Consider the following 72,089-nt stretch of genomic DNA (forward strand, 5'->3'; position numbering starts at 1 on the left):
ATTTTCCCACACATGCTAACTTCTATCAGCAAAGTTTGTCAGGGGCAGTCATCAGCCATTTTGTGCTGCTCAGTCATGAGCAGTCCTAACACACTCTAGATTTCCGTTTATGTTGTTGCCATAGCCCCATTGAGTAATCAGTCCCCTCAGAATGAGTACGGTGACATCTTACAGCCTTTTCCTTGCTGCCAATAGCTTCATTATTAAGTTGCCATTTTGAACTATTTTGCACAAGTCTATGAAGATCATGATGTTACCAAACTGACTTTTTTGGGCCAGATTTTGTGGGAGTAGGAATCTCACACACTGCCGCTCTTCGGCCTCCTTTTTTTTTTGAGAAAGAAGAGAGCTGCATATTTCTGAGAGGCAATTCCCACTTTGGGCTCTCTCAGAAATGTAAACCTGTACTCCCATTCTAACTGTTCTTTTGTAGCAAAGAGCTGTCAGGAGAAGGCAAACACCAGCCCTTTTCACAGCAGTCAACTCTGATATTCTGACATTTAGACATTGAATCTGGGATTTTGGATGCAGCAGCAGAAGGTCAGGTCGGGACTAGAATGCGGGATGGTGTGGAGCTGGGGAATGGTGGCCAGGTCTGGAGGTGATACAGTCTCATGGTGGTGATGGTGCTACAGATTTGAGTTGAATGGTTGCAATGAAGTAGAGTGCTGGGTGGGTGGTGTTTGGAGGTCTGACCTGGGGAGTTGTTGGTTCTGAACCCTAGATATCGATGTTAGATGCCTATTTTCTGGGTGCGTATTCTCTGGGCTGGGGTGTCATCTCAGAGTCTGGGCTATGTAAGAGATCTGAAGTGGTCTAGTTGGGTTTGTGTAAAGTAAATGCGGGGGGGTGTCAATTTAATAATTACTCAGGAGATAGACTATATATTTGAGAGTCAAAAACAGGAATTGCTGGCAAAACTCAGCAGGTCGGGCAGCATGCTTGGGCAAGAAATAATGAATCGAGTCCAGGGTTTAGAAGAAGAATCAGAAACTCAAAATATTAACATAGCTTTCTCCCCTCAAACACTGCCAACCCGGCTGAGTTTTGCCAGCATTTTTTTTTGTTTCAGATCTCCAGCATCCACAGTTGTTTGTTTCATTTATATATTTAAGCATCTATCTTCTCTCAAGTAACTATTATACTTAATTTCATTGGAACCTCTGAAGTCTTCAATATAAATGGATGCTTTTTCAAGGGGTTCCAGGCCTTGAGGAATTGCCCAGTGGAAAGTTCAATTCCCTGACAAATCCTTTCAGAATGAGCTATTATGGGGAATCTGCAGGACTGCTATGTGTAACTCTTGCCTGTGCTGGCAATAATAACTGTCCAGCCAGCAGAAAATCTACATCTCTATGTTAGTCTGATGTTTTTCTTCTGTACATCCATTTCAACAATGACAAACCATGTCTTTACTATTGATTCAACAGAACCAACCTATTGTATGGTGTATAGTGATTCATCATATTCAGCTGCTACCTCTCCAGTGACCATCTGTAACTGCTTGTTATGCTGCTTTTCTGTCATATACTTGTGTGCAAAATGATTCAGCTTTTTGCACTGAGAACACTACTTCCTCTTGCTGAACATGAATTATCTTTTCATGACGTCTTCTGAAGTGTTTGCATTGTGTCCTTTGCCTGTGATTGTTCTGCCCTGTGTGCCTGGATTTTCTAACATTATAATGCAAAATCTAATTTGTTCTGCCATGAATTTGCACTATCTTGGAACCTTGGAACATCTGCATAGTTCAATTGCTGTCCTGGGTGTAAGTTCACCTTCTCTCAGTTTTTTTTTTCACTTTTGGATCCTTTATTCTTAATAAAATTCTGTCTCTAATCAGCTCTTTTTTTAATTTTGTAGATTCACAGGTCTCTGCAAGCTGAGTTAATTACATTACGTATTAATCAACAGACTCGTTTACACCTTGGTCTGTAGTCAATACTAGGAAACAATCATATGTAACTTTCACTTCAAGCTCAAAGCATGCCTGCAAAGTCTTTATAATTTCTGTTCTGCGTTTTTTTATTGCTCTTCAGAGAGACTGAGGGTGGACTGTATCTTGGAACAGTCTCTTCCCAAGAATGATAAAAGTGTAGAAACAAATTACTGCAGATGCTGAAATCCATTTCTTCCCTTTCTTTTAAGCTGTACTTGTTACTGGCTTCCCTTTCTTCCCTTTTAGCTTTATTTGTTACATTCTCTGTCAGCCTGCCTCTCTCCCCTCCTCCTGTCCCAGTGAAATTGTCTTTTCTTTCACATCTGGCAATTATACACACCATTGTTCTGCCACTCTCTCGTTCCGATCATTAATCTGAACTATCAACATCTTTTTACCAGTACTCTACACCCCACCACCGCCACACCTCCCCCCAATTACAGCATAAATGCTACCTTTTCCATACTCCACTTCAGCTTTGATGAAGAGTCATCCAGACTTGAAACATTAGCTTGCTCTCTCTCTGCTGGATCTCCTAATGATAAAAGAATAGCACTTCCAAATGCTTAGGTTTTTTGGAGCACTGCTCATTCGTCAAGTGAAGTGAAAAAAAGCACACAGGCACAGAATTTACAAATCACACAACACCAGGTTATAGTCCAACAGATTTATCTGGAAGTACTGGCATTCGGAGCAGCAGCCACCTGATAAAGATAAAGCTAATACTTCCAAATAAACCTGTTGGACTATAACTTGGCGTTGTATGATTTTTAACTTTGTCCACCCCAGTCCACCACCAGCACCTCCTCATCACAGAATTGAGAGATCAATAGGCAAACATGTCAAGGGATCATACAAAATGGTGTGAGTGGAGTGTCAATGGGTAGAATAGTAAAATCTCTGCAATGACCAAAAGTATCAGACGGTGTGAGTGAAGTGTGAACAGCTGAAAGTAAGTGAAAGGATGACCTGTAATCCAACGACCTATAAAGTCAGCTAATGTTGTCTACCTCCATACGCTTCAGGCAAGGATGCCCCAAGACATGATATATCGTCGAGGACATGCAGATGCTACAGCAATGGATGAATGGAGATCATGCAACAGTTGCCAGACAGGATTGTTCCCTCCCACTGGAGAAACATTTCAGCAGTCAAGGACATTCAGCCTCCGGTCTTCGTTAAGCATCCTCCACAGTGGCCTTCGAGATACACAACAATGCAGAATCACTGAGCAGAAACTGATAGCCAAGTTTTGTACCCATGAAGATGGTCTCAACCATGATCTTGGGTTCATGTTGCACTACATGTAGCCTCATCATACTATTCTGTATTTGTAAATCTACCTTACTGTCTGTTCTGACACCATCACCTTTATAACTTGTTATGATCTCCCCATTTAATTAGTTTGTATAGTTTTGGATTACTTGTTACTTTGGTTAGACCTTCTGCATATGACTCTTACACCTATCATTTATTGCAGTCATTTGGTTTGTCTCCAGCACTGCCTTATTTTTAAGTTTTTGTAATTATCTCTCTGCCTCAATTAATCTGATTATAGGGCATTACTATTCAGCTGTTGACACTTCACTCACACCATTTGTACTACGTGATCTTTTGATCTCTCTGCCTATAAATTCTATGATGTGGAGGTGCCGGGTTGGACTGGGGTGGACAAAGTTAAAAAATCACACAACACTAGGTTATAGTCCAACAGGTTTATTTGGAAGCACTAGCTTTCACAGCGCTGCTCCTTCATCAGGTAACTAGTGGGGCAGGATCATAAGACACAGAATTTATAGCAAAAGATCACAGTGTCATGCAATTAAAGCAATATGTTGAACAAATCTAGATTGCTGTTAAGTCTTTCATCTTTTAGAATGGGTTGCAGGTTTCGGTTCATTAACATGTAAATCCCAGAACAACTTTTAAGTCACATTCTCGAGATAACTTAAGGTTTATTAAAAAAGGTGACATCTCAGCTCAGATAATGTATTAAAGGTGCAAGGCTAAGGCTAGAATCTGTCTGTATCCTAATCTTGAGTCAGTCTATTTCCAAAGTAGGAATTTATAAAATGTTACATGAATTGACTGTCTACATTGACTGCCTGCAGGTGTGTATTTTTTGAGCAAAAATAGAAAGTTTCTGCAAATGCAAATTCACGTCGCAGACTTGCGTGTGTGGGGGGGGCGGGGAGAGAGAGAGAGAGAGAGAGACATGTGAGTGCACATGAGAGAGTGTGTGTTTGCACGTGTGCATGTTTGGTAGTGTGTGTGCATGAGTGTAACGGAGTATAAGCCTGAGAGGGGGTATATGTGTGTGTGTCTGAGAGAGAGCATGTGTATGAGACGGTCTGCGTGAGTGTGTGTGTATGTGTGCGTGAGAGTGTATAGTGTGGCGAGGTCATGTGTAGTGTGACAGGAACCCAAAGTCCCAGTTGAGGCCATCCTCATGGCTACCGAACTTGGCTATCAGCCTTTGCTCGGCCACTCTGAGTTGTTACGTATCCCTAAAGTCCATGGAGGATGGTCACCCAAAGATCTAAGGTCGAATGTCCCTGACCACTGAAAGTGTTCTCTGACTGGGAGGGAACATCCCTGTTTGGCAATTGTTGCGTGGTGTTCATACATCTGTTGTCATAGCATCTGCTTGATCTTGCCAATGTACCATGCCTTAGAGCATCCTAGCCTGCAGAATATGAGATAGACAATGTGGGCCGAGTCACATGGGGTACCCACCGTGTACATGGCAGATGGTATATATGCCGACACTCTGACATGTCTTGCAGTGATTGTCATGACAGGGTTGTATGGTGTTGTGGTAGATGTTGTCCTGAAGGATGCGCAGTTTGATGTGAGCAATGGACTGTTTAAAGTTTGGTGGCTATTTAAAGGTGAGAAGTGGGGGTAAGGAAGGTGTTGGCAATGTGCTCATTCTCATCAATAAAGTGTTGCAGGCTGAGAAGACCATGGTGTAGTTTCTCTGCTCCCGGTAATTACTGGACAACGAAGGGTATCCTATCCATTGCATCCCATGTCTGGATGAATGAATGAATGGATGAACACCGTCTCCTGAGGAGGTCATGATGGTTTCTCATGTGGCACGTCGGAACTGGCAATCGATGAGTTGAGCATCGTATCCTGTCCATATGAGGGCATCCTTCAGCACCTTCAGGTGTCCGTTGCTGTCTCTCGCTCTCTCACATGCACGTGTGTGCACACATACAATATCTATGGGGTGAATTTGCATTTGCAGAATTGTATTTACAGATTTGCTCAAAAAACACACAACCTGCAGGCAGACAATCCATATAACATTTTATCAATTCCTACTTTGGAAGTAGAACCAGTCTGAGTCAAGATTGGGATACAGACAGACTCTAACCTCACACCTTTTAATACATTATCTGAATTGAGATGTCCCTTTTTTTTAAATAAAACATTAAGTTATCTCGAGAATGTGACTTAAAGGAAGTCCTGGGATATACATGTTAATGAACTGAAACCCGCAACCATTCTAAAAGATGAAAGACAACAACAATCTAGGTTTGTTCAATATGTCGGTTTAATTGCATGACACTGTCATCTTTTGCTATAAATTCTGTCTTATGATCCTGCCACTAGTTACCTGATGAAGGAGCAGTGCTCTGAAAGCTAGTAGTTCCAAATAAATCTGTTGAACTCTCACTTGGTGTTGTGTGATTTATAAATTCTATGCCTTTGTGCTTTTCTTCACTTCACCTGATGAATGAGCAGCGCTCCGAGAGCTTGCGATTTCAAATAAACGTGTTGGACTATAACCTGGTATCATGTGATCTCTGAGCTGGTCCATCAGTTCCTGATGATGGGCTTATGCCCGAAACGTCGATTCTCCTGCTCATCGGATGCTGCCTGACCTGCTGTGCTTTCCCAACAACACACTCTCGACTCCGACCTCCACGTCATGTTCTGGTTTGTCCAACAAATGAGTTGCTGTCGCATAATTATGCAATTGCTCATGGAAGAATTCTCAGTTTTGCCTCATTCCTCCAGTGATGTGAACAGGAGCTGGTAGGGGACAATTGTAGCTATTTTCTCTTAAGCCAGCATTTTGTGTTCACCTGAGCACAATTTGCCAATGACTGCAACTTCTGATATGGACCCCATAACTATTCTAACCACTATCATTAACTTCCAGGTTTGCTGTATGACATCCAACTCTCCCCAAATTCTGAGTTCAACCCTCAGGGCTTATCCAATTTACAATCGGATTCCCCAATAGGCGGCGCTCCAGTGCAGGGGCGCTGTGGCCCACGAATGCAAGTGGAAGTGTCTCCTCCTCCCAGACGACAGGCGGCGCTGTGACCGACGGGCGGAAGCGGAAAGTCTTCTCCTCCTCCCAGGCGACAGGCGGCGCTGTGTCCGACGAGTGGAAGCGGAAACGTCTTCGCCTCCTCCCAGGCGGCAGGCGGCGCTGTGATCGGCGGACCATTTCCGTTTGCGATCGCCTTTCCGCTGAAGGGCTTCCTGCTGCCGGCAGCGTGCACAGAAATCCCGGCAAGGATGGTCAAAATGAGTAAAGAAACCAAACAGCGGCTGCAGCAGGTATTCCGCTGCGGACAGTTCGTCATCCGTTGGGGATTCATCCCGACCATCCTGTACCTGGGTCAGTCTGGGCGATGGGGGAGGGGAGGAAGTGGGGGTGGGGTGTGATGTAGCGGGGGACCCCGGGTCGAAGGTGAGGGGCCTGTCCCGGAGTTCAGGCACCGCGAGCCTCACTGCTGTGCCTACGATCAGGGAGTTCTGGACGGCGGCGTTGTGTTAGACCTCAGTTAAATTACCGTCCCATGTCCTTCACCACCTATATTTCCATCATTCCTGCTTTAACACCTCTTTACTGAAACTCTTATCCGTTCCTTTTTTTTGGTACTTCCCATTGACTGCCTTTATATTTCATGTCCTTCAAACTTCAGCTTATTCAGCCCCCTTCTGTCCACGCGTTATCTTGAATTGTCCCGTTCACTTTATTATCAAACCAAAATTAGCCTTGACTCTCTCCATGCGTCCATTTTCCAATTCTTGCATTTGGAAATTTTTATGACCTTTTCCCTCGATTATCTCTCTAACTTACAGACAATGCCTTCACCATTCCTGCCACTCTGGCCTTTTAAATATGATGCTACCTGGCTTGCTGTATTCTTCCAGTCTCCTGCCTGTCTACTCTGGCCTTTTATGCATCCTATCTTCCTCCTTTCATTCATTCAATCATCAGTGGTGATGCATTTAGCTATCATGGTCCTATACTATGGAGTTCCTTTCCTGATCCATTGCCTCTCCAGTTTCCTCTGTCATTTGAAAGCTGCTACTTTGACCTGAACCATCCTGTTTGGCTGTTCATGTTAGTCTGATCACAGGTTTGTGGAGCACCTTAGATTTTTTTTACTTTAAAGAAGACTTGTGAATTCATATGCTGTAATCGTTAATGCTTTAACTGGTTAAGACTTCTGCTGCTAAGTTGTAAGAAATGTTTTTAGTTTCTTTGATGGGGAAATAGTGCAATAAAATCCTCTATATGGGTGGGGAAAGTGTGGGGATGGAATGCACGTTTAACAAGTACACACTTGACTTGCCTTTGTCTACAAACTTGCTTTCAGATGAAGTAGGAATGCATATTGGAAACTAATGTCTTAGTTGTCGAGATACATAGCTCAACAAGATCCAGTACAACAGACTACGTGGTCGCAGGTACAACATGTGCTCCAAATTAACATACATTTTGCCATGGGGAAAATATGGCACTATATTGAGCCGAAATTTGCTGTTGAAATTATATCATGGCGCTCAACTGTTAACCATAAACTGGTGTTCAGTTTACACTAAGTTTGGAAATTGTGATGTTGTTATCCCAAGGTAGCTTCCTTCTCTGAAAGTTGTGCTATATTGATATCTTATAGCGACTGTGCATTGAAACACCTAGAATAGAATGAAGTTATTGTACTAGCATGCTCAATTCCCAATAAACCATGTCAAAAAAATGGGCTCACCCATTTTGGTGCAGCTGAAGTTTTAGTGTTGTGATATATTTTAATTATTGCCAACTAATTTCTCTGACACTGAAAATTATCATTTATATATGTGTGGAGTCTTATTTCTTGGGATCTCCAAGACAACAATTTAAACTATTTTATTTCTTTCCATATATTTTCTTTCTCAAGTCAGTTTTTTTTATTTTGCTTTCAATTCCTAATTTGACCTTGAATTCACTATTCTAAACTCACACTTCTTGGTTCAGACTAAGCCATTATGATTTTGGAGATACAGTTGCTTCCCCTGATCTCACTATCCATTATAGACAATGCTGTACCATTTTTGTTCTCTAAATAACATTACATTTCAGTGCAAAATTCAGTACCATACATAAAAATGAGATTGCAAATTAAATATCGTTTATTGCAAAGAGAATGGAGTATACAATTGTGGTAGTTTTGCAGCAATTGCACAGATTACTATAGAGTTTGGGCCTCCTTACTTAATGAAGGAAATACAGTCGTTGCATAAGAAGCAGTTCAGAGAGGTTCACTCGACAAGGAAGGTTGGACAGTTCTGGTCTGTACAAGTTGGAGTTTAGAAGAATGTGAGGTGATCTTATTGAAGCATGTAAGGTTTTGAAGAGAGTTGACAGCGCAGATGTTCAAAAGGATGGTTCTCCTTATGAGAGATACTAGAATTAATAATTTTAAAATAAGATTTCTCCTATTTAAATTGAGAATGAGAATTTTCTTCTAAGGATTATTGATCTGAATTTCTCTTCCACAGAGAACAATGGAGGCTGTGCCATTGAGTCTTTTTAAGACTGAGTTTGATAGTTGAATGACAAGGGAGTCAAAAGGTGTTGTTGTAGACAGGAAAATAAATACGACAATCAGTACAAACATGATCATTTACTATTTGTTTGCATAGTCTTTTAACAACTTTAAATTTGTATGTAAAGAATAAAATGAGGATAGAAGGGGGATGGGGAGGGGTTCAGTTGCTTGGAAAATAAGAATATCAAAGTTTAAAGGAGAAGCTGGGGATGGAGATTAGTGATATCTGATTGCTAACAGAAAAGGAAAGGATGGCACAGAATGTTGGAAATTTGATAATAAAATAAACATAAAGGCATTGTATGTGTATGCGTATGCATGAAGCATTTGGAATAAAACTAATGAGTTAATGCAATTGGAGACAAATTGGTTTAGTTTGGTTATGACTGAGGTCATTGCAGGGAGACCAGGTTTGGGAATTGAATATCAAAGTGTATTCAGTGTTTTGGAAAAATAGCCAGGAAGGAAAAGGAGTGGTGTAGCTTTTGTAGTAAGCCAAAATATCAGTAAGAAGTGATACCAACATTGGAGATCAAGAGGTAGAATCAGTCTGGTTAGAAGTAAGAAATAGCAAAGGAAAGAAATCCCTGGTGGAAGTAACCTGTTGGTCCCCAAACTGTAGTCCTGCAGTGAGGCACCGTATAAACCAGGAAACACTTAGGGCTTGTAAGGAAGGTACAGCAATAATCATAAGTGATTTTGAAATGCATATAGACTAGCTTATTCAAATGAGCAAGGAGAGTTCGTTGACTGTATTAGAGATTATTTCTTGGCGCAATATGTTCAGGAACCGACCAAGGAGCAGGCTATTGTGTATTTGGTACTGTGTAATGAGGTGGGATTAACTCCTTTCATGGTAAAGGATTCTCCAGAAAAGAGTGATCATATTGTGCTCGAATTTCAGATTCATTTGGAGGATGAGAAACTGGAGGCCGTCACTACCATTCTGAACTTAAACTAAAACAGTTACACAGACATGAGGCCAGATCTAGCCCTAGTGGACTTGGTGTGAAGATTAAATAGTAGGACAATTGATGAGCAGTGGCAAATGTTTAAGGATATAATTGCTCCCAACTAAAATATTTTGCTTCAGTTTTCACAGTGGAGGACATTAGTACCATCCCAATATTAACAGGTAATGCAGAGGTTATAGCAAGGGAGGAACTTGGAACAATCATTATCACTAGGGAGAGAGTACTGAGTGAACTATTTCGAACCAACTGAAAGCTGAGAGTTATGATAATCTCATACATTTCTAGCTGGCCCTCCCTTCAACCTTCTCTACTCCAAAAAAACACAAGCTTATCCAGCCTCTCTTAGCTGAAATGCTTCATCCCAAGCAACATCCTGGTGAATCTCCTCTGTTCCCTCCAGTGCAATCACATCCTTCCTATAATGTGGTGCCTAGAACTGTACACTGTACTCCAGCTATGGCCTAACCAACGCTCTGTACAGCTTAGACATGACCTCCCTGCTCTTATAATCTATGCCACAACTGATAAAAACAAGGATCCCTTATGCATCCTTAACTACACTATTAACCTGTTCTGTAACCTTCAGGAATCTATGCAAGCACCTCAAGATCTCTTCTGAGCTTCCTAGTGCCTTGCCATTCATTGATTGCTCCCTTGTCCCGTTTCTTCTTCCAAAGTGCATCATCTCATATTTATTGAGGTTAAATTCCACCTGCTATTGATTTGCCCATTTGACCAATCTGTTTAGTTAAAGGGTGGCAAGATTTAAAACAGAGGATAAATTACTTCTCTCAAAGGGTCATGAATCTGTAGAATTCACTACCACAGCGTGTGGTGAATGCTAGGACATGGACTATTTTAACAAGGAGTCAGATATTTAATTACTAATGAGTTGAAGGGTAAGGGAGAGTGGACCGGAAAGTGGAGTTGAAGCTGAAATAAGATGAATTATGATTGTGTTAAATGGCACAACAGGCTTAAAGGGCTTGCCTTCATTGCTCAGACCTTTCAGTGTAGGAGTGGGGATGTTATTTGAGGTTGTACAGGATGTTGGTAAGGCCGCTTTTGGAGTACTATGCCTAGTTCTGGTTGCCCTGTTATAGAAAAGATATAAAACTGGGGAGGGCTCAAAAGAGATTTACCAGACTGTTGCTGAGATTTGAGTTATAAGGAGAGGGTGGGAGAGGCTGGGACTTTGTTTAACTGAAGTGTAAGGTAGAGGGGTAACCTTTATAGAGGTTTATACAATCACGAGGGGCATAGATAAGGTGAATGGCAGGTGCCTCTTCTGAAGGGTAATGAATTTCAAGAATAGGCGACATTTTTAAGGTGAGAGGAGAAACATTTAAAAAAAGATGAGGCAATTTTTTTGTTTTTACACAGTGGTTTGTGTGGAATGAACTTCCAGAGGAACTGATGGATGCAGGTACAGTTACAAAGTTTAAAAGACATTTGGATAAGTACATGAATAAGAAATGTTTCGGGGAATATGAGTCAAACACAGGCAGGTGGGACTAGGTTAGTTTGGGGTTCTGTTTGGACCAGTTGGACCGAATGCTCTGTTTCCATGCTATATGTCTCTGACTGCTCCTAGTTGTTAAGTTCTTGTCTATACCTTTCACAATAAAATTTTATCTGGCTAGAAATTATACTTGGGCTGGAATTTATTTGGCTTTTTATTGGTTTTGTAAACTAATTCTGTTTTTCATCACAGTTCCTTTCTTTTTCTCTTATAAAATGGATAAAAATGTGAAAAGAACATTCAAAACCATTTCCTTTATTCTAATTCCTAGAATTGCTGGGCAGTAGGTTAGTTTTGGGATTTTTAATGGGGCAACAAAGTGGTTCTATTGATGATCATCTGATTCTGAGGTAATGAAATGTTTTTAAAATATATATTGAGTTACAATTAGATTGTTTCGGCACTATGGCCTAGTTACTGGAGTATCTTGTGTGAGTAATAGTGTCTCATTGGAAAGCCCTCCATTCTTGCTTATTTGTGCCATTGTTTTGTAATCTGTGGTTTTTGGATGCCTGAAGTACATGAGGAACTTCATCTTCGGGAATGATTGAGAGCATGTGTAAGTAACTAAAATGTATACTGATAAAATTGTTTAGGAGTAGTATGTGACAAAAGACTTTACTTTGAATTCTGAGACAGTAAACTTTAATCACGATCTGAGTTACACATGGGCTCCCAGCATTTGGCATCTTTGTAATTGATCTATTTGCACATGGACTATAACTTAGTATTGACTGAGACTCAGCCTGTTCCAATTGGGGAAGTGAGATATTCTGACAGTGTCATCTGGTCTACTCGTGCAGTTTCTGAGAATCAGAATTTGACATGTGCTTGGATGTAAGTCTTTCATATTCCACTATCTCCTCTGTCACCACACTGAAACTGAAAGTTTATGCTATTGACCATTGTTGTGTGTCTGAAAGATATCAGTACACCTACTGGTAGGCATGATGTCACTGATGCTGTTATTGTTTTCCCTTTGAATATTTGGCAACCATTGGCACACTCCCTGACTGTTTCCCTTGTTGGCATTGTTACTCCAGACTCTGTGTTGCTTCCCTCCTGTAAAAGAGCAGAGTGGTGAGCGGCAGAGAGACGGTCAGTGGTCTGGAGCAATATGACCAGTGAGACAGCGAGAACTGCAGGCCTTAATGTCATCCTGTTCCTCCTTCAGTCGAAGCAAAATGCTTGGAGACACTGTGTAGTTTTACCTCCTTCATGTTTGTTCTGGACCCGGGACGGAGAGAGAATGATTGCCCATGTGTACAGAGACATGAGTTTACGATCTTCTCTGGAACAGCAGTTTCTCAATGAATTATGTAGTCATTTTACAGGGAGGACCATCCAGATAAGGGAACATACATATTGATTGGGTGACTGTTACGATCAGTGAGTGTCAATGGTAAAGACTAAGCCATCTGCTGTTAACACAGTGAATAACTGGCTTCACATTGTGAATACTTTTCACCTTGTTAAATTGACATCACATACTACCTCATGCTACCTCATCTTGTTAAATGGCTCTACATAATGACTGCTTTTTCACCTCGTTAACCCATTACTCTCGCCTCCAGCACCCCATTGTTAACTGTACGTTATCTGATCTGAGTCATGCTCAGCTGAACCTTTTGTTTCTCAAAACTCAGAACTCAACTCTTTCCCTGCCTGCTTATATCCTATTCACATTCTCAGTCCCTCCTTTTATCATTTCCTGATAACCATCAAGATGGTATTACCAGCTTTCATAAGACACTGATAGCCACAAGCTATTGATACACAACATGCAATGATTATAACAACAAAACTTACCAGTCCATTGCAATAATTAGAGTGTGAAGAATCCTCCCATGTGGAGAAAAAAAGTTTTTAAATCCACAGTCCTTAGTTGCCACTCCACCCCCTCCAAGTCAAGTGGAAACAAGCCAGTTCTCCAAAGTCCAACCTGATAAGATCCATTCTGTCCTTGCACACCACTCCATGGAGAAATCCAGATTCTTGGATAAGGGCAGTTAAATGCTTCACGAAACTGATGAGGCTTCCGTCCTTGCAGAGATGCTTCAGATGGAGGATACCAGCGAAACTGAGCATGCAACAGCAGACTACATGAATGCAGCATTCTTTGCTGCTTCTGCTCCCACTCTGCTGATTAATTGTAACAAAGCCAACTGGCTGTTATGATGTTAGCTTGATCAGTGAACCTTTATATCCCTTAGATGATCAAAAGACAAGGTAAGGCTTACATGGTTTAATGTCTGCAGGAAGGCCACTGACAAAAAGTGTACAGACCTCCTCTTCACCATTGTTAGCTTCTTCACTTTTCTTGTTCATGACTGGGAAGCTGGTTGAATCAGTTAGGTTAGGCTGTGGAGGGGTGGGCAGTGGTTCGAAGGTGTGCTTTACCTGTGAATGGAGAAGCTTCAGAGAAGATGTTAGCTGCTGAAAGTATCTTTGCATTTCCCCTCTCATTCCTTCCTTGCCAAGGTGGTTTTCAGTCTGCCTACTTCAACATTAGGAAGTGGTGGAGGCTGGTACAATTGCAACATTTAAAAGGCATTTGAATGGGTATATGAATAGGAAGGGTTTTGAGGGATATGGGCCGAGTGCTGGCAAGTGGGACTAGATTGGGTTGGGATATTTGGTTCGCATGGACGGGTTGGACCGAAGGGTCTGTTTCCATGCTGTACGTCTCTCTGACTCTATGACTCTATCTTGAAGTCTATTACGCTTTTCACTATTTATGACATCAGCTTCCATACCATCCATAAACTTCTAAATTGTACTGTCTAAACAATTCAGTCAATTATAAACAATAATCAATGGTCCTAAAATTAAACCCTCAGGTACCTCGTTCAGGTTATTCAAAAATTATTTTCCTTTTAATAAATTGATACTTGGCTAATATGAAAGCTGTATGGAAAAGTATTTCAAAAGTTTGAAACAGCAAGAAAACAACAAAATGTTTCCTGTGCTTTAGCAATTGAAGAGGCAGTTTCAGTTCAGATTTAAATCTCAAATATTTGTGGGAAACAAATGCAGAATATTTTAAAATATGTTCTCCAAATGAAACTTCCCAAATAAAACAGTCACAATTACAGTGGCAACTTTGGTAGAGATCAACATTTTTTGAATTTGCAATATGAGGGGTGCAAGTGAAGTCTTAACAATAGTTAACAATGTAAACAGCTCAGCCTTAAGTTCTGATATTCTCTAGAAAATCTTAACAAAACATCAAGCTAAAAATGTGCTCTTTTTCTAAACACTCTCTGCATTAAAGACACAGCTGCAGCAAAGATATTTTAATACAATACTCTCATCTGGCTAAAGCATGACCACTGACCTCACCTTTTTTTTTAATAACAGGCATTGTAGAATTTGAAACGAATCAGGGGCTCAAGGCACTCACTCAATTTGTTTTAAGGTTACAAGTTGGATGATTTTAAAAAGGACATAATGTTTTACAATTTCAATGTAAAAACAAAATCTGCCCCATTATATAGCCCAGAAAACACATTGAATTGAGATGCTGATTCAAACAAGGCAAAACAGTTACTTGAAGGGATTTTCTGAACCAGTATTTTAACAAAACAAAATTTTTAAACAACAAGCTCAGCATGGCACAACTTGCATTGAAACTTTCCTTTTTCCAGCCCAAGTATTAGCACAACATTAATTTCACTGTTTCTCATTTTTGTTTTGCAACCTCTCACTGAAATTACGCTTATAACAAGAGAAAGCCTTGCAGTGGACCAGATGGCGCTGCAATCTGTGCAACACTCTTTCTCTCTTACCCCCCCCCCCCCCCGCCCCCACACAAGAACAAAGCAGAGCCTCAAATTTTGACACTAGGGGACTTTAACCCTCCCCCTTCTCATTTTACTTCTCAGGGGGGCTTGAATCCCACTTAAGCACAGAAAGCTCAAGCCTCGCTTAAGCACAGAGCTCGAACCTCAGCACAGTGCGGAGGACTTGAAACCCACTACCGCGCAGAGAACACGAACCTCAAACAAGTCCACCCCAGGGGACTTGAACCCCAGTACCACGCAAAGGACTGGGACCTCAACCAAAGTCACCCCAGAGGACTTGAACCCCAGTACTGCGCAGAGGACTCGAACCTCATCTCCTCCTGCTCTCTTTTCCCCCCCGTCCCCAGCCGGGGACATTAGCCCCAGTACAAAATGAATAACTGGCTTCACATAATGAATACTTTTCACCTTGTTAAACTGACCTTACATACTGAATGCTACTTCATCTTGTTAAATGGCTCTACGTAATGACTGCTTTTCCACCTTGTTAACCCATTTCCCTTGCCTCCAGCACCCCATTGTTAACTAAGTTATTACCTGATCTGTCATGCTCAGCTGAACCTCTTGTTTCACAAAACTCAGAACTTAACTCTTTCTCTGCCTCTGCCCTATACACATTCTCATTAAAACCAGCCTTTATTGCCCATCTTTGATTGACAATAAGGTATAGGAGCAGAATTAGGCCATTCAATCCATTAAATCTGCTCTGTCATTAAATCATGGCTGAAATGTTTCTCAGCCCCATTCTCCTGCCTTCTCCTTGTAACCCTTGATCCCCTTGACAGTCAAGAACCTATCTATTTCTGTCTTAAATACACTCAATGACTTGGCTTCCACTGTCCTCCTTGGCAATGAGTTCCACAGATTAACCACTCTCTGGTTGAAGAAATCCCTCCTCATCTCAGTTCTAAAGAGTCATCCCTTCACTCCAAGGCTGTTCCCTCAGATCCTAATCTCTCCTCCTAGTGGAAACATCATCTTCACGTCCACACGATCCAGGTTTCTCAGTATTCTGTATGTTTCAATCTGATCCCCCCATCCTTCTAAACTCCATCAGGTACAGACATGGAGTCTTCAACTGCGCCTCATTTAACGAACCCTTCTTGCAAATGCCCTCCGGAATCCCTCCAATACCAGCACACCTTTCCTTAGATACTGAGACCAAAACCGCTCTCACTGTTCCAAATACAGTCTGACCAGAGCCTTATAAAGTTTCAGTAGTGCATCTCTGCTCCCTATTCTAATCATCTTGAAATGAATGCAAACGTTGTACTTGTCTTCCTCACCACCAACTGAACCTGCATGTTAACCTTAAGAGACTCCTGAACTGGGACTGCCAAGTCCCTTTGCACTTCAGATGTCTGAAACCTTTCCCTGTTTATAAAATAGTCTATGCTTTAACTCTTCCTACAAACGTGCATGACCTCACACTTTACAACATTGTATTTTGTCTGCCACTTCTTTGCCCACTCACCTAGTATGTCTAAGTACTTCTGTAGCCTTCCTGTTTCCTGCACACCACCTGTCCCTCTGCCTTTCTTTGCGTTATGAAATATTTCGGCCCTGGAGACATGAATGGGGAACAACCTTTCTCAACTGCAGTCTATACTGCTTTTTGAGAATACAAGGATTTTAATCTAGTGACTACAAAGGAGTGGTGATAAATCTCTGTGACAGTGACGCATTGAAACAGGCCATTCAGAACAAATGGTATATTGGAGCATTTGTGCCTAGTTTGAGCTATCCCCCATCCTTCCTCATTTAACTTGACCAGCATGACCTGCTATTTCTTTCTCGCCAACTGCTTATCTAGCTTCTGCTTAAATATGTCTGTGCTGCTTACCTCAACCAAACCCAGTCAGTTCATCCTTCTCCAATGGGTATAACTTGCAGTTTTGCTTTTTAATTTTTGTTTGCATCCTATTTTACACAGTACTCCAAGAAGCATAAAAGTTTAGATAATTTATCTACTTTTCAGTGCTGTCGATCTGAAAATTAACTTCAGTATTTGGTTTGCTTTTGTGATCTCTATCTTGATCTACCATCTTATTCTGTGCAGATTTGGTTATCTGTTTATGTTTTTTTTTCTCTGATTCTCTCCGCTCCCAATCTTTGTTTCTCCCCCCTCTTGCATTCTTAACATTCCAATTATTATTTTGTACCACACTGTAGTACCCCATGCTTAATTGCTGAAGTTCTTTTTACCAATTAAATGCCTGCTTATTTCAAGTTTTTTGTGATTGTTTTGTAATTTGTTGTTGCCAACCTCAGTATTGACCATTACCCCATCACTCTAGTTTGGTAAATATAGAGATTGTTTGATTCTGTGTCTACATTGTAAATTACGTATTTGTAAACAGCAGTAGGCCCAACACCAATTCTTGCAGGATCCTAAGAGAAAGCGGTTAATTTCTAACAAATTCTTTTATAATTTTAAATATTTTTTTTAGTAAGCTTTGGGTTTTTTTTCTAAGTTCTGATGCCCAAAACTGAACATGGTACTCTCTGTCACACTCCCCTTGAAGGGTTTACCCCAGTGCACTTATTCTGATTTGTTTTAACCACACTAAAGAGGACATTATCCTGTACCTGGCTGTGCTGTACTTCTTCCTGCCAATGTTCATAACTTGACAAACAGGAAGAAAAATGCATGGCTCAAATGAATCTTTTGAAACTCTGTGGGCTATCAACTTTGTTTCAAAGCAGTAGCAGTGGAAAAGAACAATATAGCACAGCAACAGGCCATTTGGCCCTCCAAGCCTGTGTCGCCACATTTTGTTCTTGCATATTAAAACTGTCTTCACTTACAGGAACCGTATCCCTCTGTTCCGTTCCTAGTCAGGCATTCGTCTCGGTGCTTCTTGAATGCTGCTATTGTGTCTGCTTCCACTACTTGCTCTGGCAATGCATTCCAGGCACTCGCTACCCTTTGTGTGAAAAACCTGCCTCGCACCACTCTTTTTAAACCTTCCCCCAACCACCACCACCACCACCTTGAATCTGTCTCCCCTAGTAATTGAACCCTCCACCCTGGGAAAAAGCCTTATACTTTCCACTCTATTCATGCCGTGCGCAATCATCGATCAGGTCGCTCCATAACCTCCATTGTTCCAGTGTAAACCAGCCCAGTCTATCCAACCTTTCTTCATAGCTAAAATCTTTTCTGTATCCTCACCAAAGCATCCACATCCTTCTGGTAGTGTGGTGACTGGAACTGTAGTAATAAGGGTTAAAAATGCTGAAGATGGTTTCATATATTGAGATTTTAATGCAGCAGAAAGTCGAAAGGAGTATAAATGCAGCATGATATTAAAAAGGACATTGGGAAACTAATGAGTGTGCATGGAAAAATATTGACAAGTAGAATTAAGGAGCACCAAAAGATATTCGATGACGATCTTAAGACTAGGAGGATGCCAAAGTCAAGATTTGGTCTCAACTTACCCCTACAAGGTATGTTATATTCGAAGGTGGAAGACAAGAGCATGGCCATTAGATGAATATTTTGCACATGCTTTCACAAGAGAGGGAAATAGTGCATATATGTAATTGAGAAAGACAAGTGAGATATGGAAGTTATCAGCCTATTGAGGGGGGACGTATTAAGGTCTAAGAAAGTGATAACTTTGCAAGTTTGAATAAACTGTGAAGAAGCGAGGAAATAGCAGATTAAAAATGCAAAAAGAACTGTGGATGCTGGAAATCAGAAACAAAAACCGAAATTGCTGGAAAAACTCAGCCGGTCTGGCAGCTGCTGTGGACACAAATCAGAGTTAATATTTCAGGTTCAGTGACTCTCCAGAATGGGAAATAGCAGAGGTTCTGACTATTATTTTCACCTTCTCTTCTGGACTAATGTTTGCATAGTTTTCTTTTAAAAATGGAGGAAGCAATAGGCAAAGTATTTTTTTTAAAAAGTTTGACTACTTTGGTTGTATATTTTCATAGTGAGTTAAGAAGGTTTATCAGTTCGCCTTTGACAAGGCTACATGTTGCACACTAGCCAAAAAAATTAATTTTCTCAACATGGGCCAAATGACCTCTGTGCCATAAATTTATGGAGAGGTGATAGCCTTGTGGTATTATCACTGGACTATTAATACAGAGGGCTATGTCTTGGGGACCTGGATTCAAATCCTGCCATTGCCGAAGGTGAAATAGATGGTGGAACTTGAATTCGATAAAAATCTCAAATTAAGAATCTAATGATGACCATGAATCCATTGTCAATTGTTTAAAAAAACCCCATCTGGTTCACAAACATCCTTTAGGGAAGGAAGCTGCCATTTTTGTCTGGTCTGGCCTGGCCTATATGTGACACACAGTTATGTGGTTGACTCTTAATAAGGGATGGACAATAAATGATGCTCTCATCCTGTAAATGAATTAAAAAACAACTTATTTCCATACTTCTAAGACCAGTTTCATATAGACATTAGAAATTAAGGAGCAGAAGTAATTAATTTCATTTCTTGAGCTTAATTCCTTGTCTTCAATATATTTAACTCTGCATCCACAAACCCCTGGGATAGAGAATTCCAAAGAACCACAAGCTTTTGAATGAAGATTTTTTTCTCCTGTTCTAAATGATTACCCCTTAATCGGACATATTAATATAAACTTTTTTTTTTAAAAAGTATCTCAGTATCTGATTTGCACCTTTGTTTAAAAATTGGTCAGCTCTTCCTTGCAATTTAGATGGATAACATTGTTGATCTCCAGCATTTGTTGTTCTACTCAAGTTGATGCATAATGGGAAAGAAACACTCCTCAGGCTTGTAATTATCTCAGAGTCCTTGAATAAAGCACCAGCAATAGTAGTAAAATGCTCAATTTACAGCCCAACAGTCGTTAATTGATTAAAACAATATTTATAGTAAAATATTATCATTAAATCTGCATTGCTACATCATGTCCATAAATGTAAAAAAGTGGTTATCTACACACATGCTTCTGTCTTCAAGTCCCAATAATGCTTGGTGCCTTGAAGTAGCTACTTACAGATATGTGACATTGTGATTGGTGGGGAAAAAGGAAATGTTGGCTGCTGTCACTCCCTCTTGGGTAAATTCCAAGACCCATCATGGAAGTGATCTTCATCATGTCATGGGACATTCTCTTTTAAAAAAAAAACCTGCCACTCCTTACTCAGCAGTTTTAAAAACAGGAACAAAACAGATTTGGGAGCTTTTTATAAATTCCTTCACTGTTATTTAAAACAGTTTTATCTATTAATAATGTTGTTAAAAACCACACGTGATTTGTGACTAGTCCTTATTTGAATTTTTTGGAACTTGCGTGTCTTTTAGAAATTAATTGGTGACTCATTTTGGAATTGGGACCACAAACAGTGAAGACTCCTACTGCCTGATCCCATTTGTTAATGGCAATATGCAATTTTATGTTGTGTATTATTTTTGATATTTCTCTGATGGTATTTAAGGATGTAGTTGTATGTTGGTGTTTTTTTTTTGCATCTGCTCAAGTGCAGCAGTATAACTCGACAGAGAAAATCTCTCATGCAGATCCATGTGAAACATCCTTTGGGAGGCAGTCCTGCACTGTTTGGATTGGAAAGTGCCTAGATTATTATTGTGTTGTATCAAAAAGAATTTTAGAAAGTTTCTTTGGCACCTAATAAATTTATGTCATTAATTTAAATGTTTTGAGATTGTCAAAATTCCTGCCTGCTCTCAAAGTACTGGGGAAGTTAATGTTGTAGAGCAGATCTGTGTATCTGTAAGAGTGTATAGAACTATCTGCAAACCTTGAAGCTAATGTAGTACAGACTGCTAATCTGTAGTGAAAGCAGTGCTTTAACCGGTCTTTCATAACTGCAGTAAAGAATGTACTCCAATAACTTTATCCTTCATTCAATCTGTGTGTCCTGAAACAATATTCTGTCTTACACATAAATTGTGAGCATTGTATTCTTTCTCTTTCTGTTGAGTTATCTTGATGAATTGAATAATGGAATTATTAGCTTGTAATGTAAAACATTCAATTGTACAGCGTACTGTACAAGATTATTATAAGATTACTGATTACAGAAAATGTCCTCTGTGCTGTTGTAAATAATTTGGCAAGTTTCTGGCTTTACAGTCATTGGTATTTCCTGTAAATGAATAAATTCATTAAACATTAGTTTATATTAACTAGTTAGTGATTTTAAACAGTCTGTTTGGGTGTTATGGTACACCTCCAAGGCAAGTGGGGTTTGAACCTGGACCTTATGACCCAGAAGCAGGGACACTACAACTGCACGACAGCCCTATTAACTAGTTAGATATATTTTTAATCAACATATGCAGATATGTTATGGCACACCTCTGGAGCAAGTGGAACTAAAACCTGGGCCTTCTGATCCATAGATGTCACAAGCGACACCTTTAATTAGAAGCTGAGTTTGGTCACTGACTAGTGACAAGTGGCAACTTCTGCTTTTATGCTATAAGTTCTAGGAGGAGAGGGACCTGTCTCTTTGTGCATGATAGATGGAGAGAGCTGTAATTAAAGCATATAGTCTCCTGGGTTTTATTAATGGGGCAAAGAGTACAAGAGCTGAAAAATGTGTTGCTGGAAAAGTGCAGCAGGTCAGGCAGCATCCAAGGAGCAGGAGAATCGACGTTTCGGGCATAAGCCCTTTTTCAGGAATGAGGAAGGTGTGCCAAGCAGGCTAAGATAAAAGGTAGGGAGGAGGGACTTGGGGGAGGGGCGTTGGGAATGCGATAGGTGGAAGGAGGTTAAGGTGAGGGTGATAGGCCAGAGAGGGGGTGGTGGCGCAGAGGTCGGGAAAAAGATTGCAGGTCAAGAAAGCGGTGCTGAGTCCGAGGGTTGGGACTGAGATAAGGTGGGGGGAAGGGAAATGAGGAAGCTGGAGAAATCTGTATTCATCCCTTGTGGTTGGAGGATTTCTAGGTGGACGATGAGGCGATCTTCCTCCAGGCGTCGTATTGCTATGGTCTGGCAATGGAGGAGGCCAAGGACCTGCATGTCCTTGGCGGAATGGGAGGGGGAGTTAGTGTTCAGCCACGGGGCGGTTGGGTTGGTTGGTGCGGGTGTCCCAGAGGTGTTCTCTGAAACATTCCGCAATTAGGCGGCCTGTCTCCCCAATGTAGAGGAGGCCACATCGGATGCAGCGGTTGCAGTAAATGATGTGTGTGGAGGTACAAGTTTCAAAATCATGTGGTGGCTTGATACAGTAGATTAGGGAAAACTGTTCCACTTTTAAAAGGAACAAGAATGAATAACATAGATTTAACCTGACTTGTTAAAAGAAGCAACAGTGATGTGACAAAAAAATCTTTTTCACATGGATAGTATGAGTTTGGGATGCACTACTTGGAAGAATCGGAGAGCCAGTTCAATTAAGGTGTTTGAGAGGGCATTGAATGATTATTTAAATTGGAATAAGGTATAATGATATAGGGAAATGCTGGAGAATAGCACCAAATTGTGGCACTCGTTTGGAGTGCCAGTGCAAATACAATTGTTGTATGACCTCCTTCAAAGCTGTAACACTTCTGTGAAGTGGCAGTTGGATTGATGTTTTTTAATAAAAGATATTTTGCTGACATAATGAATGGACCTCTTGCCTCTGCCTGTGAACAGGTTTTCCTGTCTAATGTTTTAGTAGTAGACAAGCTGGAGGCTGGAAGAACACAGCAAGTTAGGCAGCATCAGGAGGTGTAGAAGTCAATATTTCGGATATAACCCTTTTTCCTGAAGAAGGATTATACCCGAAATGTCGACTTCTCTACCTCCTGATGCTGCCTGGCTTGCTGTGTTCTTCCAGCCTCCTTGTCTACTTAAGAACACTGCAGATTTTGGAATCTCTAGTCTCAAATGTTTTAAGAAAGCAATGAATTTTTGAGGGTGCTACATGATTTAAAAATTGAGAATGTATTAGTGTTGGTATGCATTCATTTTTGATGTTATGCCGCTTTTGGCTTCTGTAGAATTTCATCCAAAATGCACGTATGGAATTTACTTCAGTTTTTGAAATATACATGAACTAGAAGAATGTGTGTTTACTCTTTTCAGTTTAGATTTATTTGAACTCTATACAGCTATTATACAAAGCAGTTGAGCACATTTCACAACTAAGCTATTTTCCAATCACAGTTCAGTCACTCACTGAGTGGACCAGTTTTAGGCACTAAACATGGAGTGTCAGAATCAAATTCTCAGTTGTCAGGTACGAAGTGAGACTTAAACTAACTACATGGCCGGCAGGAAAGAATATGACCAGGGAAAAGATGAAGAGATTTGAAGAGGTAAAAAAAAAATTGGATTCAAAATGAGCTATGAAATTAAGTTATCAAAGAGCATAAAACCAAACAGCAAAATATTTTATTGGCACAAAAATAAAGTCAGAATGGGCATAGAGTCGCTTGGGATAATGTCATAGGTAATAATAACGAAATGATGAAACTATTAGATAGTGACTCAGATTCACTATTTGCTAGTGATCAGGACAGGCTGACATGACATCGGGCGATGAGATTAGAAACGAGAACTGTTTAAAATAGAGCAATGAAATATTAAATAAACTGATCATATGGACAGAGAATTCCCTGGTTTGGATGAGATACATCCACATATTTAAAAATAAGCTAGCGGATGCCGGAGGCATTACTGCACATTTTTAATAATTAGTTTGAAAAAAATTATAGTGTCAGAAGGCTGGCATATAGTAAATGTTAACTGTACTTAAGAAGGAAAATAAAACATGCCCAGGGAACTATAGACCCGTCAGCTTAACACTGGAGCAAAAATGTTGAATTTGTACTAAAGGAGAGAATGGAAGAATGTCTTGATACGATAATAAATAGTCAGTGAATTTTCAAAGAGCAAATGGTGTTTTACCAATTTCATTAAAAATTTCAAGCAGAAATGGCATATGTAAGCAGGGCAATACTATAGATGTAATTTATCGAATTTTTAAAAGCCCTTTGATGAAGTACATAATAGACTAATAAATAAAGTTAAAGAATGCAGAGTAAGAGAATAGGAGCATAGGATGCTACTTAATTTCAGATAGAAAAGTAATACAGATAGAGAGTAGTTACTCAACACATCAGATGGAAAATGATGGTTCGCAATCAATATTCGGACGATTGTTCACAATTTGTCGTTGCAATTTAGACATTGGGATCAAAACCACTTTCCAAATTTGTTGTAATACTGAATTGGAGAGCATTTTCAATACTGAGGAGAATTGTAACAAAATGCAAAAAGATATTCAGAAATTTTTGCAATTGACATTGGCAAATGTAAGCATGGATTAATGTGATGCCTTACATTTTGGCTAGAAAATATAGAGGTTGTATATTAGAGAAAGAAGAATTGAATGGGGTAAAGGAGCAAAGGGATCTGGGAGTATAAATATTAAAGGCAAAGAATAGGGACACACGTTAACAAGATTTTTTTCAAAAAGTTAAGGTTTAAGAAAGAACTGAAAAGTGAATAACTTATGGTAAATTTGCATTGAACTAAGTTAGACCATGACTGGAGAGGTACTGTACAATTCTAGCTCTGCCTTCACCCTGACATTCATAGATAACTCCAGTCTCGAATTCTTCTACTTATCATGCTCCAATGTGGCCTCTTTGACAGAATGGTAGCACTGTTCAAAAACCAGTGTTTCGTGCTGCTGCATAGGTATCCACTGGCTTTAGTCAAGCTAATTTTATACATGACCTGTCTTTTGAATTCCAGTGGAGAAAAGACCTCATTGCATTAGGTATGTAGTGTCACCAAGGGATGAAGATACAGTGTGATAATCTCCTGTACAGCTCACTCTTGCAAAATAAAAAATATAGTCAGGGATCAATGGGACTGAAACCATGACAGTGTTTCAGACAGTGTTTCAGATATGTTTCAGACATCAAAAGATTTTCTTGTTTTTTGCATCAGCGGAGTTTAAGGTTTGCGTATGAATCCTTATGTACTTCAAATAGAGACTAACCTGATTACTGTAATTTTGTTTGCCAGTGTAAATAATACTTGTTTTTGTTGCCCATTGGTCTCTGACTGAAGAAGTATGAAGTTTCTGCTGTATTATGGAGACAGTAAATCTATCTTATTGCTGTGCTTAGATTTAATTATATTTCATGTTTGTCATTGACTATTTGGATTTGTTGTAAATACTTATTTTATTTTCCTGCAGGTTTTAGAAGAGGTGGCGACCCAGGCATGCCAGAACCCAACCTTCTAAGGTAGGTATCTGAAACTGGCAAGGTCACTCAATTTAATGTACTTATTGTTCTCTGCACAGCCTCCAGTAACCCAGAACTTTCTGTGTGGGTGAAGCACAAGTCAGCCTCTAAGTTGTTCCCTGTGTACAACTACATAAAAAGATTAAAATGGCTTTTGTACTTAAAAGAATTGGCCATGCACTGCAAAAAATAATTAGATGTAACATTACGTTTGAATACTCCTAAATACATCCAACACAGGAACAGTCTATTCAGCTCAGTTGTTCAATTTATTCTGCACATAAGCCTTCTATCAACTCTCCTCTTCTAACCTGAACGGCAACATACTCTTCTATTCCTTTTCCCCTCATGAGTACTTAATTCCTCTTAAATTCATTGCCATCTGTCTCACCACTCCTCGTAACATATTCCCCACACTGGGTAAAGAGTAAGTTTATTTAAGTTCCCCGTAGGATTTATTTCTCATTACCTTGCATTTATGGTCCCTCTGTTTGTACTATCTGAGAAGCAGAGGCATCTTCACCACTAATCTTGAGACTGCTGTTGGGTGGCATTACTGACATTATCATCCCTTTTGGTTTTCTAGCTTATTGAGTAGTTTTAAGTAATTATAGTCTCTTATATTTAATTTAAATTTGTCAATGTCTTTTTTTATAAGAGAAAAACCTGTTTCTGTTGCCACTTAGAAGAAATTAATATTGTCCTTTTTGTCTGCATGATTGTCAAATTAAATGTCAATTGCCAGGATTTGTTTATTTTTGTTTACCTTTCTTTAGTTTTATTTCCCTCTTCCTCTTTGGTTTTTAGTGTGGCTTTTTGCAAGTAGAGCTCTTGTTGTTCAGTGTATGAAATAATTCTACATCCTATTAATGTTCTTTTTTTGAACATGTCCCACTGATCATTTATTGTTTTACCCATTAGCAGACTTGCCCAGTTTATTGTGCATAAAATCCATCTCATTACATTAAAGTCAGCCTCACCCAAATCTTGAATTTTAGAATGTTTTAAGTTTCTTCTTGTTAACCACTATACTGAATTTGATGTTATGTTTGTTACTTGGTAAATGTTCACACATTGTAAAGTTGTTATTTAAAATGAACAAAACCAAATTTGTGTGTGGAATGCCTCTCGTTAGTTTCTGCAATAATATATCCTAGAACTATCATGGCACATTCTCAAGAAATTCACTGTGTATCTGATTTCTGCTGGCCTGTTTATTCCCATCAGCACAAAAGTTGATGTTCCAATTTAAATCTCTGCCTGTTCTGATGCTTGTCTATTCTGAATTTATTTTTGTCATACCCTCCAAGTCGAATTTATGCAGTAGATCATTCAATCTTTTCCTTATATTTCTTGCATCTGTGTAAAGAGCGCACATTTGGGACACAATTCCTAACCTGCCTTATACTCTAATGTTTTGTTAACATGTCTCTTATTTCTGTTAATTGGTTTAATCATTTCATTCCTTTTTCTCTCCTCTATCTGTGACCACTAAATCCCAATTTCTGACTGCTGCATAATCTCCCCCCTTGACTATTTATGAAGTATTATTTGTATTATGATTAAAGACAAATGTCGCTAATATCACAATTAATTTCTTACTCAATTGACTCTTTCCAGTTCTTCTTGAACGGCTGAGATGGTTTTATGACTTATTTTTGCTTCTGGTAGCCGAAACGTCCTTTCAATTCAGACAACTTGAACACTTTTGAACAAGTTCTGATCAACTTGGAAACTTCTGTACCAACTCTGTTTGTACACTTCACAAACTAAAACCCTTTTGTTGTGTGGAAGTTGTTCTCCTAATCAGAAAATATGGCTTGTTTATGCTAATGAAATTTCTCTTTCAATCTGATCTCCTGATTATTTTGAACAGAAATCAAATCTAAACTAATGGCCCCGATCTGTTTTTTTCCATTGTGGTAAACTCAAACTGCATAACCATTTTGTCATTTAACACCACAAGTATCTTTAACTGAATTGTGAGTTTTCTTGAAAATGGTACATTTAGGGTGCTATAACAGTTGACTTTCTGACTTGTTTTAAAGAACTACCTTCGCAGAGTTGAAATCAAAACTTAAACCCCAAGTGATAATTTTGTATATCTTTATCACACCGAATTAACCTTATACTCATTGCTATTAAGAAAACTTGTTTTGACCGTATTTGTCCTTTTATGTAGTTGATGAGCTATCTTGAGGAATGGCTGAAGCTGTCAAAATACTTGTCATGAATTGAAATACTCCGATAATGTGAGCAAATAAAGGAAAAAAAGCAGAATATTATTTAAATTGATAATTACTACAGAATGTCGAGTTGCAAAGATATTTAAGTGTTCTTGTGGCATGAATAGCAGTATACAGGTACTGTAATCAAGCACGTGATGTAACGTTGGCCTTTATCTCAAAGCATATAAAATGGAGCAATATTAATAAAACTATCCAAAGCATGAGATAGCCCAGACCTGGAATACTGTGGACAGTTTTGGTCTACTTATCTAAGGAAATATTTACTGGTATTGGAAGCAGTCAAAAGAAGGTTTGAGGTTGATCCCATGTGTGGAGGAACTGTCTTGAGAAATTGAGTACTCATTGAGCTACAGAAGAATTAGGTGACTTTATTGAAGCATGCAAGATTCTTAATAGGACTTGACAGCATGGATGCGGAATGGTTGTTTCCCATGATGGGAGAGTCCAGAACCAGAAGGCGCAATCTCAAAATAAGGGCAAGAGATGAGGAATTTCGTCTGAGGGTAGGGATTCTGTGGAATTCTTTACAACCGAGTGTTGCAGAGACTGGGGTTAAGTATATTCAAGGAATAGGAGAATCTGTAGAGAGAGGAGATCAGATGCTGCCTGACCAGCTGTGCGTTTCCAGCACCATACTATCGACTCTGATCTGCAGCCCTCAACTTTTCCTAATTATATTCAAGGGTGAGATTTTTAATCAGGAAGGGAATCAAGGGTTATGGGGAAAATGCAGAGAAGTGGGGTTGAGAATTATCAGATCTTCCATGATCTCACTGAAAAGAGGATCAGACTCAATGGGCTGAATGGCCTATTTCTATTCCTATATAGTAATTAGGAAGATTAATGGATTCTATTTTTTATTTTGAGAAGAACTGAACATAAATGTAAATATATTATTATGCTTCAGCTGTACTGGACATTGCTGAGACTACATTTTGAATACTGTGTGTAGTTTTGGTCTCAAAGAATGTAAATGCATTGGAAGTGGAAGCTTAGATTCATTTGAGGCCTTAATCTATGACGATAGATTAGTCAATGTTGGCTTGTTTCCACTGGAATTTAAAACAGAGAGGGGTGACTTGATTGAGTTGTAGAAGATCCTGACTTATGTTGATAAGGTGGGTATGATAAGGATGTTTCTTCTTAAGGGTCAGTTCAGAACTCGGGGCAACTGTTACAAAATTAGAGGCATCTCTTTCTTTCATGACAGATGAGGATAATTTTTTGTTTGAGGTGTTTGCTTTTCCTTGCCTTGGAAAGCAATGAGTTGGAATCAGTAAATATTTTTAAGACAGAGAAGGATGATTTCTTGTGAGGCAAAGGGTCCAAAGTTTGAGGGATAGATGGGAATGTGGTATTTGAAAGACAAACAGATAACTATGAACTTATAGAATGGTGGAGCAAGCTTGAGGGGCTGATATGTCAATTTCTGCTCCTATTTTGTATATTTGTATGTCAGTTACCCTGAAATTTAATCGGTTGAAAATTTCTCTGAACATGTACTTAGCCACTTAACTACTGTTTTATAACAAATAGAATTCTCGAAGAATGGAGATTTAATACATAAAAGCGAATTTTAAAATTAATGTTAAATGAATCTTGAAATAGTACTTGCCTGATATGAATCTCAAAAAAAAATTAAATTGAGAGATGGGGCAAAGTAGGGAAACTTAAAAGGAGAAATAGTTCATCTTATCATTTTTAATTGTCTATTTTTATTTTGCTCTTACAGTTAGGGAATTTTGCTGAAGAATATAAGCCAAAACATTTATAAGCAAAAGAAAATTCCTGGGATCTTCCAATAATTTAAATTTTTGAGTTATGGGTGTATTGAGCATCAATGGCTATTTAATTAAGGATTGATAAATATCATGTTATTTGTATTAATGTGAAATTTTTGATGGATGTCCAAAAGCCACATGATAGCTGCAAAGAAAATAACTTATTGGGCTCTGGGGGGTAGCACAGTTATCTGCCAAGCCAGCAAATCTGAATGAAATTAACCATGGCATCTTAAGATTCTGCAGCCAATACCCATCAGCTTCATACCTGTTCTTAACCATTTGTTAAAATAAATTGTTGAACAAGTCATTGAACGTGGTTGATATATTCAGCTTAAGATGGTAGGCAGAATGATCACACAGGCTTCAGTTTTGGGTTGATTGTTTTGACATTGTGGATAAAGTTATTTGAGAAAGGAATATTTTTGATTTGCTTATTCTTTTTCCTTTTCGGCCTTCTGTATAGGATATTGTGCCCAAGACAATATTTAGCTGTCTCTGGCTGCAGTGATGCTGCTACAAGAAGTTAAAGCTCACAACTGTCCTTCTCAACATTGTGTGGCAGGCAAAGTGGCGTTGGCAGTTTAGGAAACCCCTCTTTCCACTAACCAGCCTGCTCTACATTTTAATAATTCTTACATTTCTAACTTAAATCTGTTTTTCTTGACTTTGAGCCACCTGTATGATAGCCAAGAGCAAAGTCCTTCCATCAGTTCTACAGAAACACAGAATTTAGGAGTAGGAGATGGCTATTTGACCCTCAAGCCTGTTCCATCATTCAATATATCATGGCAGATCGTTGAACTCAATACCCTAATCCACCCTCCCCCAATATCCACTTTTCCCTTTAGCCACGAGCTGTATCTACCTCCTCAAACACTTTCTGTGATAGCAAATTCCACAGGCTCATCACTTTGGGTGAAGACACTTCTTCTCGTTCTCTGTCCTAAAAGGTTTACCCCTTATCCTTAAACTGTAACCCCGGGTCTGGACTCCCTGACATTAGGAATATCTTTTCTGCATCTAACCTGTCTTCTGGGTCTGGACACCCCAACATTTTATAAGCTTCTATGAAATCGCCCACCCCTATCATTCTTCTAAATTTCAGTGAATCCTAACTGACTCAATTTTTCTTCATAAATCTGTCCTGCCATCCCAGGATACAGTTTGGTAAGTAAAAGTTCGCTGGACTCCCTTCATAACAAGATAAGGAGACCAAAACTACCCTACCCAATGCAGTGTATAATTGCAACAAGACATTTTTGTTCCTGTACTTGAATCCTCTGTTATGAAGCATAACATGCAGTTTGCCGCATTTACTGCCTGCTGCATTTGCACAGTTACTTTCAGTTACTAGGATGACCAGGTCTCATTGAAGATTCCCCTCTCTCAATTTACAGCCATTCAAATAACAGTCTCCCATCCTATTTTCCCAACCAAATTGGATAACCTCACTCATATCTGCAAAATACTGCACCTGCCATGCCTATGCCCATTCACTCTACCTGTCCAAGTCACACTGCAATACCCCCTCTACACCCTCTTCACAGCTCACCCTCCTACCCAACTTTGTGTCATCTGCAAATGTTGAGAGATTGTATTTAGTTCCATCATCTAAATTATTAACATATATTGCGAATAGCTGGGGTCCTGCTTCATACATGCGATTTTCTACACGGCATTTCCTCTGGAACCATAGGGCAGAAACTAAATACATCCACTGTAGAATAAAAACAAAGGGACACTTCCGTGGAGATACTTCAGTTTTGTATGAAGAACTTTGGGAGAAAAGCAGTCACTTTTTTCGGAAACAAACATATGCAGGGACAAGGAAAAATACTACAATCTGAGTTTGTTTTATTTTTATAAAACTGCTGTATTTGCTTATCATAATAGATAATTTTGTTTTGAGGTTGCACATTGGCCTTTTCATGTTGATTGCAGTTGAATGCCCTGAGATGGAGAAATGGAAATATCAATTATTTGATCAGTTGTTCTGTGATTTCTCAATTATACCCACAACTTGAGCAGAGTGGGCTAGATGTTAAGATTTGTCTTCTCACAGCTAGGTCTGTGCTCCTGACCTCATTCTGAAGAATGCTCTTTTGATGCTGTATCTCCTGTGGAGAACAGATGAAATGAGCATAGAGTACTCTGTGCTACTTTCTCCCCACCCCCACCCTCCTCTCATTTATCCCTGCACCCTGCAGGCACTCTGCCTCTATTCCTGATGAAGGGCTTTTGCCCGAAACGTCGATTTTCCTGCTTCTCGGATGCTGCCTGAATTGCTGTGCTTTTCCAGCACGACTCTAATCTAGAATGTGGTTTCCAGCATCTGCAGTCATTGTTTTTACTGAAGAGATGAAATGTACAATTAACAGTCATGGCCTGCTTATTTGAAGTAGAACAGTGGGCTGAAATAATCAGAGATACTAATTGCTTCATTCTAGTGGCAGTGAATTCAATGATATGCTATTCAGTTTCTCAAGCCTGATCTGCCATTTAGTTAGATCACAGCTGTGCTGTATCTGAATTGCATTCACCTGCCTTAGACCATAAGACATAGGAGTGGAAGTAAGGCTATTCGGCCCATCGAGTCCATTCCGCCATTCAATCATGGCTGATGCGCATTTCAGCTCCACTTACCAGCGTTCTCCCCGTAGCCCTTAATTCCTCTAGACAACAAGAATCTATCAATCTCGGCCTTGAAGACATTTAGCGTCCCGGCTTCCACTGCACTCCGTGGCAATGAATTCCACAGGCCCACCAATCTCTGGCTGAAGAAATGTCTCCGCATTTCTCTTCTGAAATGACCCCCTCTAATTCTAAGGCTGTGTCCACGGGTCCTAGTCTCCTCGTCTAACGGAAACAATTTCCTAGCATCCACCTTTTCCAAGCCATGTATTATTTTGTACGTCTCTATTAAGTCTCCCCTTAATCTTCTAAACTCCAACGAATACAATCCCAATATCCTCAGCCGTTCCTCATATGTTAGACCTGTCATTCCAGGGATCATCCGTGTGAATCTCCGCTGGACACGTTCCAGTACCAGTATGTCCTTCCTGAGGTGTGGGGACCAAAACTGGACACGGTACTCCAAATGGGGCCTAACCAGAGCTTTATAAAGTCTTAGTAGTACATCTCTGCTTTTATATTCCAACCCTCTTGAGATAAGAGACAACATTGCATTTGCTTTCTTAATCATGGACTCAACCTGCATGTTTACCTTTAGAGAATCCTCGACTAGCACTCCCAGATCCCTTTGTGCTTTGGCTTTATTAATTTTCTCACCATTTAGAAAGTAGTCTATGCTTTTATTCTTTTTGCCAAAGTGCAAGACCTCGCACTTGCTCACGTTAAATTCCATCAGCCATTTCCTGGACCACTCTCCCAACCTGTCTAGATCCTTGGTTTCATATACTTCAATACGCTTAGCTAATTAAAAAAAGTCTTAATACAGTTTTCAGTTGGCCTACCCCTCACCTCTACAACTAAATCCAAATGGACTGTTTTCATTTTAAATGCTTTGCTGAACTGCAATAATCAGATAATTTGCTTGCCTTTAGATTTCCTGGCTCTTCAGTCCCATTCACGTTCTTATTTGCAAAAATGCAGCTGACGTTCCTAATTTTCTTACCAAAGTGCATCATCTCGCGTGTAGCTGTTAAAGTTAATTTACCGTGTAACTGTCTCGTCTGCAAGTTTTCTGATGTCCTTTTGTTTCACTCTTCTGTTGCACTGCTATTTGATATTGTATTGCTTGTTCCTGAGTTCAAATTATTAATTGGAAAGAAGTTTACCTGCACCCCTCTTTGTGGAACTGTACTTTATGCCTTCCAACTTGGGCAAGAAAATGTACCTTTACAATAGCTCTCTGTTTCCTATATTTTGTAAGTCAATTTGCTTAGTTATTTGACACTGCTCCAAATGTCTACTATCCATTATCTTCTAACTGTTAACACAAGGTTGCATATCCAGTCCTTCGTAACTGCACCTCATTACAGTCATTTAATCAGAACAGTCTTTATGTTTATTTGTGTACAATTTTGTTGCATTCACAATTTAATTGTCTGCATTTTTGATTTCTAGTTTGCTGTGGGGATGAAAATAGTGCAGCAGAAGTTCTACATTTCCATTTTGACTGGAAGTACTCTCTGAAGAAAATTGGGAAGAACAGACCATTGCAGTTGGCAGGTGCAATGCCTGTGTTCACTATTTTACTGATCTACAGCAATAGATTTTCCAGCAGGGTAGTTATGGGCTGTCTTGTTTTCCTAAAAAATTAGCTGCATTTGTGGCTGCTGTGTTTCAGTTTATGTAAACTTCTTATAGGGAAGAAATAATCAAGAGAGAGAACTCATCCAAACAATGGCTAGATAAAATTTGCAGCATGCATGTTTGTAAGTTTCCTTGGTTTAAAAGCTAAGTAAGCACACTTTTAAAATGTGAAGCCACATTGTATAAACCTGCATATAGTGAAGAATCTAACTATTGAGTTTTTGTTAAGATAATGGATTTAATACTTGAGTACTAATTCCTGGATATACTTTACTTGAAAATGTTGTAATTTTCAAGTTCATGATGTACTTTATAAATTTTGCTTTGAGATTTGAATATTGCAATGGAAATGTGAATTGGATATTTGTCAATTTGATTAGTTTTCATTAAACCAACAATAAACTCATTGTCCTTGTGTTACTGATTATATAAAAAAAGTGTGTATGATAGCCTAAAAAATATTGTTTTCCTTCCTCATATAGGGTAAAATATTATACTGTTATGTAAAGAATATTAATAGCAAAAGTCTTTTGGGGAAACTACATCAATGTTATCAGGGTTAGGACCAAATTCTTGTACACCCCGCCTACTATAGATGGACACAGAATTTGGAAAGGAATTTCAGAGGGAGAAACCGATCACAATCTGGGATTACTTCTTTAATTAAAGTTTGCAGATAATCTCTACATAGCATTCAACAGGTAGAGAGAGGTTTCAAGGTGCAGGTTAGAAATTCAATTCCATTTTAGTTTTTGGCATTGATTGTTGTTTTGTCTCTGATGGGATCATTGATGGACAAGCTTATAATTCAGTAGTTTGTCCATTGTTACTGAAACTCTAATCCAAGAAATCTGGGTGTGTTTCATTCTCTCTTGCCAGAAATAAAGCAGGTAGAGTTTATTTCCAAGTTTATCTGATATCACCACAGGATTTGCAGAGGTTGAAGGGCCACCTGGCCTTGAAATTCCTCTTTTCCATCTCCTACACAGCTACCTGGTGTGGCATAAGAGATCCTTGCATCACAGTTATTCTGTGTCATTGTTGAATAGTCCCCCCTCAAAATCATTTATAGAATGACTTCCAGGTTCCAGTCACAAGGAAAAAAGCATTTAAGGAGGGAATGGCAGTTTTGAGATGTGTTGGGCTTCTTTTCACGCATTGCTCCCTCTGCCTGGAACCTGGGTTCAATTCCACCCTCTGGCGACTGTGTGGAGTTTGTACATTCTCACTGTGTCTGCATGGTTTTCTCCGGGTGTTCCAATTTCCTCTCCTATTCCAAAGATGTGCAAGTTAGGTGGCTTGGCCATGCTAAGTTGTCCATTGTGTCCAAGTATTGTATAGACAGGGTGGTTTAGCCATGGAGAATTGCAGGGTTACAAGGATAGGGTAGGGGGCTGGGTCTGTGTGGGATACTCTGGAGGTTTGGTGTGGACTCAGATTGAATAGCCTACTGTAGGGATTCTATAATTCTATGCTTCACTCTCCATCCTGATCAGTTATCCAGCAGCTCAACAGCAAGCTAAATCCTGGGTTTCCATGTAGCTCCTACTCCTTTTCAAGGATGATGTTGAGTTTTAGCCACAGCAATTAATTGTTCCATACTGCTGGCATACACAATAATTAGGAGATGACCATAATTCCAACACCTTGGTTTTAAATAGTGCCCTTAAACTGCTTAAACATTCCAAGAGGCTTTAAAGGAATTTTTTTAAACCATGTTTAACACTGAGCCAGGTAAGGAGATACAAGGATAATGTACAAAACTTTTGGCTAAAGACCAAGGTTTTTCAAAACATTCATAGAAATGCAGAGGAGTTAGGGAGGGAATTAGAGAGCTTTGTACCCAGTGGCCTAAAGGCAATGGTAAAGTGATTAAAACTGGGGATGTGCAAGAGTCCAGAGAAAAATGAAAACCTTGTCAGGAGATTCTTCTTTCTCAATTGGCAAACTTGGCATTTCAGAAATGGGCACAGACTGCAATTAGTATAAATATTATTAGAGTCGTACAGATGTACAGCATGGGAATAGACCCTTCAGTCTAACTTAGCCATGCTGACCAGATATCTGAAATCGATCTAGTTCCATTTGCCAGCTTTGGTCCATTTTCCTCCAAACCGTTCCTATTCATTTACCCATCCAGTCACCTTTAAAATGTTGTAATTGTACCAGCCTCCTCCACTTCCTCTGGCAGTTCATTCCATACACACAGCAGCCTTTGCATGAAAAAATTGCCCCTTAGGTCCCCCCTTTTAAATCTTTCCCCTTTCGTCTTAAACCTATGCCGTCTAGTTTTGGACTACCCTATCCTGGGGAAAAGACCTTGGCTGTTCACCCTATCCATGCACCTCATGATTTTATAAACCTTTATAAGGTCATACCTTAGTCTCTGACGGTCCACAGAAAATAGCCCCAGCCTATTCATTCTCTCCCTATAGCTCAAACCCTCCAACCCTGGCAAAATCCTTGTAAATCTTTTCTGAACCCTTTCAAGTTTAGCACCATCCTTCCTATAGCAAGAAAAGCAGAATTGAACGCAGTATTCCAAAAGTGGCCTCACCACTGTCCTGTACAGCCGCAGCGTGGCATTCAAACTCCTATACTCAATGCATTGACCAATAAAGATAAGCATACCAAACGCCACCTTCTCTACCCTATGTGCCCATGGACTCCATTTCCAAGGAACTATGAACTTGCACTCCAAGGTCCTTTGTTTGGAAACACTCCCCAGGAATACCCTTAAGTGTATAACTCCTGCCCTGATTTGTCTTAACATAATGCATCACCTTGTGTTTATCTAGATTAAACTCCCATCTGCCACTTCTCGGCCCGGGTTATCAATGACCCATTGTACTCTGAGGTAGCCACCTTTGCAGTCCACTGCATCACCAATTTTGGTGTCATCTGCAAATTTGCTAACCATACCACCCATATACACATCCAAATATTTTATATAGATGACAAATAACATTGGACCAGCAACGATCTCTGTCACACAGTGCTGGTCACAGGCCTCCAATCCGAAATGACTCTCAACTGCCACCCTCTGTCTCCAATGTTCTGGCCAATTTTGCATCTAAATGGCTAGTTCTCCCTGCATTCCATGTGAACTAATCTTGTTAATTAGTCTAACATGTGGAACCTTGTTGAGCGCTTTGTTGAAGTCCATACAGACAACATCCACTGCTCTGCCCTCGTGAATCCTCTGTCACTTCTTCAAAAAACTCAATTAAGTTAGTCAGATACAATTTCCCACACACAAATCCATGTTGTGTATCTCTAATCAGTGCTTGCCTTTCCAAATAAATGTAAATCTGTCCCTCAGAATCCACTGCAATGACTTGCTCACTGTCTATAGTTCCCTGGCTTTTCCTTACCACTTTGTTAAATAATGGCACCATGTTAGCCAACCTGCTTTCTTTCAGAAGGTCACCTGTGGCTATTGATGTTACAAATATCTCAGCTAGGGGCCCAGAAATCATTTCCCTAGCTTCCCACAAAGTTCTAGAATATACCAAATCCTCACTTTCAGCAACTCCATCGATCTTTGGGTCTTCTGCAAACTTACTAATTAGACCAGCTACATTTTCCTCCAAATTATTTATGTAGATCTAGAACAGCACTGATCCCTGTGGAACACCACCAGTCACAGCCCTTCATTCCGAAAAACATCCTTTCACCACCACCTTTTGTCTCCTATGAGTAAACGAGTTCAATATCAATCCTACCAGCTCACCCCGACATCATGTGACTTTATCTTTTCTGCCAGTCTGCCACGAGGGACCTTGTCAAAGGCTTTACTGAAGTCCATGTAGACATCATCAACTGCTTTTCCCTCATCAATCATTTTCATCACCTCAAAAAACTTGATCAAGCTAGTAAGGCATAACCTCTCCTACACAAAACCATGCTGTCTAATGCTAATAAGTCCATTTGCTTCTAAATTGTCCCTGAGGATCTTTTCCAATAATTTCCTTATTTCAAGACATCACCATCTATCTCCCAAAGTTCTCTAGCTTCCATATCCTTCTCCACAGTAAACACTGATGCACCATGCATGGTTAGTATCATCCATTGCCTGCGGTTCCACTCATAAGCAGCCTTGCTGATCTTTGAGGGGCCCTATTCTCTCCCTAGTTACACTTTTGTCCCTAATGTATTTGTAAATTCCCTTTGGATTCTCCTTAACCCTATTTGCGAAAGCTATCTCGTCTCACCTTTTTCCCCTCCTGATTTCTCTCAAGTATACTTCTACTACCCTTATTCTTCTCTAGGGATTCACTCAATCCTGCTGTCTATACCTGACATATGCCACCTCCTATTTCTCGACCAGGACCTCAACTTCTCTAGTCATCCAGCATTCCCAATACCTGCCCGCCTTGCCCTTCACCGTAACAGGGATATACTGTCTCTGAACTCTCGTTATCTCATTTTTGAAGGCTTTCCACTTTCCAGCCATCACTTTACCTGGGAACATCCGCCCCCAACCAATTTTCGAAAGTTTTTGCTGAATACCTCAAAATTGGCCTTTCTCTAATTTAGAACTCTGACTTTTAGACCAGGTCTAACCTTTTCCATAACTATTTTAAAACTAATAGAATTATGATCACTTGACCCAAAGTGCTCCCTCATCAACTCCCCAGTCACTTGCCCTGCCTTATTTCGCAAGAGTAGGTCAAGTTTTGTTCCTTCTCTAGTAGGTATATCCACATACTGAATAAGAAAATTTTCTTGTACATATTTATCAAATTCCTCTCCATCCAATCGCTTAGCACTATGGCAGTCCCAGTCTAATTTTGGAAAGATAAAATCCCCTACTATTACCACCCTGTTATTATTCAGAAGCACCATTAAAATTGGAGAAAGTCCCAAAGCATTTCATGCAGCTGTAATACAAGCATGGGCATTGAGCCAAAGCAGGATAAATCACAGACGCTAAGCTAAGAAATGTTGGTTTTTATGAGCGGTCTTATAGGAGGAAAGGGAATTGGAGAGAGAATCCCAAGGTATGGGAGGTAGACAGTAGAAGGTCTAGATGCAAATGTTGGGCCAGTGAACACTCCTAGACATTGAGTTATTTACTATAAACATGCAAACTAGATATTACTTTGCATTTTGTTGTTGGTTTGGAGGACAGAAATCATTTGCTGAAAGCAATTTCACAGCTTGCATCTATGGAGCACAACTAAGATGTTTACTGTACTATGCAATCTGGGCTCTTAGCTGGGATTGCACTGTGTTTAATGGTCTTGGTGTGCCAAATGTTGTCAATTTATCCTGTAACCTCAGAGAATGCACTAAGTTAGTTTATGATTTGAAACACGTTCAGCAATGAGCCCAGCTTTGTTGCTGTCCGCAGTTTCTGTGCCAATGCTGTCGAACAATCTACGTCTCTAAGTAGGAAGGATGTATTTCATGCTGAAACTTAATTCCGATGTTAATTGATAGTTTGTATTATTGCTTTGACACAGTGATTCATATTTAAATAGTGTAAGTAGTGGTTTGAAAAATCATGAATGTTTTTTGCATTATTGCTAATACTTAGTACTTCCCAAAAAGCAAAAATGCATAAAAAACATTGCAATAGATGCAGCCTGTGGTTTCTAGTCGTATTCACCATTTTAAAAAAAATTCTTATCATTGAGCAATCTAAATTTTCAAAAACAATGAGTTAAAAATGTACTGTGACAATTCCTTTCAGATAGACATTTGCCCAGAATTTAATATTAGGTCCTCTTGAGGAATTGGACTGATTTGTGGCCGTGGACAATTTATACAGATTTCATGAACATTATACAGAAACTGAGTATAGTAACCACCAGCTACTGGATGTATTATGAAACTGATCTATCTGCTTGTTAGATAGAATTTAAAGATCCGGTGGCACAATTTCAAGAAACCATCTTGTGGGTAGCTTACAGAACCTGAATACTTGTTTGGTAGTATGGAATTTGATAACTGCTGAAAAAAATCATTTTCTCAAAGCATTTTGTCTTGAGCTCATCAGAATAATTTATAAGAAATGCCAAAAGAAAGAACAACATTTATACTTTGAGAGTCGGGTGCTGGTTGATAGACAAGTGGATTCCGATTAATAGAAGTGTTACCATGGAGAATCCAGTAGTTAGATGATGACTAACAGTTAACTGCCAAACTTTGTTTACATATTAAACCAGGTTTGTTAACTCTGGTCAAGATGTTCTGAGAAATGAGCCAGTGAATGACTGTGACTTCTTTTGCTGATTTAAATAGATTCAATTCATATACAAAGAGCATAATCCCGTGTATCAATGTAAGGACCTTCCAGAATGGCCAAGCACTGAGCCAAACTGACAATCCTAAATTTGTTGTCAGCTAACTTTTTCATATTCATGATTAGCAAATGTTAACCAATCACAGAATCACATGCAATGTTGGACACCCATATTTTAAAATTTGCATTTGATTTGGAATAGTCAATACATTGCCTGTTGTGAACAGCCAAAGGGGTGTGGTGTTTGATATGATCTGCCAATCTTTGGGACGTATGGTCTACTATACTCCAACAATATATTAAGCCACTTCTTTGGTTTCTTTTTGAATGGGGTTTTTGTGTTCATTAAAGCAAGTCAATTAAGAATTAGGCAAATACAGAACTTCTCTTTATTATTCCCTGATGTCAACATCAAGTTCTTATATCACAGGTACAAATTTCTGCTTCACAGGTATCCAAATCTCAAACTTTTTGAATCAGGAAGTTTTTTTTTTAACTTTCCACAATAGCAACCTTTGGAATTTGTGTAAAATTGCCAAATTTAATGTCGCTCTATCTTGTGTTGAGGATAACCCTGTGCAATGGGCTGATGTAAACCATGACTGACCATTATTGTCAGCAGGGAGAGAAGATCTTTTTGTCCCTTAGTTTGGGCTGAAATGAACTGAGTATTCTCACTTATTGTACCATGAAATCACTGGCAAAGTACATTTCTTAAAAGAATGCTTTACATAAATTTTCCCACCAATCCATGAAAAGGCACCGATTCCAAACATTTAAGTTATTAACAGAATATTTTCAGTTGTTGATACTACTTTATATTCTCCTTGTACATTATCATTTATAATAAGCAATATAAAAGTAGAATGAATGGCAGGCAAGTGGAAGGGATAATCAAAATATCTCTTTTATTCTGTTGTTCCCACAGTGTCAAATGTAAAGCATATAAAATATATTACTTTGAATTATTTTATTATTCATTTGAACCACAGAAGTTTTAAATATTGCATAATAACTTATTTTAAATATTCAGAAAAACTCTACTTAGGGATTTCATTTTGGATGCCATATCATGTTTTAGTGTGACACCAGCAGCAGTTATCACAGTACAAGGATCCATGAATTTGTTACATTTAAGAGCAAAAGTGCTAAAATACCATTATACTTCAAGAACTTTAGATTCACAGTCATTGTAAATAAATAAGTATTAATTTTAAATATTATAAATAACAAACTGTATTGCGATTTTCAGTTTCACAGAACTTAACTAAAACTTTTGGTTCTGAATATCGAACAACATTGTCATCTACTATAAAAGCAGATCTCATCCAAAAACTCCTATGAACTAAAACGTTCATACAATTTTACTATTGCTGTCATAATTGACCAACTGTAGGGATTCAATTCATAAATCGAATGGCTCGAATAGTACTTTCCATGAAGAGTGCAAAGTTTCTAAGAATCATGTGAATCTTCAATTGCTTGTCCCAGACACTTTTAGGAAGCTCCTCTGGAGTGATAACCTCTTTGTACTGGTGAGTAATATTTTCTTGAACTTTGTTCTAGAAAACAGAGATAAATAGCATCAATTTAGTTGCTAGTCTAAGAATATGGTCCTGGCTTGATTTACATTGCTGATTATTTAATGCTTATTAATACTCCTAATGACACACAGTCAAAGGATATTAATAAGGCTAGTACTAAAACATTTGCTGTAATTTATTCAAGTACAGATTGCATTTTTTTTCTATAGGCTGAGCCCTTGATTTTGGATCTCTGCAAAGTTTGAGGGCAAACCTTTGGAATTCAATGATTGTCTTAAGTCAGTATGCTAAGTTTTTACTAGCTATGATTAAAACAATGAACCAGTTGAAAAAAATATTGTCTTTGTAAGGGATTATTTTTGATTGCTTGCCTACATGTTTCAGTGTGGAATAGTATGCAGTAAGTAGGTCAATTCCATAGAAATGATTCTCGACTTGTGTTACTTGCAAAAACAAAATTGGAAAAACAAATTTTCTAGTTTAAAGTATTTACTCTTGAGACCTGACAGCCAATTCTACAAATGAGCACTCTTGGCAGGGAATGATATTTACAGAGGGGGCATTAGCTGGAAAATTGTGATCCATCAATGCCTGCTTTTCTGTCCATTTAAATAAGTTTACACAAAAGCAGGTCTACCATTTTCCAGACAGTAGTCTTTGTGAATGCCGGCTGCTGAATTTAACACTTTGGAGCCCATCTCCTATGTGATATCTATTCACTTGACTGCTTAATCAAATTTAGCCGCGTAAGAAGTTTTAAGACCAAAGAGCACTTTTTATGAGCAAATTTCCAATCTGCTATGCATTAATGAAGCTGTTAACGACAGGATATATTTGTCCATGTATAATTTCAAACAGAATCAAATGATAACTTTGATATTCTTATCTATTATTTACACTGATTACAATTCTTGCATAAATGTTGGCTACAAACATTAGATAATTTGCTGTAGAAATGTGATTTGTCTTGATCTACTGATTTCTAGTTATGTATTTGTTATTCTAACTGGCTTAATAATAGATCATGCTCTCTAAACAGTGATTACCTGGAAAATGAGCAAATCAGCCAGGTTTTTCGTGCTGACCAGCAGTAAATCCACTTGCTGTGTTTCGCCTTGAATCCATTGATTCACAAACAATAAATGTTTTTTGTATTCTTCAAGGCCCTTGACAATCTTTACCAAACATTTTTTCTACAAAAAAAACACGAGACTTTCTAATGTTTTTGAGCATTGTCAGCAACAATTATTATATCATGGAGAAATCTATACATTCAAATCTGAGCAAAATTTACACAAGGAGTCACCAACACGTGAAAGTTATCTCTACTTTGCTGATGGTCTAGTACATTTCTACAAAAAGGGAAACACACAAATCATACCATTGGTTGCAACAAGGAAAATGTAGGAAATTTATTTTGACGATTTTAAAAGGAAATAATAACCTTGCATTTCCATAGTGTTTTCAGAACCTCGGGTCATTCCTAAACATTAAAGCCAGTTAAAAGCATTTTAAAAATAGTCTTGTTATAACACAGGGAAAAACAGCAGCTAATTTATGCACAGAAAACGCCTGCACAGAGCAATGAGATAGTGGCTTGATAGTTTTTTTTGGAAGAGTTTGTTTTTGAATATCAGGTGATAGACTTGAAAATATTACGCAGAGTTACAAAAGATAATGGATTTCCCATAATCTAATAGATGCTCCCATAAACCTAGCCCTACAAATGGACCCCACCACCAGGAATATATTTCCCTCCCCACCCTTATCTGCTTTCCGCAAAGACCGTACCCTCCGCGACCACCTGGTCAAGTCCATGCCCCCTAACAAGCCACCCTCTCCTCCTGGCATCTTTCCTTGCCACTGCAGAAATTGCAAAACCTGCGCCCACACCTCCCTCTCACCTCCATCCCAGGCCCTAAAGGAGCCTTCCACATCCATCAAAGTTTCACCTGCACTTCCATACGTCATTTATTGTGTCCGTTGCTCCCAATGCGGTCTCCTCTACATTGGGGAGACTGGACGCCTTCTTGCAGAGCGGTTTAGAGAACATATATGGGACACCTGTACCAACCAACCGCACTGGCCCATAGCTGAACATTTCAACTCCCCCTCCCACTCTGCTGAGGACATGCAGTTCCTGGGCCTCCTCAGTCGCCACTCTCTCACCACCCAATGCCTGGAGGAAGAATACCTTAACTTCCGCCTCAGAATCCTTCAACCCCAGGGCATCAATGTGGACTTCACCAGTTTCGTCATTTCCCCTCCCCCCCCACCTTACCCCAGTTCCAACCTTCCAGCTCAGCATGACCTGTCCCACCTGTCAATCTTGCTTTCCACCTATCTGCTCCACCCTCCTCTCTGACCTATCACCTTTACCCCCACCTCCACCCACCTATTGCACTCCCAGCTACCTTCCCCCCAGTCCCACCCCCGAGGTTCCCAGCCTCATTACTAATGAAGGGCTTCGGCCTGGAACATTGACTCTCCTGCTCCTCGGATGCTGCCTGACCTGCTGTATTTTTCGAGCACCACACTCTCGACTCTGATCTCCAGCATCTGCAGACCTCACTGTCTCCTTTGTTTTTGTGATGTTTGTTCATACATTCCAGAAACATATTGAAGAAATATTTGAACTAAAAAATAATTACTATCTTTCAGGATGTGAAAGGAACTTGGGTTAAACTGTTAGTGACATCACTAAATGTTGATTCCCTGGTAAAGATAAAAAATTAATGACCTGACAGGTTAATTCTATTTCTCCCTCTCCACAGATGCTCCCTGACCTGCTGAGCATTTCCAATTCGTTTTATATTTTGAATATGGTTTCAAAGATAAAGGCTATGTTTCAGTATGATGGATAACTTTGTTTTTGAATATATTATGCAGAGTTACAACAGATAATAGATTCCCCATAATCTAATAGATGCTCACATAAACCTAACCCAAATTATAGCAAAAGATTGACAAATTAAACTTTTTCAAAATATTAAATGCTTATCTTAACCTTAGAAATGTTTCAGTTGGATAATCTGTAGCTATGAATGCATCGTGTTTATTTTATCTGAAATTTATTGTGGTTCATTGAAATGCCTGTCTATAAGATAATCAATGCATAATGTAATATCATGAATAAAATGGTTAGCACTGTGCTGCATTTTTGATTTATTCTGACTGTTGCTCAGGATCACAAAAATTGGTATTTGTTCTTAATCTGCAATTAATTATTTTATAATAAACAAAGTTTCAATTGTCAATCATTCAATATAGAATCTACTGTACATCTATGACAGCACTGCTACTCGATTATACATAATATATAGCATTCCGGTGCTGATCAGAATGTGCCTGTGCGTTCTGCAATTTAACTGGCAACAGAATCAACAAGGGAAGGTTCAACTTATTGTTGTGGAGACATGAGGATTAGGAATGCTGCATTTGGTCATGAATAGTACTCTGAACCTCTCACTCCAGGCTTCCCTCACAGTGATCACAGCCTCACCACTAGCTGCATCAAGATGCTTAACTTGGCACATTCACTTTAACTTCAATTAAATTGAGACACAGATCTCAAATCAGCCACAGCTTCTGCTGTGAAATGGATAAGCCACTAACGTGCTCCATAATACAAACTGAGGGGCTGGACTCACAACACTACAGTGTCACAATCCCAATATTGGCAGGAGAATATACTCAGTTCACATCAGCAGCTTCAATTCTAAATGAGGCCATAAGAGTTACATAGGAGTGAGTTGGCACAAAAGTGTAGTCTAACAAATATGTACCAAGTAAAGCTTTAGAGAAGCAGAGGTACATTTCTTAAAATGTTTAGATATTATTACCCACTCAACTGCCATGATCTGATTAAAAGCCTCATGCAGTAAGTTTCTGAAGTTTAACACATCCTATAGCCACAAAAATCACATATTTATCCACTGACAACACCTTCAGTAATGTACTGGTTGAATTAAAAGGGCAAAAGGCAGTAAGATCAGGGCAGTATAGGCAAAAGCAGATGCTGGTCAGAGATGTTATTACACACGTCTGAAGCGAGTGGGGCTTGATTTCAGGATGCCTGGTCCAGAGGCAGGGATACTGCCAGTGTATCACAAGAGACCTCGCATACTTGACTAATGCTCCTACAGTAAATAAGATTACTGACAACGCTTAATGAGTGGCCGAAGCACAGATACAGTACATATTTAATGCATATAGGGACATCCCTCGAACATCACCAATAATGCGTCATTTCACTGAAATTTACTACGTGAAGGGACATCGTTTTTGACAACGTTCGAAATGAAAATGCCTTACCTTTTGGAAGGTCCTGCTGAAACATCTGTCTCTCTTTGCCAGTTGGGGCAACTGCATGCTGTGCATCTGGAGTGAACTCATGTCCCCGCCACATAAGAGGAAAAAGTCACACAACTGGAAAAGAAGTCGCACTTATTACAATACAGTCAGCGCTAAGAACCAGATGAAAATAGAAGGGTTCTATTCATCAATCTAGCAACATCTAATGAATTAAAATCATTTATTTCTTCTCGCAGAGGGGCACGATTGCAAGTCACCAGGAAGGTTTATTTAAATGTTTATCTCACAGTTGAGAGTCGCCTCCTTTAATCTCACCTGCCGGTCGCGCAGTTCCACGGCAACACTCCGGATGAAAAGAGCCAAAGGTTCAAGATTCGGATTTCCAGCGCTCGGGGGTGTACCAGTTGTAGAAAGGTCTGCAGAGTCTCCGGAAGATTCAGGGAGCGGGGAGACAGCGACAGGAAGCATCCAGGCGGCTGTCACCCCCATCACCAAGAGTAGGACAGACTGGCAGAGATCTGGAAAGGAGAAAGACAGAAAAAACACAAAGGCAGTCAGTAGCGGTTCTCCCCGGAGACAGGGACCACGGGCAGAACTCAGAGAGCAGCAGCTTGTACTAACAGTGCAATGAGGACATGCTGAGGGTCGCAGGCTCGCTCTCCCGGATTCTCTGTGTGGGGCTGTCTTGGGCTCAAGTACTCAGACCTTCACGGCGCTGGGCCGTTTATTTATTGCTGAGGGTAACTTTCTTGGATTCCCCAACGGAAACCCCAATAACTTGTTTTGAAATCCGCGACTTTACTTCCCTCTGAGAGGAATATCCAGTGAAGGGGAAAAAGAGTGTCATCTTTTTTTTAAGAAACTGCAAGTTTGTAAATATTTTCTGTCGAGTGAAACTGCAAGTACTGAGTGTGAACTGAAGTGACAGGGCTGACACATTTAAGGGGGAAAATGATTGAGAAATAAGCAAAAATTTACGAATATTTTAACAAGGTACTAAATGAAAGCTGTTTAACATAACCATCTCCTCTGGTTATTTCTCTCATCCCTTTTGCTCCTCTCTCTCTCTTCCTCAAAATAGGAAGTTAACTGTACTCTGATCACATCCTTGATGTTATTGGCATCTCTTTCTGGAGGTTAAACCTAGGCACAGGTACAGAGTACAATGCTTCGATCACCAAGGCGGAGAAATATTTTCCCTTGCAATTAATGTTCAGCACATTTTATAGTCTCCATTTATAATCAGGTTTTACTAGGGGCTGGGTGCCAGAACTAAAATAAAAGATGCAAAAGGCAAGCAATCAGTGATCATAGAGTCCTACAATATGAAACAGACCCTTTGGTCCAACCAGTCCATGCTGACTATAATTCCAAACTAAACTAGTCACACTGCCTGCTCCTGGCCCATATCCTTCCAAACCTCTTTTACTCCTGTACTTATAAATATCTTTTGAACATTGTAACTGTGTCCGCAATCCACCACTTCCTTAGGAAGGTCATTCCACAGGCGAACCATCCTCGGTGTAAAACAAATTGCCCCTCATGTCTTTTTAAAATCTCTCTTCTCTCACCTTAAAACTGTGTCCCCTCATCTTGAATCATCCTAAGGAAACGACACCTACCATTAACCCTACTTATACCCCTCATGATTTTATAAACCTCTGTAAGGTCACCTCTCAACCTCCTACACTCCAGTGAAAAAGACCCAGCCGATCTAGCCTATCCAACTCAAACCTTGCATACCTGCCAGCTTCCTGGTAAATCTCTTCTGAATGCTCTATAGTTTAATAACTGGGCAATCAGAACTGGATACAGCCTTCCAGAACAGGCCTCACCAATATCCTATACAACCTCAACATGACTTCCCAACTCCGATACTCAAAGAATAAAAACAGAAAATACTGGAGGAACAGATTTGGCAGCATGTGTAAAGACAGTTGATAAAGTTAAAAATCAAACAACACCAGGTTATAGTCCAACAGGTTTATTTGGAAGCAGTAGCTTTTGGAGCGCTGGTCCTTCACCACATGGTTGTGGAGGTTAAGATCATGCTCACAACCTCTTAACCTCCATAACCACTGGATGAAGGATCAACGCTGTGAAAGCTAATGCTTCCAAATAAGCCTGTTGGACTACAACCTGGTGTTGTGTGATTTTTTTAACTTTGTCCACCCCAGTCCAATACCGGCACCTCCAACTCATGTGTAGAGAGGGAAACCGAGTTAACTTTTTGAGTCTAATGTGACTTTTTCAGAACGCTATTGTTGTTATTTCTGATCTCCAACATCCTTCGCTTTTATCTGTGATGATCAAATGGACTGCAACAGTTTGAGAAGGCAGCTCACCACCAGCTTCTCAAGGACAAATACAGACAGGCAATTAATGCTGTCCCAGTTAGTGATGCCCTTGTCCTGCAAGAGAATTTTTTAATGACTTCCAAGCTGTAATATCAGGCTGATAATTCAGAGGCCAAAGCAATTCTTCAAAGTTCTGTGCATGCCTGCTTGAAAGGATTGCTGCATTTTCCACGATAATGTCAAATGTATGTCTTCTAGAAAGATCACTGAAGTATTTCAAAACAGCATGCTGCGTGTTGGCTAAAGCCTTCTGGATTTTGTTTCTATGCTGAAAGAATACAGTGATTTCCAGCCAACAATTCTTGAAACCATTAAATTCAGATTTTCTCAGATGACATCTAACAAGGCTGTCTGGAAATTATTGACTTAAATGCAACTGTGTAAAATTGGACACAACTTCATGGACTGAATTAAAATTAACAAAAACACTGGGGAGAGACACAGGAAAAAGAGGCACTCCTAAATTAGCATTCAGTGACAAATGATGATAAATGTCTCAATGGAAATAGTGAGGAGACTTGAACTGTTCACTAGAAGACCTGTGCAAACAGCGGGGACTATGTTCACATTGTGGAAAATTCAGTGAGATTGTGTAAAGCTAGTATGTTCAGTGGAACTGCTATGTATTCTTCTTAGAATGGAAAATTGCAGAATTCCTTGCACTAGTAAAAATGTAACTGGTATAGGGGTTATGATTTGGTTGTCTTAAAATTTCATGTGCCCTCCTTATACTCCTTGACACTTTTAGCTTTTATAAAACTATTGTTTTTATTCTTAAATGTTGATTTCACATCTACAGCCTTCAGTGTTAGAGAATTCCAAAGTTTTATCACCTCTTTAGAGAAGAAATTTCTCCTCATCTCAGTCTGAAAAGACCTACTACATATCCTGAAACTGTGACTTCCCAGCCAGAGGAAATATCATCCCTATCTTCAGTCTGACCAGCCCTGTCAGACCTCTGTGTGGTTCAATGAAATCTCCTCTCATTCTCCTGAACTTCAGTAAATACAGGGGCAGTTAACCCAATCTTTCCACATGTAACAAACCTACCATCCCAGGAACCAGTCTGATGAACATTCGATATAAGTGCATTGCACTCTGTGGAAAGTATATCTACCCTTTTTAGAAGGTCAAAACTGCACACAGTACTCCAGAAGTGGTTGCACAACCATCACACATGGCTGTAATAAGATTTTCTTGCTCCAGTACTCAAAATCTCTTGCAATGAAGGACAGTATTCCATTTTCCTTCCTAACTGCTTGCTGCATCTGCATGTTTACTTTCAATGACTGGTGTACAAGAGCACCAAGTCCCTTTGTATACCCACCTTTTCCAATCTATCACATTTAAATAATATGCTGCAATTCTGTTTTTCCTACTGAAGTGAACAACTTCACTTTTATCCACAGTAGACTGCATCTGCCATCCTTTTGTTCACTCCCTCAACTTGTCTAAGTTTTCTTGCAGCCTCTTTACATTTTCTTCAACACTCACACTCCTAGCTATTTTGTGCCTTAAATAAACTTTGAAATATTGCAATTTATTCCTTCTTCAAACTGTTTACATATGTGTTATGAATAGCAATGATCCCTATGGTATCATGCTCATCATCACATTCCATTCTGAAAACAATCCATTTTTTCCTCATCATTGTATACTATTTCCTAACCAATTTTTAATAGATGAGGTACATTACCACAAAATTATGTGCTTTGATTTTGCTCGATACTTCTGCAAATAAATTAGATTATTTTCTTGTTTCCTTAAAGCAAGGTTATTTGGGTACAACTTTATGGAGCACATCTACTAAATGTCAGAATTGAATCATATCAAAAAGCTAATATGTTAAAGTGACAGTACCTCAGTTAGTCTATATGGTTGTACCTCTTGCTATAATATATTGTGCTATTACAAAGCCATTAAAAATAAATTATTTTTCTGATTCTGATTAATTGGTCTCAGAAGTCATAAGAATCCATCTATAGATAGTTTTTATATGAAGCAATGATGTACTTCACAACACATAGCACTAGTCAGACTTTATTTAGATATTAATTTTGATGGACAGCCACCTTAGGAAGAATATTTATCCTGTAAGGATTTTTCTGGTCACGCTGCTATAGGAAGAATGTTATTAAGCTTGAAAGAGTGCAGAAAAGATTTATAAAGATGTTACTGAGACTAGAGGTTTTGAGTTATAAGGAGAGGCTAGTTAAGTTGGGACATTTTTCTCTTGAGTGTAGGAGGCTGAGGGGTGATTTTATTGAGCTTTATAAAATTATGATATTCATAGATAATGTAAGTAGCCAAGACTTTTTGCCCCAGGGTAGGGAGTCCAAAACTAGAGGGCACAGGTTTAAAGTGAGAGGGAAAAATTTAAATGGGACCCAAGGGGCAACCTTTTCACGTGGGAGGTGGTGTGTTTATGAAACAAACTGCCTGAGGAAGTGGTTGAGGTGAGTACAATTGCAACTTTTAAAAGACATCTGGGCAAACACGTGATTAGGAAATGTTTGGAGGGATATGGATCAAACACAGGCAAATGGGACTAGTTCAGTTTAGGAAACCTGGCTGGCATGGACAACTGGGCCAAAGTATTTGTTTCTGTGCTGCATGAAACTATGACACTACTAGAATTGCATAATGTCTTCCATAAACTCTGTATGTTCTAAAGTGGCTTACAGACAGTAAAGCACTTTTTGATGCATGGTCATGGTAATAATGGAGGAAATGTAGTAGCTAGCAAACAGCAATGCCATTATAACCAGATCATCTGTTCTTAGAGTGTTGGTTGAGAACAGCCCTGGATAACTCTCAACTTTTCTTTTTTATTGCTACCCAAGTGGGAAGTTGGGGCTTCAGTTTAACATTTCATCTGAAAGACAACCACCTCCAACAGTGAAACTGTCCCTCAGCAATGTAGTGCAGTGCTAATCTTGATTTATGCACTCAACATGAAGTGGAACTTGAATTTGTAACTTTCTGAATCTGAGAGAAGAGTGTTACCAACATGGCTGAAAGGCCATCTAAAACACTTGGTAAACTTAGATTGCAGTTTTGAAAAATGAAGAAGTTACAGGGTTATTTGGGGAAAGACTAACTGGTGTACCATTGGATTTAATGTTGTGATCATGAGTACTTGTAGTTTATATCAATGACCAGTAATTTATAACAAGTTGGTTTTAGATATCCAATCCCTCTACACCTCCATCTGCTATGGCCAGGGCCTCCAAGCCCTCCATTTCTTCCTCTCCCGATGTCCCCAACAGTACCCTTCAACCAACATTCTCATTCGTTTGGCTGATCTGGTCCTCACCCATAACAATTTCTCCTTCAAATCCTCCCATTTCCTCCAGACCAAAGGGGTAGCCATGGGCACCCATATGGGGAGCAGCTATGCCTGTCTCCTTGTTGGCTACGTAGAACAGTCCATCTTCCGTAGTTACACTGGCACCACTCCCCACCTCTTCCTCCGCTACATTGATGACTGCATTGGCGCCACCTCGTGCTCCCGAGAGGAGGTTTACCAATTCATCAACTTCACCAACACATTCCACCCCGATCTTAAATTCACCTGGACCATCTGTGACACCTCCCTCCCCTTCCTTGACCTCTCCATCTTCATTAATGATGACCGACTTGACACTGACATTTTTTACAAACCCATCAACTCCCACAGCTACCTGGATTACACCTCTTCCCACCCTACTTCCTGCAAAAATGCCATCCTGTATTCCCAATTCCTCCACCTCCACCGTATCTGATCCCAGGAGGACCAGTTCCACCACAGAAACACCAGATGGCCTCCTTCTTTAGAGACCGCAATTTCCCTTCCCACATGGTTAAAGATGCCCTCCAATGCATCTCGTCCACATCCCGCCCCTCCGCCCTCAAACCCCACCCTCCAACCGTAACAAGGACAGAGCCCCCCCTGGTGCTCACCCTCCACCCTACCAGCCTTCGCATAAACCACATCATCTGACGACATTTCCGCCACCTCCAAACGGACCCCACTACCAGGGATATATTTCCTTCCCCACCCATTTCCGCCTTCCGCAAAGACCGTTCCCTCCGTGACTACTGGTCAGGTCCACGCCCCCCAACAACCTACCCTCCCTTCCTGGCACCCTCCCCTGCCACCGCAGGAACTGCAAAACCTGCGCCCACACCTCCTCCCTCACCTCCATCCAAGGCCCCAACGCGCCTTCCACATCCATCAAAGTTTTACCAGCACATCCACCAATGTCATTTATTGTATCCGTTGCTCCTAATGCGGTCTCCTCTACATTGGGGAGACTGGACGCCTCCTAGCAGAGCGCTTTAGGGAACATCTCCAGGACACCTGCACCAATCGACCCACCGTCCTGTGGCCCAACATTTCAATTCCCCCTCTCACTCTGCTGAGGACATGCAGGTCCTGGGCCTCCTCCACCGCTGCTCCCTCACCACCTGACACCTGGAGGAAGAACGCCTCATCTTCCGCCTCGGAACACTTCAACCCCAGGGCATCAATGTGGATTTCACCAGTTTCCTCATCTCCCCTTTCCCCACCTCCCCCCATCTCCAACCTTCCAGTTCAGCACCGCCCTCATGACCTGTCCTACCTGCCTATCTTCCTTTCCACCTATCCACTCCACCCTCCTCTCTGACCTATCACCTTCATCCCACCCCCATTCACCCATTGTACTCTTTGCTACCTTCCCCCACCCGCCTCTCTGACCTATCACCTTCATCCCCACCCCCATTCACCCATTGTACTCTTTGCTACCTTCCCCCACCCTCCTTTCTGACCTATCACCTCCATCCCCACTCCCATTCACCTATTGTACTCTATGCTATTTTCTCCCCACCCCCACCCCCCCTCTCATTTATCTCTCCACTCTGCAGGCACTCTGCCTCTATTCCCGATGAAGGGCTTTTGCTGGAAACGTCAATTTTCCTGCTCCTCGGATGCTGCCTGACCTGCTGTGCCTTTCCAGTGCCACTCTAATCTAGACTCTGGTTTTAGAACATCTCAGGCCAGTTCTAAGCAGGAATTGAGGAGCCTCTGCAACCACACAATGCTCCACCCATGAATTAGATGTAAGCATTCACTTTTCGTGGATGATATCCTTGTGAGGAATTGCTTCTAAAAATTCGTATTTGTTTGATAACAACATCATAAACACAACAGTCACTGACACAATAAGTGCTATTTTCATTCTATTTGTTTCCCAGAATAGAAAGCACAGACAGTGGACTGCAATGCACAGGCAGACTGTTGTAAGGCAGAAATACTAAATGATCCATGTCATATTAGCTCACTATCCATGCTCAAATGGTCTAGCAGAATACTATCAGACCAATGGTCATTAAGTATAAGCAACAAAGCAAGATATTTGTATTGCATTGCTGCACTTCTGCACTAAACCAATGAAGAAAGATTACCATCCCCAGCACAACGTATGCTCAAAAGACAACAATGAAAGATCTTGTCCTGCAACTAATTCTCTAATCACTCTGAGGCACAGGGCATTCTTCTTCAAATACACAGGAGAATGGAAGAGATACATGATGACTGAGCAGGTAGAGAACCACCAAAACTATGCACTTGATAGATACCGTAAGTTGGAAATCTAACTCTAAAAACTTGGTTACTAGCAAAGATTTTGAAAATATGCAACTCATACAAAGTAATGGTACTACATTGAGAAGGAATGGAAAATAACTTAGACCACTGTATGGTACACTAATCATGCTTGAAGAGAGTGAGGAAGAGTACTCCAATGATGATGATTATGCAGTTATGATGTTCATTGAAATCAATCAGTGGCACAAAAAACAAGCTGGCAAACAAGAGCAACAGAGAACAAAGCATACCTTTCTTGACTGATATACAATCACCAGATCAGGACAATTTGTCATACCTCAAAAGCATTATGTTGATGTTTGATATGTTAGTTTTGTAAATCTGTTTTACCTCTTTGTATGGTCATTCAATCAATATGCCAATGTACAACCAGGTATATATGTTTGGGATATATTTTTACCTTTGGCTAGAGTGGAATGGTGTGTACATCTCACTGTTGGTATTTCAGTATATATTTAACAGTCTTGACCATAGCATCATCACTATCTCATAGGAATGTTCTGAGGGGTATAAAAGCCTCATACTCTATCTTACCATGGATAACTTGAAGCATGACATTCTAGTGGAAATAGGCTGTCTTCCTTTATAATCTAATAGCTTAGTTAGCCAAGATACTTGTGTGTCTGATGAATATAATGTCTGGATATAATAGTTAGCTGCAATAGATGTATTATTAATTCCACAGTTTCTATGCCCAGTTTCCTATGCTGCAGGGATAATATAAGCATTACTGCATTAGGTAATGCACCCTGCTGGAAGTAAATTAATTTGACCACATAGTACATTAAGTGTGGACTACTAAAATTCGATCTCATTATTTTTCAATGGTATCCCTCTATGAATAAAATCTAGTGCTTGGCGTTATTTTATGTGACCCGTGACACAACCTTTAATAATTGGTGTATGTGCACTCTGAGATCTCTTTGTTCCTCTATCCCACCGCTTTCCAATAATCTTTGCTCCATTTATTTCTTTCCATGCACTGAAGATGTTTATCTGCATTGAACTAATTCTACAAGTTTAATCATTTCCTCCTGTAAAGTGCCGGAGTCCTCCTCAGCATTAGTTGTTCCCCTCCCCATTTAGTTTGATTCCCTGGTTTAGTGTCATCTGCAAATTTTTTAAAAATATATTTTTGAGTCAAGAGTCTAAATCATTACTGAAAATTGTGACCACAGCAGTTTCCCCAACACTGATCCTTGTGGAGGCCCACTTTCCAACTTCAGTCACTTTGAATAACCCTCCAGTCCTGGTATTTTTCTAGCCATCTCAAGTAAACCCTAAGCAAAAAACAAAAACAAAAACAGAAATTGCTTGAAAAATTCAGCAGATCTGGCAGCATCTGTGGTGAGAAATCAGAGTTAATGTTTTGGGTTCACTGACCCTTCCTCAGAATGGTAGACCTTATTTTGTCTGGGTCCACTCAACTCATGATTGCTTCCAGTTGTTTTATTATGGGCACTATTAGCATACTGTACAGCAATTTAACTCATTTTAATAAGGGTTTTTCTTACTGCATGCTTAACCATCACTTTTAGGCTCCATCTTAGCTTATAAGAAATCGGAACAGAAGTAGGCTATTTGGCCCATCAAATCTGCTTCATGATTCAATAAGATCACTGTTGATCTGATTGGGGCCTGAAGGTGGAATTTCCTCAGACACTGGGCATTGGTGAGAAAGTTGACCAGTCTAAAACTTAAACTAAACTTGGTAGTTAACTATCAGTCATTGATTACTGGTGCATTCTCTGTGGTCTCCACTAATCAGAGTCCAGTTGCCAAGCAATCAGTTCGGTCCTTTCATACAGTATGGATATAAAAAAGTACAGTAGTTTTCCCTTTGATAATTCTTGAGAAAATTCCTGATGAGAGCAAGAAAAAAAAGTTTTGACAAAAATGTGAAACGTTGTTGGCATTGTTTGAAGGTTATGCTGAGACAGAACATGTAAAAAATTAAATTTCTGCCAAGTAATGATTTGGTTCTCCTGAATATTTTAAAAGTTCATGAAAACAATTAAAGGAAATATGGTTTTGAGTAATCTCAATTAAAGTTTGAGCTGTAACCAGTGTAGGAACAATGTCTTCTTATTTTTGTGTATTTAGAAACTGTGGACTGCAACAGGAAGGAATTGTTTTTATAATCAGGAATTTAATAGGATGGCTACACGATTTCACAGCAGGACTTTGATACAGATTATGAACTTTGCTTTTGTGGCTGTGGGTTCCTGCAATATGCAGATGTTCAGGAGCCAAGGACTTGTTTACAAATCAAGCTGATTGGTTCTTAGCTACCTGAGCAGCTTGGAACGGGAAGCAAGTTACAAATTTCTAACATCCCATAGAGGGAAAATAACAGAGAAGAGTATGGAGTTATTTTCCCGAACAGAAGCTGCCAGTTCTCTGAAGAAAACCAGTTACCTTTGTTGCAGAAGTTGTTATGAATTTGAATTAATAAATCAGAGAAATTTTCCAAGAGGCATCAGTTGTTCTGTACTTCTTACAAACCAGTGGAAGTTTCTAAAGACAGTTGAATACCAAGGGCCTGGTTAGCTGAAGATCCATCACTTCAGCATTGGAATTGAGAAGCAAAGACTACTGAACAAGCTTTTTCACTTTTTCTAACATCTGCCAGTAATCTAATTTCCATATTTGTGTGTGTGTGCGCGTGTGTGTGTTTATTTTATAAGGGGATTAGAGTTTTAGTTTGCAGTGTTACATGCCAGTGGTTTATATCTGTTTACTTGTAGCTTGTTCTAAACATTTATAATAAATAATAAGTTATGTTTAGTGCAGGAATATGGTCATGCTTTTGAACAACTTTGGTCTGAAAGTCAGATAAATTGGGTGCTGTGTGTAACATATTTAAAAAATTAAGATTTTGTATGACTCTGGGATTAGCATGGTTTGACTTACAGTACCCAGTCCCCAATAGGTCACAACACTGGTCTTATGATTGTTATTAGTTACAAGATAGTTTTGCATAAGCAAAGTACATCACATCATTTGACTTTGTCCTTGTACAGTATTAACCAAACTATCTTCCTTATCAGTATCTATTTCTTAATTGAGTCCAGCATCCTCAAACACCTTCTTAGAGTTCTTTCCAATTGTTGATCTTATTCTGTGAAAAGAGATGCTTCTGATATCTATCTTAATGTGACTTTCACAATCCCTCAGTCTGCGGCCTTGGTGCATCTGAATGCATTATTTTGGGTTATGCCTTTTTGTCATGTATATCAATGATTTGTATGTGACTTTAGGAGGTATGGTTAGTAAAGTTGCAGATGACACCAAAATTGGTGGTGTAGTGGACAGCCAAGAAAATTACCTCAGAATACAATGGAACCTTGACAAGATGGGCCTTGGAGTGGCAGATGGAGTTTAATTTAGATAAACATGAGGTGCTGCATTTTGGAAAGGCAAATCAGGACAGGACTGATACACTTAATGGCAAGGCCGAACAAAGAAACCTTGGAGGACAGGTTCATAGTTCCTTGAAAGTGGAACCGCAGGTAGGCAGGATAGTGAAGAAGGTGTCTGGTAAAGTTGCCTTTATTAGTTAGTGCATTGAGTATAGGAGTTGGGAGGTCATGTTGTGGCTGTACTGGAGATTGGTTAGGCCATTTTTGGAAAAGTGTGTTCTACTCTGGTCTCCCTCCTATAGTAAAGATGTTGTTAAACTTGAAAGGGTTCCGAAAAGATCTAAACAGATATTGCCAGGGTTGGAGGGTTTGAGCTGTAGGGAGAGCCAGAATAGGCTGGGGCTATTTTCCCTGGCATTTCGGAAGCTGAGGGGTGATCTGTTAGAGGTTTATAAAATCATGAGGGGTAGAGATAGGGCGAACACCCAAGATCTTTTCCCCAGGGTAGGGAAGTCCAAAACTAGAAGGCATTGGTTTAAGGTGAGAGGGGAAAGATCTAAAAGGGGTCTAAGGGGAAACCTTTTCACACAGAGGATGGTGTGTATATGGAACAAGTTACCAGAGGAAGTAGTCGAGGTAGGTACAATTACAACATTTAAAAGGCGTCTGATGGGCACATGAATGGGAAGGATTTGGAGGGAGATGGGTCAATTGCTGGCCAATGGGACTGAATTAATTTAAGATATCAAGTTGGCATGGATGAATTGAACTGAAGGGTCTGTTTCTATGCTGTACTTCTCTATGACTACCATGCTAAGTGAAGTCTATACCTCCACATAATCCCACTTGAGATCCTTCTTGTCCATCCTGAAGACTCCTAGCTTACCAATTATTTACAGCTAATTCAACGGACAAGAGATTAGCCTCATGAATTGCCTTAAGATATAAACATACATAATGTTCATATTATTGCCGTATTATAGATGCAGTCTGACTAAGACACTGCATTACCTTAGTGATTAGACCCCAACTAATAAAGCAATGAAACTCAGCAGCAGACTTTCTATGATTACTTCAATGTCAAATGTCTCCCAACTGAGAGAATTTGCATTTGCAGCTGAGCAATCTTAAGTAATGTCTCAGCGTGAACAGGAAATAGAATTATATGAAGTTACTAGTATCATCACGCAATTATTCAATCGAAACCAAATTAAGGAACTATTAAAATTTGGAAAAGATTACTGAAGCAACAAAAAAAATTAGGGAAAAGCAGAATGCATGAAGCAACATGTTTCTGATGCCTTGACCAGGCTTTTACAATGATATCACAATTATCAGTGAAACAATTTTACTTAAATCAAATCTGGTTTGGGGATCTGGAGATAGTCAGTCAGATGCTAATATTGGAATGTTAATATAACAGAAATAGCCAGGTAAAGTCTGTAATAAGTTGATTGCACTTGGTGTGGCAAACAAATCAGAACACAAACCATAGAAGGAGGAGATTCGATTCATTGTGCCTGTGCTAACATTAAAAGAGTTTAAGAACGTCATTCCATTTTCCAGCTCTTTATTCATACTCCTGTAATTTACAATATTCATGCACTTCTTAAATATCATGAAAGCTTTTTGCCTCTACCACCCTTTAATTCAGTGAGTTCCTGACATCCCACTGGCCTTGGCTGAAATACATTTTTATCAACTCTCATATAATCTTTCTACCGATAAACTAAATCTTTGCCTAGTTATTGACCTCGCCTTTAAGGGAAATAGGTTCCTCCTGTCCACTTTCTTGAAGCCCACCTCCCAAACTTTATACACTTCAATTGAATCTTCACTGTGTCTCCTCTGTTACAAAAACACAACAGCCAGCTTATTCAAACTTTCTTCAGAGATAAAATTATGTGATTGGTGGCAGCACTGACTGCCAAGTTGGCTGTTTCAGTTGTGGCTCAGTGGGGAGCAGTATTCCTTCTGTGTTCTAGTCCACTGAAGGTCTTGAGCAGCAAAATCAGGGCTGGCACTGTATGGCATTGTCATAGGTGTTATCCTTTAGATGAAATGTTGAACCCAGGCCCCATCTGTTTTGGTATACATTTAATTGTGTTGTAACTTGATCCTGTTGCACTAAATTTCTGCTTCTTTTTATCCCTGATTCAATATCCATTCTTCTTATTTATGATAGAGTCATAGAGATGTACAGCACGAAAACAAACCTTTCAGTCCAATCCGTCCATGCCGACCAGATATCCCAACCCAATCTAGTTCCACCTGCCAGCACCTGCCCCATATCCCTCCAAACCGTTCCTATTCATATACCCATCAAGATGCCTTTAAAATGTTGCAATTGTACCAGGCTCCACCACATCCTCTGGCAGCTCATACCATACACGTACCATTCTGTGCATGAAAACGTTGCCCCTTAGATCTCTTTTATATCTTTCCCTCTCACCCTAAACCTATGCCGTCTAGTTCTGCACTCCCCCGCCCCAGGGAAAAGACGTTGTCCATTTATCCTATCCATGCCCCTCATGATTTTATAAACCTTTATAAGGTCACTCCTCAGCCTCCGATGCTCCAAGGAAATCAGCCCCAACCTATTCAACCTCTCCCTATAGCTCAAATCCTCAAGTATTCATAAACAGTGTGCAGAACAACAATTCCTCAGGTGCAATACGGTATTGTTATAGTTGCTTTTACAATGTATAGTAGTCTCTTCATGATTTTCTTGAATCAGGCTACCAATCAATTATACACAGTGAAGCTATGACTGCTGGGAAGTGATTATAGCCTGTTTAAATGGGATTCAATGACTAGCATACCAATAAACTGCTTTCATATTTTTCTTTTATTATGGACAGGTTGGAAAAGATATGAAGGATTCTCAATCCTTTTCTCACTGACAAGGCAAGTGACATTTAAAAATAATTTTTAAAAGTAAACTGTTCAACATCCAGATATACACACTATATCTCTGCTCACACATTCACAGGTATTTTTAAGAGATGGTGGTGTATGTTATGTTATGTACCACAGTTAAAATACAGTGTACCTCTAAAACACAGCTCACAACGTTATCACTGTATCAAGGTATGTGAGTTGAGGGTAAAAAGATCTAAGTCTCCATCTTATTTGGGGTTTGAAGCATGGCTCGCTGATTAAAGTGTGCTACTATTTGTAACTGAATCGCTGAGGAATAACCAAGGTACAAAGAGCCTGTAGCAGTAAGATATTTTATGTACCAGGAGCCATTATAACTGTCTACCAAATCTTTCAGTACTACTTCACTCATTTCCAGTTCTTATGCTTTAGGAGATATCATAAGTATTGCTTCTTATTTGAGAATTCAAGTTCTTGGTGGTATGCATTTGGAAACCTCACTGAATTCAATGCACAGAAATGTAACAGAACCAATTTCCATGAGTAAAGAGCTATAGAATAACCATTCAGGTTATGAAGCCTGAATGAAGCCTCTTTCTTCTAAAATAAAGCTTTTGTCAAACTAAAAACTCTGTTGCTTTAAAAAACGAAATATCTAGGTTAAAAAAATGACTGCAGATGTTGGAAACCAGATTCTGGATTAGAGTGGTGCTGGAAAGGCACAGCAGTTCAGACAGCATCCAAGGAGCAGGAAAAGCAAGGACAGAACCCCCCTGGTGCTCACTTTTCACCCTACCAACCTTCGCATAAACCAAATCATCCGCCGACATTTCTGCCACCTCCAAACGGACCCCACCACCAGGGATATATTTCCCTCCCCACCCGTTTCCGCCTTCCGCAAAGACCATTCCCTCCGTGACTACCTGGTCGGGTCCATGCCTCCCAACAACCCACCCTCCCTTCCTGGCACCTTCCCCTGCCACCACAGGAATTGGAAAACCTGCGCCCACACCTCCTCCCTCACCTCCATCCAAGACCCTAAAGGAGCCTTCCACATTCATCAAAGTTTTACCTGCACATCCACCAATATCATTTATTGTATCTTTTGCTCCCGATGCGGTCTCCTCTACATTGGGGAGACTGGACGCTTCATAACAGAACGCTTTAGGGAACATCTCTGGGACACCCGCACCAATCAACCACACCACCCTGTGGCCCAACATTTCAACTCCACCTCCCACTCAGCCGAGGACATGCAGGTCCTGGGCCTCCTTCACCATCGCTCCCTCACTACCAGACGCCTGGAGGAAGAACGCCTCATCTTCCATCTCGGAACACTTCAACCCTAGGTCATCAATGTGGACTTCACCAGTTTTCTCATTTCCCCTTCCCCCACCTCACCCTAGTTCCAAACTTCCAGCTCAGCACTGTCCCCATGACTTGTCCTACCTGCCTATCTTCCTTTCCACTTATCCACTCCACCCTCCTCTCTGACCTATCACCTTCATCCCTATCCCCGCTCACCTATTGTACTCTATGCTACTTTCTCCCCACCCACACCTTCCTCTCATTTATCTCTCCACCCTTCAGGCACTCTGCCTGTATTCCTAATGAAGGGCATTATCCCGAAATGTCAATTTTCATGCTCCTTGGATGCTGTCTGAACTGCAGTGCTTTTCCAGCACCACTCTAATCCAAAAAGAAATATCTGCCTGTTCTCCATTAAAAGAGCTTCCAGCTCAAAAATGATACATTCTTGATTAAACGTACAACTTTAAAAATACTAAATGAAAGCTTTCAAGACTAAGTAAGCTTGCCTGTGTGTAGAGGTTGGTTGGTTGCTTCTGATATTTTGTAATTCAGGGTGAAAGTAGAATAAGTCCTATGATGTCATAATTCATTAGTAGCTGAAACTGCTACTACAGTCCTGTATTTTTTAGAGGTGTAGTTCCAACATTAAAAATGATTAAAGGCACAGCAACAATGAAATTAAAGTGAAATGGAAGCAAAATTTTAAAAAAATACAGCAAAACAAGTAAAAGAAATAAAATAGACAAATCCTGCATGCTACAAAAAAGAAACCAAAGTACCTTTGGTGTAAAATGGAAAGCAAACATTTAATTTCTGGATTCAGTAGGAAATTATTTCTTCACTGAATTACAGCTACTCAGCAACATATGCAATTTTGTTTTGCAGCTCAAGTGACAAAAGATCCTAAGAAGTAATCTCAATAAATCTTACTTGAATTCAAAAAGGACAGGCCATGCAGAAATAATACATCAGAGTTTTTCCATAGATGACCAGAAAGATCCAGAAAATACCAGTAAATTACTTGAAAACCAAGTAGAAATTGAGGTAGAAATTAACTTCAGGATGGCCTATGTGCACGTCTTTAGCAAGATGAGAAATCTATTTCTTTTGGTTTTTAAGCTAGTCATCTGTGCAAGAAAACTGCTCCAATATTAGGATGAAACATTAGTCCTAATGTGTGGCACCATTGGGTATCATACCTAATTATTTGGCAGGAAATTTATGATTGAAACAGCTCATTAACCACTAATAAATTATCTGTCATAAATGCTAATGAGTGTACATCCAAATTTGCAACATTTACTTGCCAAAGTGCAAGGATATGTCTTTGAAGTCAGATAGATGCCAGGCACCAGGATGATTATGTCTAACACACTCAGCAGATCACCCAACCAATACAAAGACCAAGATATTCTTCTTCATTTACATGTTGATGCTCTTGACTATGACCTTGAAGATGTTCTCAAAGTATATCTGTTCCACAGAGCCAGTGTGAATAATTGCAGTTGACAATTGCTGAAGATGAGAAACTACAAGAGTTGTAAAAGATGGGATGGTCTAACAGTATTAAGAGAATATCTGAGAAGGTTAATTCATTTTGGCCATACATGTGGATGGAGTTGGTGTATGAGGCAAATCATTTTCTCAGTCAAGTAAGATCTAACAGCGCAAGCAACATGCCAATATATCATGACAAGTTACAGCAGTGATATATGGAAATTGAACATAGAAGAGAGCTAGCATGTGAATCTATGTTTTTTTTTTCATTTTTAAATATATTTTTATTAAGAAAAAATAGATTTTTAAATATTACAACAAATACAAAACAATGCAATTCAAAACAGTACAAAAATAGTACAAAACTAAACTCAAATAATAAAAGAAAATCCCCAACCCACCTTCCTATAAGAATGTATAAACGTATATAGAGAAGTATAAAATTTAAAAAAAACCTAAACTAGCTATTTAACTAACTAAATAAATACCTAACAACAAACAAATAAATAGTAATAACTCAGCCCAGCCAAACAAAACACTCAAACATTCACAGTTCCTCCTCCCTGGATATTGGACTCATGAAACACAATCGTTACGGCTATATAAAAGCCCTTGTTAGTGTGGCAGATAAATCTGTGTTCAGGTATTTCAAAAAGGATTGCCATGTCTTGTAAAAATTCTGTTTCGTGGTGTACCATATTTGTGAGAAAATCCATGGGAATATGCTCCATAACAATCTTCCTCCAACCCGACGGGCCTGGGGGTGTTTTCTGATATCCAACCTAGCAAGATATTCTTCCTTGCACAGAATGTAAGAATATTGAAAAGTTTTGCCTTATGCGAGTCTGCAGGAAATACAATGGGTAGGCCCAAAAGGAGCGAAATAGGGTTCTTCTCCACCCCTACACCTAAAATCCTCTCCATTGCACCCACCACAGCGCTCCAATATGTTTGAAGCCTGTCACAAGACCAAAGACAATGGGTAAGAGTATCCGTACAGACCTTGCACTTGGGACATGCTGAAGATACCCCTGGTTTAAATTTTGACAAACGGTCTGGGGCTAAGTGGACCATGCTGTAAAGCATGGATCCTATTGCAAATTGATATTTTCCTTGCATTCTGCCAAATATCCTCCCATGCCTCTGAAGAAACTTCAACACCCAGCTCTCTTTCCCACATCTTGCAGAGTCGATCAGACTCATCTGAGGTGGCACCCCCCAATTGGTGATATAGAGTACTGACAGAGAGTGTACTCTTAACCCTTAGTACCGCTCTTTCTATGTCAGATTTGTAGGGATCAATCAAAAGTGTGGTCCTTTTTTGAATAAAATCCCTAACTTGAAAAAAATGAAAGAGGTCTCTATTACGTAACTCGCACTTCCATACTAACTGATTGAAGGACATCATTACATCTCCCTCAAATAAATCACCCGTGCAAGATATACCCCTAGCTGCCCAACGTTTAAATCCTGAATCTATCATACCTGGTTGAAAACTCGACATACCCACTAAAGGTGTAAATAAAGATGTTTTGCCAATATTACCTTCCCTCTGCCGAATTGCCCTCCATGCTTTAACAGTATTGATGACTATTGGGTTATGGCAATATTCCCTAACTGTCCTCACCTTGTCCAAAAACAGCAAACTGGTAAGGGGGCACCTTGCCTGGGAGACATAGATATCTAGCCATATTGAAAGAGGGTCCCCACAAGCCCAACCACTTACGCAGGTCAAAAGCGAGCTTAATTGGTAATTTTTAATGTCCGGAAGGTCTACTCCCCCCAGTCTGTGAGGCAACTGCAGTTTGGCTAATTTAATGAGGGGCCATTTACGGTGCCAGATAAAGGAGCTGAACCAACTGTTCAGTCTCCTGAGTGTTTGTTTATTGAAAATCAGGGGAGCATCTGTATAGGGTATAGCAAACAAGGGAGAATATTCATCTTAATAAGAGCTATCCGACCCAACCATGAGAATGGAAGTGCCTCCCATCTTTGGGGATCTTGTTTAATTTTTTCAAATAATTGAGTAAAATTGGTTTTGAACAGCCAATCCAGAACTGGAGTAATGAATATTCCCAAATACACAAAACCCCCCTGTGACCACCTAAATGGGAATCTATAGTCACTCTCAAGAGCCAACTCTTTCGTAAGACCACCCATAGGCATAGCCTCTGATTTAGAAAAATTAATCTTATACCCTGAAAAAGCACCAAACGCGTGAATGCATTGTATCAGGCAAGGCACTGAAACTGCTGGATTTGTCAAGAAAATTAGAACATCATCTGCATACAGTGCGATTTTATGTAATTTTGACCCCACTTCTGTAGCTGATATATTGAGATCCCCATGAATGGCTTCTGCCAACGGTTCAATCACCAACGTAAAAAGTAATGGTGAAAGGGGACAGCCCTGCCGGCTGCCCCTAGAAATATTAAAATTGCTTGATCGTACCCCGTTGGTAATGACCGCAGCGAGAGGTACACTGTAGAGAACCTTTGCCCATCTTATGAAAACTTCACCCAGACCAAACCGGTCTAGAGTATAGAAAAGGTACGGCCACTCAACTCAGTCAAATGCCTTCTCTGCATCTAAAGAAATCACCAATCCCTGTATTGACTGCTGTTGGCATGCTTGAATTATGTTAAGCAGCTAACATTATTGCAGGATCTGCGACCCTTTATGAAGTCCGTGTTGATCCTCTTTAATAATAGAAGGTAACACAGTCTCCAGCCTTAACGCAAGAGCTTTAGAAAGGATCTTAAAGTCCACATTTAAGAGCGAGATGGGCCTGTATGAAGCGCAGTCTTCCGGATCCTTCCGGTGACTGACTGTGTGGAGTTTGCACGTTCTCCACACTGTAAGTAATCTAATCTAATCTAATCTAATCTAATTCACTGGGAAATCCATCAGGACCGGGCACCTTTCCACTCTGAAGCTGCCTCACAGCTTCCTGCACTTCTTGCTCTGATAATGGGGCATTGAGAAAGGACTGTTGTTCGGGAGTCACACCCGGGAGCTTCAGATCTCTAAAAAAGGATTCCATTTTGGCCTGCCCCTCCTCACAATTCTCAGACTGATATAATTTAGAGTAGAATCTCTGGAATGCCACATTAATCTTTTTAGAATCACATGTTAGGTTCCCAGACCCCTCCCTAATCGCTGTAATGGTTTGTGGGCACTTCTCTTTCTGGCAAGGTATGCTAAGTATTTGCCTGGCTTGTCACCATACTCATATAACCTTTGCTTTGCAAAAGCCAGCTCCTTCTTTGCCGTCTGCGTGAGCACGGAATTTAGTGCAGACTGAGTGCCGTAATCCTCTGTAGTTTGACCAACGAAAGTCTGTCAAAAAAGGCCTTCCCGGCTGCCTTCAACCGTGCTTCAAGGAGACGTTGCTGCTCACCCTTCTGTCTCTTCCTACTTGTGGAATATGAAATAACTAACCCTCTGGCATAAGCTTTGGCAGTTTCCCAGAGAACAGATGAGCTATCAACCGAGCCTATGTTGATGTCTAGGAATGAGGTAGTTAAAATCTCCCCCTATAATGATGTGCCGAGATTTGAGACGTATCAGTTTAGAAAAAGCATCTATCAAGAATTTAAGAGGATGAGCTGGGGGACAATAAACATTTAAAATGCCTTATTCTTCCCCATTTATCAAGGCTTTAAGAATTACAAACCTCCCGTATGTGTCTTTAACACATTCCAACAATTTAAATGAGAGATTTTTCCTAACCAATATAGCCACTCCCTTACTTCTGGTATTAAATTATGAAAAATAAACTCAGTCAAAGCCATTCTGATGTAATTTCAGATGCTCCTTGTCATCCAAATGTGTCTCCTGTAACAAAGCAATATCCATCTTCTCCTTTCTAAGACTCAAGAGTACCTTCTTCCTTTTAATTAGTGAGTGACTTCCCTTGATATTCCAGGTACACCATTTAATCAACCATCTCAACCACCTTCACTTCTCCCAGCTAGAGCCACATCGCAAGCACAAGCTAAAAAGAATAAACACCCCACAGGATATCAATATGAATAAAAAAAAATTATTTTATTAAAAGAAAGGGAATAAATACCCACCCATCCTTTGGTATGTCCTAACTTAGAAATTTAAAATGTACATCTTAACCACCGCCAGACATAGTTTGAACCAAATTATTATCAATAGAGGTAAAAAAAAGAGGGAAAAACAAAGCTCCAACCGGATTTCCTCCATTTCTTTTACGGAATGATAAACGCATACCTAAGCAACGATATTTATACATACTACAATTGTTTAACTTAGGTTAGTTTGTCCACAAAGTCTCTTGCCTTCTCCGATGTGTCAAAGAGATGCATGGATCCATCTAAGGTGATCCGAAGCACTGCCGGATATCTCAGGGAGTACTGAATCCCAAGCTCCTTCAATCTTCTCTTGACACCATCATACGATTTTCGTTTCTGGATCACCACCACTGAAAAGTCCTGAAAAAACATGATCTTAGACCCCTCGTAAATTAGGGCCTTGGATCCTTCCCCTGGAGTCTGGAAGCCTCCATGACTCTCTCCTTATCCCGGTAACGATGGAACCGCACCAGGAAAGGACGAGGGCGTTGACCCAAACCCGACCTCCGTGCTGCGACCCGGTGAGCCCTCTCTATCTTCAATCCCCTCATGCCCAGTCTCCAAGTCAAGGAACTTCGGAAGCCAATCTTCAACAAATTCCGCAGGCCGCTCACCCTCCTTACCCTCAGGCAGACTGATGACCCGAATGTTTTTTCTCCTGCCCAGTTTTCAAGATCATCCACTTGGTCACGCAAATTACGAACCTGTGTCTTCAGGGCTTGGATCTCTTCCTTGAAAGAACTGGCATCAGCTTCCACCACTGTGACCCTGTGCTCCACCTCATCAGTCCTCTTCTCCAGGTCTCCCAGTTGCTGCTTATGCTTCTGCAGCATGAGAGAGACTGGAGCCAACTTATCTTCAATCTGTTTCCCCAACATCTCGCGAGATTTTGAGAGCTGGTTCACCAGGTCCTGGAGAGTAATCTGCTCTGACGCTGCTGCAGGCTGAGCTGCAGGCCTGGCCTCAGATGCTCCTCTTCCCTTTTTAGGCATTTCTGGACAGCTGAAAATACAGGTAAGTCAATTTTTAAATGTTTCTTGGGGCTCCACAATCTTTCCAACACCCCAAGAAATCCTGATGACCTGGGTTGGATGAGTTAAAGGACTGTCCTGCTCCTGCTGCGATGCGAAGCTCTGCAGTGTGATCTTCTCAGATCGCCGCCATCTTAGATCCCCCCGTGAATCTATGTATTGACCAGGAATGAATCAGGCTATTCAAAGCCTTGGGAATACAAGTGAGGCATGACAAACGTATCAACCCAGCAATGGAGAGAGTCTATATCCACATGACGTTCATTGATTGTTCGAATCAAACTAGCAACAGCTTTATTCACCCTGCATATAGAAAATTACATCCGTGTGACAAATTATTTCTCCAAATTTCCTTTTGTTTCATGCATTAGCAACACAACAAGTGCAACAATTTCTGACATGATGACCATCATTTTCAGTTTATTCAGCATTACTGAATGGATGGTGTCTGACAATGGACTACAGCTCACTGGCAAAACATTTCAAAAGACACACTTTAAGTGGGGAGTAGCCCATATCACATGATATCCACTACCTTCGCTAAGACAGTCTGTCTGAACAGTTGGAGCGTACTATCAAAAGAATGACCATTACGTGTTGAGCAACAAAGCAAGATCATTGAATTGTATTGCTGAATGTACATGCAGCATTAATGGAGAAAGGGCTACCATCCCCAGATCAACCTATGCTTGGAATGCAAGTGTGAAGGCCCTGCAAACAATTGTCTAACCATTCCAAAATACAGGACATTCTTCAATTTTAGAGGAAAATGAAAGAGCTACATGAACAGTGAGCAGATAGTGAACTATTACAACTGCATGTTGGTCAGGGAGTGCAAGGCAGAATTCCAGTTACAAGCTTTCTGAAATATGCAACCATGAGAAGCAATGTTTTTACATAGCGAGTAGTTTGTGTGGGGAATGAACTGCCAGAGGAAATAGTGGATGCAGGTACAGTTGCAACATTTAAAAAGCATTTGAATAAGTTCATGAATAAGAAAAGTTTGAAGAGATATGAGCCAAACACAGGCAAGTGGGGCTAGTTTAGTTTGGGAAAACATGGGTGGCATGGTCTGCAGTCTGTTTCCATGCTGTATGACTATGACAGAAACTTGTCCCTGATTATGGTGCAACATTGCAACAGAAAAGAAGTAGCTCTGATCACCAAATGACACACTAATCTTGCATGAAGAGAGTGAGGAATCATTGCACAATGGCACTGAGTGACAGCAGCCAGCATCAAGACAATCCAAGTTGTCAACCAAGAGCAACTGAGAGTCACACATAATTCTCCAGATTGGTATATGGTCACCAGATCTGCACAAGTTGTCAAACTACCACAATGTTACATCAAAGTTTGAATTGCTAATCTTGTTAACTCTGTTTTTACCAGTTTGTATAATTATTGAATTGACAACATAAGCCTATGCATAACCATATAAACTGTTCGGGATTTACTTTCCTTGATAAAAAGGGGACGTTGTATTATTTCTCCTAGTCAGTATGCCATATAACTTTAAAAGACATGCTCATGACATCATTACATGTCATAACATGTGACCAGTGGGTATAAAGCTTTCGACCTCTGGTGCTACCTAAAGCATGACATGCTAATGAAATCATGCTATAGTTTGTAATCAAATTGCTTTACATTAGACCAGACTGAAGTGACTGTGACTGCAATAAATAGATATTGAATCTCTTAGTACTATATTAACTGCATCTAGTTCTTATGTAATGGGAGCTACCATTATTATCTCAACAGGTCCAAATGTCCTCTCAAAGCAAAAGCCCATTTCACAATGCCAGATCAGCATATGGATAATATCACTTGGCTAGTAACCCAGAGGCTAATGCTTTGGGCAGATGAGTTTTAAGGCCATTTAGTAGCTAATGGAAATAAATCTGGAATCATCAGTTGGTCTATTAATGGTTGACATCGATTGTTGTAAAAGAATATCACCTGTCCCTACTTGGTTTGAGCTACCTGCCACTCCATACCCACAGTGTGGGCAGCTTCTACTAAGCCTAGCAAGCAATTAATTGCTGGGAAAATTAGGGATAGACAACAAATGCTGACCTTACCAGTGATGCCCAAACCCATAAAAGTATTTTAAAAATTAAGGAAACACTATGACTATGAAAATAGCATGCACTTAAGCTTTTCATAGTCTTTATTACACTTATTTTCCCTTGAAGTGAAGACTTGAAATGATGTGTACACTTGTAATGCAATTGGACTACTGACAAAAATCCCTGATATTTAAAAGGATAGATGTGCTGTTTTATTGTGATCAGTAGCAGTTTTCTCTATTTATACACCTGTCAAATTGCAATAGTGGTGTCCTGGGAATGTTACTCAAGCAGTGAGTTCAAAGTCAACTTAAATTGCCGTTATTCTTTGGCAGGCATCTTCAGTTGCACAAATCATTCCATCTATCTAAGCAGATTTTCTTTTCTTTTCTTGATATATCTTCATGGACAAAGCGTTTAAGAAGGTTTTATTCATAAGTTGCAAACCTGGTGGTGACCAGCAGATTCTCGCACAGTAAATGTAGGAGGAGGTGTAATTACTGTTGAGGATAATCCTTTGCTTTCTTCTCTCTTCCATACTGGCTCTTTACTCAGCCTGAAAGTTGTCTCTCAGACTCCCAAATGCAGCACCTCCAGGCATCACAGTCAATGGCCTATGCTTCTATCAACACTGCTCTCAGATCTCTCCGCCCTTCTACACCCTTATGATTGCTACTCTATTTTATGCTTTCTCTGCATATTCTGTGAACCAAACTGTATTGCCTCACACTTCTTTACATTTAACTTCATTTGTCATCTGTTCACCCACTCCATCAAATTATCAATGTCCCTTCGTCGTTTACGATTATCATCCACAAACTTTGCAATTTCCCCATGCACATCAAGATCTAAATCATTTAAATATATCAGGAAAAGCAAGAATTGCAATACTGACCCCAAGATAACTTCACGATAAACCTTTGTCTAACCTGAAAAATGTCATCACATCATCACAGGAGAAAGTGAGGGCTGCAGATACTAGAGATCAGAGCTGAAAATGTGTTGCTGGAAAAGCGCAGCAGGTCAGGCAGCATCCAAGGAACAGGAGAATCGACGTTTCGGGCATAAGCCCTTCTTCAGGAATGGCACAAGCCCTTCTTCAGGGCATAAGTTTCCTGAAGAAGGGCTTATGCCCGAAATGTCGATTCTCCTGTTCCTTGGATGCTGCCTGACCTGCTGCGCTTTTCCAGCAACACATTTTCAGATCACATCATCGCACTCTTGTTACTCAGTTGAATTTTTATGTATCATTGTTGTTACTGTCCCTTTCATTTCATGATCTATCTTTTTTTTTCTCATGTCTATTGTGTGGCCATGCACCAAATCCCTTTCACAAGTCCATGTACAATGCATTAATTGTATTACCCTCATCAACTCTTCCTGTTACCTCTTAAAAAAGCTTTAGTAAGTTAATTGGAATGATTTTCTTTTAAATTCATACTGACTTTTCTTCCTTAACCTGTGACTATTAATCCTATCCTGACTATTTTTTTCTAGAATTTTCACCACAACCAACGTTAACCTGATGGATTTGTGATTGCTGGGCTTGTTTCTATGCAGCATGGTGGCTCAATGGTTAGTACTGCTGCCTCACAGTACCAAGGAACCCAGGTTCAATCCCAGCCTTGGGTGATTGTCTGTGTGGAGTCATACATTCTTCTCATGTCTGCGGGTTTGCTCTGTGTACTTGGTTTCCTCCCACAGTCCAAAGGTGTGCAGGGAAGGTGGATTAGTGATGCTAAAATTGCCCGTAGTGTTCAGGGATGTGCAGGCTTGCCATGATAACTGTCAGGTAATGGGGATAGGGCGGGGGGCCATTCTGAGTGGGGTGTCCTTCGGAAGGTCAGTGTTGAATTGATGGGCCGAATGGCCTCTAACTGCAACACAGGAAATCTAGGTTATGATAATGTTTTTTGAAGAAAGGTGTAATGAATGCAGTCAATGAGGACAGAGGGTAAAGTACCCAAGTAATGAGGCAGTCTTGGTATTCAGACAAAATAAAATAGATGGCTAGCCGACCACATTCTCACCCACCCCTGAGCAGACCTTCACATTACAGAGGGTGGTATCAGGTTGTCTGCTCACACTTAGACTACTGAGGCCTTTATTTTGCTAATCGAAGCTCAGTAAG

At 39.9% G+C, this 72,089-nt stretch overlaps 1 protein-coding gene across 1 annotated transcript; it reads left to right on the forward strand.

Annotated features, from left to right (window-relative positions):
* Positions 1-6,418: 6,418 nt before the first annotated feature.
* tomm7 (translocase of outer mitochondrial membrane 7 homolog (yeast)) lies at positions 6,419-34,014 on the forward strand. Its single transcript, XM_043689762.2, has 3 exons — positions 6,419-6,581; positions 25,252-25,300; positions 33,420-34,014. Exons 1-3 carry the CDS (start codon positions 6,479-6,481, stop codon positions 33,433-33,435), a joined length of 168 nt encoding a protein of 55 aa, XP_043545697.1. The 5' UTR covers positions 6,419-6,478; the 3' UTR covers positions 33,436-34,014.
* The last annotated feature ends 38,075 nt before the right edge of the window (positions 34,015-72,089 follow it).

Source organism: Chiloscyllium plagiosum, unplaced genomic scaffold, assembly GCF_037043375.1.
Source record: "Chiloscyllium plagiosum isolate Xiang-an unplaced genomic scaffold, Cpla_swu_hap1 HiC_scaffold_5, whole genome shotgun sequence".
NCBI lineage: Eukaryota > Metazoa > Chordata > Chondrichthyes > Orectolobiformes > Hemiscylliidae > Chiloscyllium > Chiloscyllium plagiosum.

Bases quoted from the DNA above. Each gene is read 5' to 3' on its own strand.
- tomm7 (XM_043689762.2), top strand. From the start codon at position 6,479: ATGGTCAAAATGAGTAAAGAAACCAAACAGCGGCTGCAGCAGGTATTC. The intron at 6,582-25,251 runs GTCAGTCTGGGC...ATTTTCCTGCAG, and splicing joins CCCGACCATCCTGTACCTGG to GTTTTAGAAGAGGTGGCGAC.